Here is a 72,089-nt window from a genome sequence, read left to right on the forward strand (position 1 = left end):
TATTTTATAGCGTTTTTATAGCGTTGTCAAATCTGGTGGGGCTGTGTGTTAGTTTCCTGACTCCCATGTCACGGTCTGTGATTGAATCCCATGGAACTATGACTTTATTTTTTTACAAACATTTCTTTGAAAAAATGAAATGTTTCCCTTGGTCAGAGATTAAATAAAACCTCACTCGCACCAAACAAATTTATATTTCTAAATATCACAACATGATCGAATTTAAGTCTTTTTAATAACAATGAATAGTCACCTATGCGTTACAAAATAAACATTTATATTGATTTGAATCGCGTTTTGATTTAAATCGTAAACGCGTGCTTAAATATATGTGTTTAAAAGCGATATACTGTATAAAAGCGCTGATTCTTATGGAGTGTGTTCCGCCAGGGATTCAAAAAAATTTCTTTTTTAATCGCGTATCTAAGGGAAATTGCAGTATAACTTTGTTTATGCACAAACAGTGGCATGTTACATTATAATTTGGGTGTCTCCTCTTGCCAGAAAGCTCTAAATTGCAACGTAAATTGCAAAAATGCACTTGGAATCTGTCCAAGCCCTCCTACGAAAATTATTTAAACTGCGACACTGATCATTCATCTCTAAATAAACTTTATTTTATATAGCGTTTTAAGCGAATAGGTAATTCGATTGCTCATAAACCTAATTGCTTTTTCTACATAAACACGGCGTGATTGCTCTCTGAAAATGCTTTTCCTTTATATTTAGGCTCAGAGTTCAACTATAGTTCAACTATAGTATATACTTTCTCGGAAAAATGTATTTTATGTAAACCATGTTTGCTATTAATTCATTTAGGGCTAAAATACGTTCATTGTCTTCCAATCGAGTCAAGTTGACATTGGAAGCTTGCCACTCCCGGACTGTTAAACCAACGCATTAGCATGTTAAAGCGATTCTATTGAGGAGCCCAGCTACCACTTAACACTGTACTTCCTACTTCGAAAATACCTGTGAAACCGGTTTAATTCATCACAGCCAGCACTCCGGCAGAGAGGGGGTTGAGTAAAGTAGAAGCAGGCGAGATTTCCAGCGAAAGACACCTTCCCCCCCCCTCAAAAACCCAGTAAGCAGTAATGCTTTAAGTTGAAAATCGAGGTGGATTTTGAGGATGATAAAGAGGATAAACTGGGATGGGAGGAGGGTTTGGTTTTGCATACGGGGCGGGATTATGATAATTGGAGGAATTTGCGAGAGTATAATGGTTTGATATATTTGATTTTGTATTGTGGTCGTTATCTATGTTTTTGGTTGGTATTATGTTTATATGGTTGTTTTTGTTGGTTGGTTGTTATTATTATGGTTATAAATAATACGATCTATAGTTGAAATCTGAGCCTAAATAAAAAGAAAAAGCAAGTGATTAGGTTTATGAGCAATCTAATTACTTATTCGTTTAAAACACTATATATAAATTAAAGTTTATTATTAATTTGCTAGACAGAGCATTACTATGCAGAACATTATTATGCATAAGACAAAGATAACGAAATCTGTGTACGCTGTAAGGTTTTTACTTCTTAAACTTTTAAAATACACGTTTCGAACAGAAAGAAATCCTCTTCCTGGTACAGTACTGTATGTATAGCAAACCAGCACGTCTTTTTTCTCCAATCAGAGGGGAGTCAGATGGTGTCAGCCAATCACCATTCTGAAGCCCTACCATAATCTCTGGTATGGGGAGACCCCAGAATTCTGTCCCATAGTTTAGACAGATGATAGATACTTTTATTGATCCCGTGAGGGAAATAAAGTAAATCATTTTCATTTTAGGAAATTATTAAACGCTCGGTTAAAAGCAAAGGAGATTGTGTGTTATAGTGGACATAAAAACAAGAGTTTGCTGGCATTATATCCTAGAAGACACAGACCAGGAGAATGCCTGCAGCGTAAAAGAAAATGCCAGATGAACTGGGCGTTTGCCCAGCGTGATTTCTTTATGAATGACAAATTTGAAACTACTGCTTGTGCCCACAGATAGAAGTAAAATTCTGCATGGAAACAGTAATCATCTTAAACACAATTACGAAAATATCATATGGTCAATTTACAGTATATGAATTAAAATAATATCGAATCATGAATTTGATTACAGATTTTATTATAAAAAACAGTCAAAAAGCATATAGTGGAATACAATCTATTCTGGCAAATATTCTGTTACAGGACACAAAACAATAACACAAAAACTCACAACTGGGGGACAGGGGGAGGGGGCACTCACCCTACAGTCCATATGGTTCCTTATGCTCCAGTATAGTGACTGGGGCACTATACTGTAAACAGGCACCGTATTTCGGATGAGACGTAAAACCAAGGTCCTGACTCTCTGTGGTCACTAAAAATCCCAGGACGTTTCTCGAAAAGAGTAGGGGTGTAACCCCAGCGTCCTGGCCGAATTTCCCATTGGCCCTTACCAATCATGGCCTCCTAATAATCCCCATCTATGAATTGGCTTCATTACTCTGCTCTCCTCCCCACTGATAGCTGATGTGTGGTGAGTGTTCTGGCGCACTATGGCTGCCGTCGCATCATCCAGGTGGATGCTGCACATTGGTGGTGGTGGAGGGGAGTCCCCATTACCTGTAAAGCGCTTTAAGTGGAGTGTCCAGAAAACCGCTTTATAAATGTAAGCTATTATTATTAGTAGTAGTAGTAGTAGTAGTAGTATAAAAAAGAAAAGGTACATTATATAATTAAATTGGCATAACAATAATTAAATTAGACTCTATGAGCTATTTAATTATAATTAAATTGTATTTAGAATATTATTTTGAAACATTGGAACATTTTGGAATGTGATCTACAATAAGACATTTTGTTAAGGCCTAATAAGATTTTGTTTCACTTAAGATATAAGTTCAAAAGACACACTACTTCTGCCAAAATGGTAATTAATGCAATGTATCAACGAATTAATATTGATTTTCACCCTTATTTATGTCAAAAGTTTCATGAAAATGTTAGCAATTGTAAATCAATATCCTTGTTGGCTGTCTTATAATGGACAAACTTAAAAGCATGGATAGGAGAATAAGGCAGAAATTCCCAATAATAACATGGATTATGTAATATACTGTAGCTAGCCATTATAAAACACAGAATTGTGGTTTATCTATCATAATAATATTCACTTCAATATGAGGTGGCCACATTATCAATCAGATTGAATTGTGAGTTGTGGAAGAATGGAAATAGTTGCACATCCATGAAGGCCAGAATTACCATCTTCTTTCAGGAAATGGCAGAGTAAGAATCTTAGTTCAATTAGCAAGTAACTACTAAATGAGCTTTATGGCCCAGTTGGCCTCCATATCTTTGTAACTATTCTTATTATTTTATATTTAGATGAGACTCATTTTAAATATACTTTAGAAGCCATTAAGATTTATGGATGAAAACTTCGGTCCATATAAATGATTAAATGTAATGTACAGTAATCATTATGAGGACGTATTGCTTTTCACTATGATTGCTATTAAAATCTTACTTCTGTATTTATTATAATGTGTGATTCATATTGATATTGTGTATGTTGTACAGCTCAGTTCAAGATTTTTAAAATTTGTTTCTGTGTTTTGGTATTTCTTCAATAATGACATAAATTTATAGTCGTGCACACTAAGAAACTCAATAAACACATTTTGTTTCTTTGTTATTTCAAAATGACTTTTAAAGAAATAAAATGACTTTACAAGGAACAGTAAATTTGCCTGGAGAGGTATGTTGGTCCACATAGATATTTTACTTTCCTTTGATTACCGCATTTTAAGGACTTCAATAATATTAAACATAAGTTACAGTAATAATATTAATAAAACAGTGGAAAACAACAAGTATTTCGACTGAAACATTTAGAATAAAATAAAAATAGTGTTAATAAAATTCTATTTGGGAGATAAAACATCTGGAGTACTTACATATTGCCATGAAGATTTCATACCGTGTGTTTCAAAACGCATTGTGTTTTTCAAGATCTACAAGAGTGACCACTGAAATTCAGAGAAGCTCACTGTATTTCCTTAGATGACAGCTGAAGACTTCATTTGAGCTACAGTAAACAAAAAAAGTGCTGACGACACTATTGTGGGTATGTGTGGAGTTCGTGCACCATATAACCACTCTTACTAGGCACTACACACTGCAATTCAAGCTCTGACGCAGACAGGTGATATTGATGATATTGTTCATTTTCTGAGCTCTGTAGGATTACATGAAGTCACAGTGTAGTTTGGCTACACAAATTGATTTCCTACGGGAAAGGCCATTTCCAGAGAACAGACAGTATAGTGCATTTTTTCTGTAATGCTTTACACCCATACATTTACAATCAGTATTATTGTGAGGGTGCTGTACCCCCATGACGGTTGAGGGGGACAGTCTCACTGAAAAAATTGCCTCCTTGTCCTACCGGAGGAAACCTCCCAAAAATTGTATTTTCAAATATTATAATAGAATAATTGTAATTTCAAATAAAAATGGGAAAATATGAGGAGATAAAGATTCAACACAAGAACAACCTGATTTTAACTGTTGTTTAACAAATAAAAAACATGATATCAAGTACTGTATGTTCCAATGGCAATTCACTAATCACGATTCACAGTTCGTCATCTTCAGGGTTTTATCTTTTGGTCTACAAGGAATTTGAGGCAAGTACAGTAAACATACAACTGTTGTTTCCTCTCAACTTACTATATTTAGGAATTTAAATTCCTTATTCTCCTGTGTGGAAGATACCACTTAGTGTGGCATAGTGAGGCTGTAGTGCTATTGTAACAACCCGTAAAGTGTCATATGAATAATGTAAATACTTAACATTCACTATAAATCACAATGTGTCAGAGTGTCTTGACAATAGACATGTTGAACACTCCAGGTATGTGATGAAATTTTCAGAATGCATTTCCCTTTCATTATGACATTGTTGGGGTGGCTACCTAAAAAGAAACTGCAGCAAGAAGTGTGCAAGATCTAGTAATATATATATATATTTATAGATCTAGTAAAAGATCTAGTAATATATATATAACTATCTTGGCCATGCCTTGAACAGAGAGACGCCTTGTTTTATTTTTATGTAAACTCTTCAAGGGCATCTACCAATTCATCAGAAAATTTAGACAATCTTTCTCAGTTACCATAAATGTCATGTTTAGTATATCAGGTGGGTAGCTGCGTCAGCATGCGTAGGCTGCAAAGGAACAAGTAATAGGTTTATTCCATGCCAAAAAGAGAAGAAAGAAAACAAAACCTAGACCTAGGTCCCTCGGGGCATTCTCAAGGTCATTGGACTTCACATGTTGCCAGGAAGCCACAGATCAGATAGACCCTCTTCCTATATCTTTCCATACACAGCTGGGCTCCCATCGGACATACACCAACTCTCTGGTCTTAACTCACTTACCCACACAGAGTCTCTCTACTCACTTTTAATCAGCTCACCATGCTTTCATTCACTTTGGCATGACAGAAAGACGAGTGGCCCTGCAGATTTCAGATAGCTCAATCTGTGCAAGCAGTTTTTAAACAAGTTTAGAACTCCATAACTAAAATCCAATTGTTATACTGTAGGTATAAGGGGTAGATAGATAACATCTGAGTCATAGTATGGTAATGCTGAATTTCCAGTTCTTTCATTTGCTGGAGTACAGCATGAGACTGGAAGCTTTCAGTCAGGATTGAAGGGAGGAACAGTTGGTAAGTCACATTTTATGTTTAAATAAACAGTGATAATGAAGGGACTAAGACTAACCACACTCTCCTCTTCTTTATTACAGTTACTGCGATCCCTTGTTTGTATTCACACACAGGCACAGGCATGTGTATGGCATGCTAAGGTATTAACTATCTTAAGAGATGTGTATGCTATTGAGCATGCACCAGAGAATATGCACATCATACTGCCCCCTTTAGCCACAATGGATCTCCACGGTACACAGTGATAGGAGCTTCATATTGTTTTCTCTGACAATAACATTCCACATATAGTGCCTACCAGATTATACATTACCCCCCCCCCCCCCCCCCCCCGAAAAAAAAAAGGAATTAAAACAACATATAGAAGATTGGGCTACAGATTTTAAAAAAGGCAAACAATGTTAAACCATAATCATAATATCACTGTACAGAGAAAAAATAACATTTGTCATAAATGTATCCTACAAAAAATGTTACATTTATTCACATCTGTTTTATTCATCAGTATTTATTTTAATAAATTAACAAAAAAACAAATGTACAATAACTGTTCTTTGGAAATACAATGGAATCCCCCCAAATGATGAGGACTCAAGGTTTACTGTTTCCTGCAATCTGCAATACACAGTGACATCTTCTGGATATACTTGCATATATCCATACAGTATCTGTAGGTTTGTTGAAAATGTTCCTTCAAAGTCTTCTGAATATGATACACAAATAGATCACTCTCAAACTTGCCAAACATTATTTCAATGACAAGTTTAAAAATATCTCATGGTTAGATTAATTGAAATTTCAAATTTCCATACTTGGTCATTGGGCTTATATTTGGCATAAAAATGATTAAACTCATGTTGATAAAACAGTCATGCCCACTGTGTAATATTGTCTAAATTATATTTAAAATTGTTTTGCAAATAGATGCACATTTTTAATTCTAAAAGATAACATATTGCCAAAACATCTGGTTCTTTCTACCAAAAAGCTTTAACTTGGCCAAGAATGGACACTCCAGCTTGATAATTATCCAAAATATATGCCCAAATCGTTGTGGAATGTTTAGCTGTACACAAAATAATTGCTATTGACACTACAACACAAAATAACGTGATAGAAACCAAATGGTGTGGAGGAGTAATTCTATATAGAAGAAAGGTAGTACATTTCTCTTCTGAAGTACAGTACCAGCTCCTCATAACACACTTCAAAAAGAGTCTATTCAAAGTAATGCCAGAGGAGTTATAGACTACTAACTACTGTATATTCACGAGGAAAGACGGCAGCCGAAAGCATCGGAGATATTAGAATCGTTTATTAAGATGTGGAGATTTGGCGTAACCCACTTGGCTGAGGGCCAACCTCCCGGCCGTTGGACGGGGAGGATAGGACCCCCATGCAACCAATGGGGTAGCTGCAAAGGTGGAGAGGGGGTGGAGGAGGGATGCAGAAAACGAACGAGGAAGAGGAGAGGGTGACGTTTGATATATATGGAGACCAGTTGCTTACGTCAGGATTAGTGAGAATTGCAGTAGCTGTGTCGAATGAGCTCGGCTGCTTTCATTCCTCCCGGACTTTCATTAAAAACTCAATTTCACGAGGAACCCATTTAAGGCGGTGGAGAAATTTCATGATAGATCGAGATGAAGATCTTCCTTTGTTGATTATATGGACGACCGCATAGTTGTCCGAATGGATAAGGACGGATTTTTGTTTCCAATTGTGGCCCCAAAGAGAAGCGGCAACGACAATTGGAAATATTTCGAACAAGGCTGATGACTGGTCGGCGAGAGGGATTGAAGAGAATTCAGGAGGCCAAGGGGCCACAAACCATTGGCCTTTATAATAGCCTCCGAAACCGACTGAGGGGGCTGCGTCTGTGAAAAGCTGGATATCCTCGGCGTCGGAGAGGAGGTCATCATAGCCAAGAAAAGCTGTCAAAGCCTGAGCTCGGATTTGCAGTCGGCTGAAAGGCTCACGTGGTGGTAAGAAGAGGACACGGAAGAGGCGAGGTCGAGAAGATAGGAGATGAACGACCGTCCTTGAGGAATGATACGCATGGCGTAATTGAGGTGGCCGAGCAGAGAGAGAAGTTCCCTCTTTGTTCAAGATTTGGCGGAAGAATAGGTCGAGATATACGTCTGGATCCTGTCGATCTTGTTGCGAGGCAGGGAGGCGGAGAAATTGATGGAATTGAGGGTGATCCCAAGGAATTGGATTATATGAGAGGGACTGGTTGTTTTGTCTGTGGCAAGAGGTACCCCTAGGTTCCCAAAAACGGAAATAAGTGTGGAAGAGGCTCTTGCAGGTGGGGCGTGAGGAAAATCTATGGTAAGGAAATGGTCGAGAAGGTGGATGAGAAAAGGAAGCCTATAGTTATTCAAGAGGATCCAGCAGAGAGCTTCGGCTAAGGTATCGAAAATTTTTGGGCTACTCCTACATCCGAAAGTAAGGCGGACGGCGAAGAAGAACTTGTTCCGCCAATGAATTCTGAAGAGGTGCCAGAAGTCTGGGTCAAGAGGCACTGGAGATGTCCGCCTTAGCGAGCCAGGCGCCCGGACCTGCGATTTTGATGAGAGAAATGGCATGGTCGATTGTGGCATAGTGGAGGGAGAAGTCTGAACTGGGAATAAGGCTATTGAGACTTGGCACGCGGGACTTATGGGGGGCTGACATGTCGATTATAAGGCGTTTTTTACCGGAATACTTATGGACCGCCATACCGATGGGATTGATTCGGTATGCAGGGAATGAGGGAGAGTCAAGTGGGCCGATCATGAAACCGTTCTCGACTTCAGATGCTAACAAGGAATCAACGGACTGAGGATCAGCGGTGGCAGATTGCAAATTTTTGCAAAAGACGGGGGAAGAAGGAAGTGTGCACAGGCCTGGTGAGAATCCGAAGGAAAGGCCGTCGAGTAAGATGTGGGTGGAAGTTGGGTCGGGGTGACGGAGCAGTTTGGAAGCAAGAGCGGGGATATCGATTGAGGTAGACAGAAAAGCCAGTAGTCATTTGGGAACGCTGAAGGTGGAGCGAGCATGGAAGGGCCGGAGGGGGCAGGCAGAGCGAGCGTGAGCTTCGCCGCAGAAGCTGCAAATGTGAAGGAAGTGACAAAGGGAAGAGGTACATGTTGAGGAATTGAAGTTGTTGCAAATTTGTTGGCCTCTGATAATCACGATGGGGCGACCGCGAAAGTCTCTGGACTGGGAAGGTTTGAAGAAGACTTGGCGGGAGAATTGATGCTGAGGGGGAGAAGGGGCAGAGTCAGGGTTGAGCTTGCGGACTGTATTTGGGCAAAGATTTGATTAATGTGTCCAAGAGGAACAGAAGTCGCAGGAAAGAGCTCTGACGCCGGCAAAAGTGCGGCAGTAAAGCTCAATGTCGAGGGCTCCCCAGTAGGTGCGCTGGTTCCATTGGAGTAGGCAGGTAGCGGCCTTGGCCGACAACTGCTTGTGGTAATCGTAGAACAGGGAGCCCTCGAAACGGACAGATAGATCGAGGATGATGTGCATGTAATCGTCGACTTCCTGACGACGTTCGGCACATGATGTCACGAAAAATGCTGAAAGCCAAGCAGAAGTCGGAAATTCGAAGGACTGAAGCAGAGTGAAGGTCAGACGATTTGAGAGTAACGGAAATCGAGCCACAGTCGACTGTTCTGGAATCGGAGATGTAAGTGGAGGAAGAGAGAAGGTGAGCTAGATTGACGTCCGCACCTCGTAGAATTTGCTGCCAGAGTAAAAAGGGAATGGGAGGAGGACTAAACTTTAGTGCGTTAGGAGGAGCTGGGAGAGGAACGGCTGTTTGGAGAGAAAAGCTCTTAGTAAAGGGGAGATTGGAATCCAGGGCTGAAGGCATGGGATGACTGATGCCGTGTTGGACACCGGGGATGGGAGAAGATGAGGAGGGAAGAAGAGTGGAAAGCAGATTGTGGTAGGAGGGGTTAGACGGATCACGGCTTGAGCCGTGTTGGACGCCGGAGGTAGAGACTGAGGAGAGTGCAGAAATTAGATTAAGCAGAGAAGGGGGTTGGGGAGGGGCGTGAGCCTGGGGCCTTAGACTCGGCAGCAAGGAGTTTAGGGAAGGAGGCTGGGTGGAAGATGCTAGGTGCAGCTGTTTGGCAGAGGAATGGATTGGTTGGGGAAGAGACATAGACACGGATATATCAGGACAAGACAAGACAGAAGACGCGAAAGATAGAGGCGCAGACGGCCTCGGGATTCTCACGTTGGGATGAGTGGCGGCGCGGGTGATGTCATCGGAGGGCGCTGGGGGAAGCTGTGTAGCTGATGTTTCCTCTGTGTAGACTGCGGTTAAGTACAGGGAAAACAGAGCTTTTTTGGAAGCGCTTCTTTTAAAACGGACACCATGTTTTCAAAGTATCCTCTGGAGGCTTGCTACGGTCCAGTTGGAAATCGCGAGAGATGATCCAGGAGAAGGGGGAGCCGATGTGCGTGAAGCGCGGCGGCTGGGACATCCTCGAGAGAAGCGGGGGTTATTTGGAGATTTTGCCGTGGAGGAACGGGAAGGCTGGGTTTGTGATGAGAGAGGGACTACGACGGCGGAACGCAGTCTTCGGTGAGGAGTTGGATCTTGTGAGGACTGGCTGGGAGATGAGTGGCGCTGATGTGGCACAGCGGGTGAAGGAGGCGATGAAATGGAGGTGAGGGGATTGGGGGGGGGGGGGGGGGAGACTGGACGAGAGGGGTAGGAGAGTCTCCTGTGCTGCAGAAAAGGTCTTCATCGAAGCAGCGAATTTGCAGATCCATGAGAAGGGAGCACGGATTCGAGCTAGGCTAGAACGAACCATGCAGAAAACGAACGAGGAAGAGGAGAGGGTGACTTTGATATATATGGAGAACGGTTGCTTACGTCAGGATTAGTGTCGAATGTGCTCAGCTGCTTTCATTCCTCCCGAACTTTCATTAAAAACTCCATTTAGTGTGGATAAATGTGATCCTCATGTTTTATGGACGTTAATTATTTATGTTAAGTATTGCTTTGTTCTTTGCAATGCTTTTAAGATTTCTATATAAAGGGTTTATTTTTAAGAAAGTATTATTTGTTTTCACAATTTCTTACATTGCAAACTCAGAAATACATTTATATGGGATTTTTGTCAGTGATCTATGATGTCCTACACACTATGTGATATTTGCTTTGTCAACTTTGCCACAATGTTTCATCGGTTACAGTTTGAATAACCCATAATGAAAAGAAGGATTTTTGTTATTATTTAAGATTTTCATTATCAGTTATTTTAACTGTTATGAATTAGAAAATGAAAAATTTGCTGCTGTTAGTTAGCATTGGGTTATTTGTAAAGTAAAAATGTGCGCAGTCTCAGAGTTCACTTGAGCACAGTTTACTGAATCAAGACTGCTGGCACCACAGTCTTTATTACATTTGGAGATTTGGTATGCTCAGGACTCACAAGCCATCTTATTTATAGAGAAGTCAATCACACCTAAAGACAGGGAAAAAATTCAACAAAAATATTTCTATGTAGTTGTGAGCACAGTGGTGAGAGTTCTCAGAGCCTTTTCTGTTAGCATTCTAATTTACCAGCAGACTGAAGGCTGAAAACCATTCTCATTTAATAACATCACAGTTGCTGTAAGCTTCTGCATGTCTATATTTGCCTTTAAAACCAGAATAGAGCATCAGTCAAACCCAAGGGTCACCACTTTTGTGGTTTAATTTGGTATACATAAATTCATTACAGTACTTATTAGGTATTAGGTATTTTTAAAGATACCAATTCAAGATACCAAGTCTGTTAGGGTTTGTAATCAAAATTGTGTGAAGATCTTCATTTAGTCTTGAAAGGGTGCTCTGAGCAACAAAGTCAAAGCACCTTCACGAAGTATTGGAGTGCAAAGTATTCTTGTATTTGTGATCATAAGATTATGAAAGAGAAGGTAAAAGAAGATTATGAAAGACAAGTACAGTATACAGTGATACATTTTATTTTGGGGATATTCTATTCATACATTTAGTATATACTTTGTTATTTGGTTGTATCTCCCTTTAAGGTAATAAGTACAGGAAGTCATTTAGCTCATTAAAGTTTTTACCAAATTATTCAAGATGTTTTAGTGCAGCCAGGTTGGGTCCTTGCCTATCCTGAGGGTGCATTGAATTCAAGTTTTATCATGCATTTTACAAGCTGAAGAAAACATTGTTGTCACAATCGCTACTCCCCATCTTAAGGGCGCTCCAGCCCTTCCTTGTTCTGCCCCATTACCTGCTCCTGTTTTAGTTCTGCCCCACGTAAAGTCAGATGCAGGCGTCACCCCGATGCTTCTCATTGAATCCCGTTTCGTGAGAGCCCGGGGTCCTGCCACGTCTGGCTCCATTATATTTTTAGTTTCCTGTTCCTGATTCCCTGCCCCGCCGGTCCGGACCCGGTTCTGGTTTTTAATTACTTTGGATGGATCCCCTGGTGTTGGACTCTGCCTCCAGTATTGGATTTCCCTTTTGGATTTATGCTTGGATTGTTGCCCCGGACTCACTTCCCCTGGACACCTGCTCACCTCGGACACGCCCCCCTGTCTCCTGAACCCACTCCTGCATGATATTTTTCCCTATTGTTTCTTCACTTTCTGGATCGTGTCGTCCGCATAGGGCCCAGAAAGAACTGCTCCTAACACTGAGAGCTAAGAGCTCTGAGAGCTAAGAGCTGGACTTAAATAAATATTGTGAAGGATACTTAAAAACTTGAAAGCTGATAAGGAGTTAAGGCAAATACAACTATGTAACTGTGGTATGTTTGTTTGTGAAATTTAATTTAAGTGTTTTTGAGGAAATCTGATTGAAAATATAACTTTAAAAAACTCCATTCAAAATTTTAATGTTCATAATACATTAAAAAAACTTTCATGCTTGTGTGAAAATGTCTTAAATTTACACTAAGTTTAAAGACATTGATGAGTAAAACTCATAGAAGCTCACTCTCATCTTCTCAGGAAAAAGTCTATAGACTTAATTTACACCAGATTGAAAAAGATATCATCTCATCTGAGGGTTTCTGAGAGGTTCTTACAGCAGGATCAGTACTGTCATTATAGATATAATAAAATGTGAAATTTAGACACGATTATTTTGCTGTGGGTAATGTTTTTTTTTAAAATACCTCAATTAAATTTATGAAGAAATCATCTGGAAACTATAATACCAGTGGCATACAGTATATCTTTTTTAAGGGCATATACTGTATATTCTTGCTATTGTCCTGTCAGACTGGCTGCAGGTTTATTCCTGGCTGTGCCTGCCAGCAAATGCTTATTAGTAATATAAATAGTATTTTGTAAATCAGAATGAAAGAAAAAAGGCTTGTATATTTAAGACTGTTATCTGAAATAGTGTTAAACTAGCACTATATTTAGTGAATATTTCAAGGTAAGAAGTAGGGGTTTTGAAAAATACAGAAAAGAAGCACTCGGACCATGCTGGTTCTAATGGGTTGGCTGACTCAGCAGCCCCCAGGGCATGAAGACACCCTGACTCACTGATAGTTGCTCGAGAGGTGCTGCCTCATGACTGGGAGCTGGACCCTCAGGGGTAGATAAAGAAAAGGAAGACTTCCGTGATTTACTGAGAGTCACTTGAGAGGTGCTGACTCATAACTGGCCTCGGACCCTGAATACAAAGGAGAAGGTAGACCCCTAACTTGCTGAAAGTCGCTTTTAAGGCACTGCCTCGTGACTGGGAAAAAATCCCTCAAGGGGGAAAAAGAAAGAACCCCATGAAAGAAAGTACCTCTTGACCGGAGGAATAATTCTGAGAGCAGCTGCCCCAGGGGTGGAGAATGGAAAGAAAGAATTTAATTGACTCTTGAGAAAGAAGTGAAGTCCCCAGAAACACCGAGAACCCCTTTGGGACCTGTTGTCTTGTGTACCTCTTCCTTAGGGAACTGACAGGAGGAGAATTACAGATGCAGCCATTCAAAGTGAGCGGTCCAGACACGTACCGCAGGTAATTGGATGCGGTGTCGTGCATCATGACGCAAGATGACGCGGGGTACCGCGGTACGTGATTGGTTGACTGACAAGGGGCACTCGTGGTCCGTTGGTCTGTCGTAGAAAGATTTACAGTACAGTAAACATCTTTACTGTGCCCGTTGTAGATATTGAATTTTACCAGTGAAGGAAAATCTTAGTAGCTGAGCATAAAAAGAATAGGAGCGTACTGTAACGCGTGTGAAGGCCATAAACGATATCAATTTTGGAACATAAACATACAGTACTGTACAGATGCAGCCATTCAAAATGGGTGAGGCATTTCGCGGCATACCGCGACACGCCCACCGGGGTATCACGCGGTTCACGTGTGTCACGTGACTAACTATCCGGCGTCGCCTTGTAAAACTGCCAGGGGGAGCTTAACCTCTCATGTACAGCATTTGAGCCTTTAATTTTGAACTGTGTATTACAGCATGTTAATCATCAGTCATTAAAATGTTGGTATATTTTATGAAAGCAAGATTGCTCAGTTGGACAAAAGTACACAACCTACCTTTATCAGAAATATTTATGCATCAAAGCCTTTACTGAAGATATTACTAATAGTATTAATAATGGATGACTTTGGACAAGCTGTATACTCAAAGTATAATTTCTTTAGCACATTTGTACAAGCACTTGGAATCTGTCCAAGCCATACTTTGTCAGGCATTTTGTTTTACTTCAACGGGCATAAAAACTTCCTTGCTTTTAACAGGGCGTTTCATAATTTCTAACTACGAAAATGATTTAAAATGCGACACCTATCATTCAACTAGAGCTTAAAATATCACAAGGAAAAATGCACACCGGTATTCCATTTCTCCCTAAACATTGTAAGCTTCGAAGTCTTTAACTAACGTGATACCGGAGTCAACAAGCATACTTTAAGAATTTGATTAAAAGGGAATATAATATGGAATCGCGTATCTCAAGAATTTAATAACGGTATGATTATATCCGTGTACTGGGCTATGTAGGGCTGTTTCGCCTGCATGCTCCTGCGAGCTGTCTTGTAGCCTACTGGTCTAGGTGCGTGACTATCAACTGAAAGGTTGTGTGTTTGAATCCAGCTGGTGCTGGACCTTCCAGTTTTATTTATTTATTTTTTAATTGCGTAACATAAACATATTACCGTATGCAAACTGTACTGTATACAATATGTATATGTATATTTAATGTCTTAACTGTGCCCGTTTAAGTATTGAATATTCATATCTAATTTTACCACTGAAGGGAAATCTTAACATAAACATACAGTATATGGCTGGTCTCGGTACTTTAAAGAAAAAAATACACACCAGTATTCCATTTCTCCCTAAACATTGTAAGCTTCGAAGTCTTTAACTAACGTGATACCGGAGTCAACAAGCATACTTTTAGAATTTGATTAAAAGGGAATATAATATGGAATCGCGTATCTCAAGAAATTAATAACGATATAATTATATTCATGTTGCAAAAGAACTGCAACGGACATAAAAACTCCCTTGCTTTTAACAGAGCGTTCCATAATTTCTAACTACGAAAATGCCAGGTGAAAGGATTTGTAAACATATTTTGTTAAAGCAAGTCAGTTTTTTCTGCAACACATAAAATACATTTTTCCAAGAAAGTTTAGCCTTTGTCACTAATGAAACCACTAAATAAAGACATAAATATAGAAATCTTAAGATTTGTTTTCTTTAATGTTGGTAGCAGGATGAACTGTCAGAGTGTATATTTTGTCGCAAAGTTGCTGCAAGATGTTAACAGTGAAAAAGGTATTTAGAAATTAGTTATTTCAAGATGAAAAAGAAAACATACACGAAACATGGTTTCATTACGACCAGAATCGGTCTTGAGATATTTTTAACTTGATTTACAGTATTTGAGAGGTATGTCTTAACACCGATACTACAGTGCTTAAGTACTGCTCACGTATATGTTTCTAGGTTTATATTATGCATTTCATACGGTCAAATTACTTTTGAGCAACTAATAAGAAGCGCGAAACGGTATGCATTTTACTTTCGTTTTGTGCTGGGACCCGTGGATTGATTAGAGATATCGAGTACATACAAGTCATTTTTTAAATGTTGTAGTTCGTCTTGAAAAAATGTTACGAGTACATCATCTATCAACAGTCACACAGGTTCTGTTTCCATATTGCGGATTTTGGTTAGGTATTATCAAATCCAGTGGTGCTGTTAGTTTACTGAGTCCCATGTCACATGGTCTGTGATTGAAACCTGTAAAACCGGTTTAATTCGTCACAGCCAGCACTCTTCAGGTGTGAGGGTCTTCTGCTCAGAATGAAACGCTAAAATGTTTGTGTATATTCTAATGGTAGTGGGGGCAGGGTGTGTGGGAACAGGTTTGGTTGAAATTGCATTGGAGATCTATGTTCTTCACACCTGAAACATTTTCTCTGAAAGCATTTTCTTCGCAGTTTAACCGATCTTGTTACAGCATGTTACAGTTTACTATTATTAACCATATTAATTTTAAGTGCTTAATGTAAAATCTTGTAAAAATATGTTTTCATTGTTCAAATATACATTAAGTCTGACTATCATATAATAAGTTAAATACAAAACTAAAGAAAAAATAGGGTTAAATATAATTCAAAATATTTTGCTAACAATGTTAACTGTTTATGAATAATAAAATGTATTAACTAAGGAGTAGGATGGCACAGTTGTTAGTATGTTTTTTGTTTTGTTTCTTTTTCATAAATATAACAGTAGTACCTGATGTCTCAGTGGCTTTCAAAATTAAATTATGCAATAAATAACCACATGTAAGACTGATGCTTAAAATGTTTAGGGAGAAAGTGGAATACTGGTGTGTATTTTTTCTTTAAACTACAGTAACGTGTACATATCTCCCCTTTTTATAAAACGACATGATTGAAAACTGTTCCAGAGCCACTGTTGTTTCATCAGTGAAAAGTACATCATGAAATGCCTTTCCCTGTTCAATCCACTGGAAAAAAGAAAAGGAGCATAAAGCTTCTGATGGTCATAAACGATATTCATTTAGGAGCAGCATCAGAGGTATGTTTTTAACTGCACTGCATTGGAGAGAATACCATAGTGTGTTTTTTTTTTTACTCCCTGGCGGAAACTGGCTTCCAGAAGAATCAGTATGGCTCAGAGATTAAATAAAACTTCACTCGCACCAAACAAATGTATATTTCTAAATATCACAACATGATCGAATTTAAGTCATTTTAATAATAATGAATAGTCACCTATGCGTTACAATATAAACATTTATATTGATTTAAATCGCGTTTAAATCACCTTTATTTAAAACCCCTAAATAAAGCTGATACTGTTTAGACTTTCAATTATTTAAAACTGTATTAAAGCAGCACGATACACAATGCAACGTAAATCGCTATCTTTGTCTTCTGTGTAATAATGTTCACCTCTCTGTCCAGCAAATTTACAATAGTAATAATAATGAACTTTATTGTATATGGCGCCTTTAAAGGTGGCTCCTCAAAGCGCTTTACAGGTTAAAAACAATACTGTTAGGCTGGGAAAACGATTTTTTTAAAAGAAATACAAAATGAGATATAATGATATGTTCCGGCTTAGACATTAACGAAGAGCATAACGCGTGTACTGTATACACTGCAACTACAACCCCCCTCTCTGCAGGAGTGCTGGCTGTGACGAATTGAACCGGTTTCACGGGTATTTTCAAAGTAGGAGGAGAGATTTCCAGCGAAAGACACCTCCCCCCCCTCAAAAACCCAGTAAGTACAGTACTTACTAGTTAAAGGCTAGGCTCCCGACTACGGCGAAAGGATCCCTTCTTTCATTAGAAGACAATGAACATATTTTAGCCCTGAATGAATTAATAGCAAACATGGTTTACATAAAATACATTTTTCCAAGAAAGTTAAGCCTTTGTCACTAATGAAACCACTAAATAAAGACATAAATATAAAAATCTTAAGATTTTTAAAATACATGACTTTGCTAAAATTTATTTGAAAATAAAAACAATTACAACCGCCAGGGGAGAGAGAGAACAGGGGAGGGATGTTGGTTTTGCATAAGGGGCGGGGTTATGGAAATTAGGTCTGTTTGGGAATGTGTAGTTACATGTTCTGGCTGTTTGTGAATTATCGTTGTTGAGTATGGAGTGTTGAGGTATTGATTTTGTGTAATGCTTTATGTTGAAAATTGAGGTGGATTTTGTTTATGATAAACAGGATAAACTGGGATGGGAGGAAGGTTTGGTTTTGCATAAGGGGCGGGATTATGATAATTGGAGGACTTTGCGAGAGTAAAATGGTTTGATATATTTGATTTTGTATTGTGGTTGTTATCTATGTTTTTGGTTGGTATTATGTTTATATTGTTGTTTTTGTTGGTTGGTTGCTATTATGGTTATTAATAATACGATCTATAGTTGAAATCTGAGCCTAAATAAAAAGAAAAAGCAAGTGATTTGGTTTTTGAGCAATCTAATTACTTATTCGTTTAAAACGCTATATAAAATAAAGTTTATTATTAATTTGCTGGACAGAGCGGTGAACATTATTATGCATAAGACAAAGATAACGATCCTGATCAGTTTAGAAATCTGTGTACGCTGTAAGGTTTTTACTTCTTAAACTTTTAAAATACACATTTTGAATAGAAAGAAATCCTCTTCCTGGTACAGTATGTATAGCAAACCAGCACGTCTTTTTTCTCCAATCAGAGGGGTGTCAGATGGTGTCAGCCAATCACCATTCTGCGTTGGGTAGCAACAGGTGACTGTTCTCAGGCGGAAGATGTACACAGCTTAATGTTCGTGTTAAATAATTTTTTTAAATTCAATTAAACGGGCACAGTTAAGACATTAAATATACATATACATACTGTATACAGTACAGTTTGCATACGGTAATATGTTTATGTTACGCGATTAAAAAATAAATAAATAAAAATGAAAAGTCCAGCACCAGCTGGATTTGAACACACAACCTGCCAGTTGGTAGTCACACACCTAGACCAGTAGGCTACAAGACAGCTTGCATGCACAGGCAGGCGAAACAGCCCTACACAGCCCTGTCGCAGCACACGGATGTAATCATACCGTTATTAAATTCTTGAGATACGCAATTCCATATTATATTCCCTTTTAATCAAATTCTAAAAGTATGCTTGTTGACTCCGGTATCACGTTAAAGACTTCGAAGCTTACAATGTTTAGGGAGAAATGGAATACTGGTGTGTATTTTTTTCTTTAAAGTACCAAGACCAGCTATATACTGTATGTTTATGTTCCAAAATTAATATTGTTTATGGCTTTCACACGCGTTACAGTATGCTCCTATTCTTTTTATGCTCAGCTACTAAGATTTCCCTTCAGTGGTAAAATTCAATATCTACAACGGGCACAGTAAAGACGTTTACAGTAAGTCTTTCTACGACAGACCAACGGACCACGAGTGCCCCTGTCGGTCAACCAATCACGTACCGCGGTATTTTGCGTCATCGCGCGTCACGATGCACGACGCTGTAGCCAATTACCTCCGGTACGTGTCTGTACCGGGCACTTTGAATGGCTGCATCTGTATATGGCTGGTCTTGGTACTTTAAAGTAAAAAATACACACCAGTATTCCATTTCTCCCTAAACATTTTAAGCATCGAAGTCTTTAACTAAAGAGATACCGGAGTCAACAAGCATACTTTTAGAATTTGATTAATAGGGAATATAATATGGAATCGCGTATCTAAGGAATTTAATAACGATATGATTATATTCGTGTACTGCGACAGGGCTGTGTAGGGCTGTTTCGCCTCCCTGTTCATGCGACTTCCCCTGTAGCCTACTGGTCTACGTGCCTGATTAACAACTCACAGGTTGTGTGTTCAAATCCAGCTGGTGCTGGACTTCTCTTTTAACAAACATTTCTTCGAAAAGTAGAATAGCGATATTATGGACAATCAATCGACTTTTATATTTCAAAATATCACAACATGATCGATTTTAAGTCATTTTTGATAACAATGAATAGTCACCTTCTTCCCTTCTGACAACGGTTCCTGCTTCTATTGTGTGTGTGTGCAATAGAGTAAATTTTTATAGAGAAATGGAGGCTGGACAGTATGCATTACAATATAAACATTTATATTGATTTAAATCGTGTTCTGATTTAAATCGCAAACGCGTGTTTAATTATGTGTTTTTTAATCATAATCAGGCTAATGCATTTCTACATTTCTGTATAAACCAGCTTAGAGGTTCATACAGAAAGACAGCTTGTGTTTAAATTGAGTGTAAGGTAATTTATGCTTTTATAGTAATGGTCAGCATTTATTATTGTACTGTGCTGTAAACTTGTTCTGTGCCTAGTCACATTATTTTATAGCGTTTTTATAGCGTTGTCAAATCTGGTGGGGCTGTGTGTTAGTTTTTTTTAAGGGACTTAAAAGTAAAAGGAGATGCTTCATATTGCTTGACTAATTTTAAAAACTAAGTTATAAATGCAGACGCTCCCTCGGTGCCGCGCCGGGAGTAAATATCAAAATATACATACCCAACACTGATTGTACCCATCTGTCATGCAAATAAAACACCTTGAATTGAATTGAATTGAGGGAGAGAGGGAGGAGGGGGAGAGAGATAACCAGGACTCAAGGCAAATAAGATACACTCCACAGGCATTCACAACAGCAACATATGAAACGTTTGCACGTATAGTTAAGTTATTACTTGGTTTTCAAAGTGCAATGAAATACAATATTGCTGTTGTTGCTGTTCCTGTTGTTTTTATCCTGTAAAGCGTTTTGAGAAGTCACCTTTAAAGGCGATATATACTGTAAAAGCGCTGATTCTTATGGAATGTGTTCCGCCGGGGATTCAAAATTTTTTATATTTTTTTTAATCGCGTATCTAAGGAAATCTCAGTTTAATTTTGTTCATGAACAAACAGTGGCATGTTACATTATTATTAGTTTTTTTGTTAACAAGGCTCGCCAGCTAATGTGAATCGAAACCTATCTTTCTAGCTTTTAAAGTCGTGTGATGTGTAATCCACAATTCAACTAGAGAAAAAAAGACCTGACTGACAGAATTTAAGATGTGGCTGTCAATGCTGGATTAAAAAAAACACATTGCCCGACGTTTGTTGCATTGCTTGAAAAATAACTTTATTTCGAGAGACTGGATAAGAAATTCAAGTGTTTTTTTTAACTTCCTGAAAAACAACTAATAATTTAACTATATGTGCAAACGTTCTATGATATGTCGCTGTTGTGAATGTCTGTGGACATGTGCTGGCTGGACAGGAGGCTCTACTGTACACAGAGAGGGGCGGGAGGAGGGGACAAGCCGATACATACTCTTAGAGTTTGATTAATAGGGAATATAATACAAAAATATAGTACTAAAAATAAGATACACTCTACAGACATTCACAACGGCGACTGTCAGAAGATAGGACACAGCGGCTCAGGCACCCGCTGAATGGAAAAGGGGCACTTTAATGTTCTGTATGGCTAATACTAAAGCCAATACTGGCTCAATACCCTCAATGGGCTTTGATGTGCTAATGCGTTGGTTTAACAGTCCGGGTGTGGCAAGCTTCCAATGTCAACTCGACTCGATTGGAAGACAATGAACGTATTTTAGCCCTAAATGAATTAATAGCAAACATGGTTTACATAAAATACATTTTTCCAAGAAAGTTTATAATAATACGATCTATAGTTGAAATCTGAGCCTAAATATAAAGGAAAAGCATTTTCAGAGAGCAATCACGCTGTGTTTATGTAGAAAAAGCGATTAGGTTTATGAGCAATCTAATTGAATGATGAATGATCAGTGTCGCAGTTTAAATAATTTTTGTAGGAGGGCTTGGACAGATTCCAAGTGCATTTTTGCAATTTACTTAAGTGGTTCCATAAAATCTGGTATACAGAAAAGAAAACATTGATACATACAAGTATCTTTTAATACAGTCTTTGCTGTGCTCTTGAGGATCCTTGTGATATTTTGAGCTCTAGTTGAATGATAAGTGTCGCATTTTAAATCATTTTCGTAGTTAGAAATTATGAAACGCCCTGTTAAAAGCAAGGAAGTTTTTATGCCCGTTGAAGTAAAACAAAATGCCTGACAAAGTATGGCTTGGACAGATTCCAAGTGCTTGTACAAATGTGCTAAAGAAATTATACTTTGAGTATACAGCTTGTCCAAAGTCATCCATTATTAATACTATTAGTAATATCTTCGGTAAAGGCTTTGATGCATAAATATTTCTGATAAAGGTAGTTTGTGTACTTTTGTCCAACTGAGCAATCTTGCTTTCATAAAATATACCAACATTTTAATGACTGATGATTAACATGCTGTAATACACAGTTCAAAATTAAAAGCTCAAATGCTGTACATGAGAGGTTAAGCTCCCCCTGGCGGTTTACAAGGTGACGCCGGATAGTTTCCGGCAGAGCGTCAAATGATGCGCGATTAACCACGTGACACTGCGTGACACCGCGTGACACCGCGACACGCCCACCGGGGTATGCCACGAAATACCCCACCCATTTTGAATGGCTGCATCTGTAGTAGGTTAAAACTGCTTAGAACAGTGTGAGAACCTCTCCAGGAGGGAACAAGGTGGTGCTGCTGACCTGAGATTGGAGAAGTGAGATTTACTTCAGAGGGAACCTGGATGCAAAAGCAATATGAAAGAAAGAGTAGGAGGAGGGGGTGAAGGGAACTCACAACTTTAGACATGACTGTTATAGTGGATAGCTTATAATAGGAAAAAAAATGAATAATAGAGGAAGAGGAGCGCCCCCCAGCTTCTCACCCCAAATCTTTTCCTGTCAATTTTCATTGTAATGCGACAGGGCATTGGGTGGGGTAACAATGACATTTCAATAGGCTGGATTTAGAAAACTAAGTACACAATCAGGCCCTTTAATGAGGAAACCTCTATTTATTTAGCAGTAGCATTTTAGACTGTACCAAACCATATATTGCATTTAAATGCAAAATTAGCACATTTAAAATGTTATAAGTATTAAACTCAATGTTATCTTGTTAGCCTAACAGGCTTCCATAGATTAATCTAAGCAGCATCTCTTCATGCTCTTTGAGAGAGCTAGAGAATCCAGACAGGACTCTCTCATCCTAGCGTCAATCCCGCATCAGCAGGGTCCGCTTGTTGGCACGCCCATCTCCATTTGGTGGTTTGAACTAAATCTTTGAGCTGACGTTGCCATTAAATGCGACCGAGAATACTCCAACCAGCGCGTCGCTCCACCTGCCGTCGGATGCTGGGGTGTCACCCCTACTCTTTTCAAGAAACACCCTGGGATTTTTAATGACCACAGAGAGTCAGGACCTCGGTTTTACATCTCATCCGAAAGACGGCACTTTTTTACAGTATAGTGTCCCCGTCACTGTACTGGGGCATTAGGACCCACATGGACCACAGGGTGAGCACCCCCTGCTGGCCTCCCCCATCCAGGTACTGACCAGGCACACACCTGCTTAGCTTCAGTGGGTTGCTAATTGTAAGTTGCAGAGTAACATGGCTGCTGGCTAGAATCCAGACAGGACTGAACTCACATATTCTCCCAACACTCAATAACCAACAGAAATCTGTAAATCTTTACAAAGTATTATTGTGTTTCATGCTTCCCCTTTGTCCATCAGATTTCCCATTATTTTAATAATCAACCATTCCCACCTATTGTTTCTTTTATTTTCCTAACAGACAAGAAAGATTTCACAGTATAAACATCACTGGACAACATTAAGTTCTTCTTGCTCCATTGCAGCCTGGAAATGGAAGTAGTGTAGTTTTCAACTGTAGCCTGTTGATCAAAGTCTTCACATCAAGCTAGAATCTGAATATTTTTTTTCTTTCAAACATTCTAATGGGTAATAGGGTAGAAAATGTTCGGTGTGCAAAAAGAAAAAAATAGAAATTATAGATTGATCACATTCTCTACCATATACTGTGGGAATATTGACATCTTCATGTTCATCATGTTTAAATTAATGTTTTAATTCTCCATATTTCTGCTCATGTGTAAGTTAGTGGTTTAGGTTGTTCTGAGAAACAGAACGAAGATTAAGTGGGTAACCGTACAACTGAAACTGTCCTATGTCCTAAATTTGGTTCTGCTTTTTCAACCCTGAACGGCTTGACCAGTACATGTACGTCATTAACTGCAGACCGTTGTTAAAGTGTATTCTTAGTGTCTGAGCTAAATTGATTTTGTAATTAGTTCTTCTGTGTAATTTGTTTATGTACATAGTTTAAGCACATAATAGTTTCTATTCTTGATTCTTGAATACAACTATTTACAGCTTTGAGCAAAACTTTGTAATTTAAGTCACACCTCTAATAAAGCAAATTGCATATATCTCAACTGTATCTTTATTTTCCAAAAAAGTTACCACCTTACAGTAAACTCACAACTGACCAGCATGTAGGCATGTACAATATCAAATCTGTGGTTTTGCTTGCAAATGATCAAATTCATTTCCTCATTAATTAATCAAGATGTTGACATGTGTATTTGAAAGTGCACACACTGTACTGAAAAAATCAGCCAGAAAAGTGAATGAACTAAATAAATTGATCAACTGAAAAAACTTCTCATTTACAGCCAACATTAGTAGTAGGATCACAGCACTGTAGCAGAAAATACTGTAAATGGATAAACAAGAAATTACTGTGTGTCACTTATTATATACTGTACAGTTTATGTATTGGCACCTTGATATCCGCCAGCTCTGAATTTGATTTGAGACTCAGGGCATTGACAGTAAAGAAATGTTCCGGTTTAGCATTTGTTGTACCTCATGTGTGGCAACCTGTCGTACAAACCCTGCCAACCATTAATTTATGTTAATCATGATTGTATGGAGAAGATGAAAACTATTATAAATTTGTGCTAATATCCTGGTTTTCCCATTTATAGTTTGTAGAACTGTAGATCTAATATTCTGTAGACTATACCAGAATTTCAGTAATTTTACCATTAAAAGACAGGCAGTTAATAAAATTGTAAAACAGCAATGACAAATATACACCATCAGAAATTGGGAATAATAAAGTAAAAAAGTCCCAAATGTGCTGTTTTCTATCTCCTACCTTAGCACAATCATATCGTTCATTGCTAGTTAGAACAGCAGTAGATCTGTTCCAGACGTGTGCTATATGGCACCAGATTGGAGAGAAGTTCTGTTCTAATTAGGCACGCTGTTTATTTAAATATATTTGTATGACTGAAATAATGCTATTCATGTACACTATCCTATCCTAATGCGGTATCATTACCCAATGGATTTCAATTGAACATAATTTATCATCCTTTATTTCAGCACATTTCTCATTGATTACTAGGGCTTAAAACAAATGTGCATTAATGCACTAAAAATAAAAAAGAAATCCAAAACTATTTATACTTCAGCATATACTAGACATACTGTTTTACTACAGATACTGTTATTACCTTATAGTATTGCTAAATATAATCATGATTAAAAATAAAAGAATCAGAGACAGAATCATTTCTTCCATTGAAATTTTAATCCATTTACATTGTTATTTCTGTAACCTAAAACTAAACTAGAGCAGAGTGCACAAAAATGTTCAAACTAAAATCTTTAAAAAAGTAATGTTGGATATCTGATGTACTGGTTCTCAATGCACTAAAATACTACCATGCTACTTCAACGTTTCAACGATTTCAACGTTTAGCTCTGAGTACTGTAGAAGTAATAACTAAAGTTCAGAGACGCTCACCAGCATTTCCTCAGGAAGGAGTGTATAGGCTGCTCATTTCCACTAAACAGAAAAAAAGAGCTGACCACTCTGCTGTGGGTTTCTGCAAGGCTGTTACTTTTAATTTCTGTCCTCATTATCCAGTTATGTCAAGCACACACTATAATGGAGACATTTCAAACACTATTCAATTATGTGAAGTCAGTAATATCTCACTATCTGAAACATTTTCTGAAAACACATACATTAAATTTACTAGGAAAGTATCTAACATACAGAATAGCAGCCCCTCATATTTATCTTCTTATGCTCTTCTTATGCCATTGTGCTGCCAGAGTGGTTTCAATTTCATTCTTGGCTATTATTATTATTATTATTATTATTATTATTATTATTATTATTATTATTATTATTATTATTATTATTATATTTGTAAAGTACAAGTACAAGTACAAAATGCAAGTACATGCTGTCTAAAATGTAACTGTTCAGTAAAAATGTTGTGTTTTCACCAAGTTCAATGAATATTTAAATATTTACAATTTACAAAATCTTGATACTGACTTTACAGTATGTACTATAGTTGTATGTACTGTACATACTGATACTGCATTGTTGATTATAAGATTAAAGAATTCATGTTTTACAGTATACAGCAGTTCAGAATTATCTAGTTCACTGTCAGCGCTTCCTCTTAGCTAGTTACTGTTCAGAAAGTTGTTCTTTCACCATACTTTTCCATTTCAAATATATTGATTTTATTTTTCTGAAGAAAATTAATATTTTAACAGTCCTTGTTCATTTAAAGGACCTCTAAGTTTCAAACTATTTAATGTGTATCTTTATAAGATAAATACAAAATAATAAACAATATGAGTATGTGGATATGCTCATATCAACAAATCAGCTAGATGGCTGCATACAGCTAAAGCAATGAGTGTACTTCCCTTTAAGGCATGTTGGGTGACAAAACTCACTGTCTCATAAAAGCATTGAGGAAATTGAGGTGAACCTTATAGGTAGACAATTAATACAGGTTTAAAACAGCATGAAGCTCTGTCATTTCTTTATTTTAATTTGTAAGTATGAGAATTTTGTAATTATTTTCATTCTGAATGTAATTTAGAATGTTATGTATATGGATATTCACAATTCTGTTTTTTTAAGTTACTAAAGTTACTTAAGTTACTGGCGATGTATTTTAAAAACGAGAGTTTTACAAACTGATAACTAGAATAAATTATATGTCAAGTTTTCCAACAATTGCCACAGATAAGAAATTTAAAGCTACGGTATGTGAACTAAACATATTCAATAATGAATGTTCCTGAATTTTTTTTCCCCATTTTTTACATTAATGGGGAACTTTAATATTAAAAACTAACTCAAATTACAATCAGCTCTACTATAATATGATAGTTGTATTCCTGATTAACACCAAATTTATGGAAAACTTGTGTTATACTGTAATAATAATTAATTCTGTCAGAATTAAGGGGTAAGGGGAAAATGTCAATAAAACACCAGCATGGTTGTATTGTCTTCTAGTTTTATATATTACTGTTTTATGTTATTTTATCAAAATAGTGTTTTATTGAAAGTATCATTCATGCATTGAGTAAAGCAATGGGACAATTGAAAAAAATCACATGAGAAGTATTCTTCAAACTTTCTTGCAAAGTCATTTAAGAAAGTTAGCAAAGGAAGAGGGAAAGAGGAGAGAAAGCAATGAAAATAGAGGAGCATTTTACTTTTTAATCATTTTAAGTGAAAATATTTTTTTTAATTCAAAATAATTAAACAAAGAAATTGTTCCAACTTGTTTCAGTTTCAGTACTCTTTCGTGCATTATAAATTTAATTGTTGACTAAATCTGACAAGCATAAAATGGGGATTGTTTATATGAAGAAACAATAATGCATCACATATTAATTATTTGGTAAAGTTAGCTAGTGTAGGTGCTTAGAGACAGTACCATTGTAGATTACTATAGTCACAGCAAAATCCATTTTTTTTAAATACGTGGTTAGGAGCTTGCATGGAAAGCCTGCAAAATGCTTGCAGCTTTGTAGTTTAATATGGTATTAAAAGTTTTTTTTTCTCATGAAAAATAACAAACATTTTCAGTATTGTGAGACATTGATCACAATCTTTTATAAGTTGTGAAGAATTTTAATGTAATCAAATGCAGTAGTTAGATTTGATAAAGGTCTGCCCCTTTCTAATGATAAGCGAATACTTTTATATATAAAATGAATAATGGATCATGAATAAACTCCTTTATTCTGGAAATGTCTTAAAAGGAGTCTCCATAGTGATGTTTTAGACCCTAGGCGAGACGGCGATTCCGGAAAAAGGGCCATGGACAGGGTTCAAGAAAGAGACATGGGGTTTATTGGTTCTCACAGTGAAGTAGGGAAGTTCATGCAGATGTGTGCGGATAATCTGTAGGCAAACATATCCAAGGAAGTTCAAAGGGAAGTCAGGAAGCAGTCCATAAGTCCATTGCCAGGAGATCCATCAGGAGACACAGACAAACAGGAACACAGATGAGACGAGACGAGATTCCAGGAAATTCCTTTCCAAACCCTGAGCTCAGTGGGTCGGGGAGTGTAAATAGGCCTGTGCCCTCAGGCCACGGATGTGGGGCGACCTGGTACTAGGCAGGCCATCGAGCTACCATGTACCAAAGCTGAGCCCCAGGCAGGAAGGGGTACATTTAAATAGGAAAACTAAAACAAGGCACACAAGGAAATAATGCCAGTAATGATTAAAAGGACTAACACGAGGAGGTTGGAGCGCCCCCTGGAGGAGAGGATGGTGACCGTAACACCTTGGTAGATAATTGGTATATCGGCTTGAACTGGTTTCAATAGAAATTCACTTTCAGAGATGGACTAAGCGTTTTTTCTCAAAACAATTGTGCTTAAACAGAGGCTTAACTGTATAAAATACACTAGATCTCTGTGCACCAAATTATTAAATATTAAAATTCCAGCTAATTATTGAGAAATATATTTTTTTCCTTAGGACTGCCAATCTGTGTTCTAATTGCCAGCATTTACACACTCGGCTGCCTCTTATTTTCCATTCTTCTTGAAAATTGTCTTATTGACCTTCGAAGTCCAAAACACTGTAAAAATAACTTTTCAAATGTTGGTTATTTTTAATATTTTAAATATAAAAATGAAAATATGAAATATTTCAAATTATGACCTTATTAAGAATTATGGTCAAATGCAAAGACCATGGAACAACATCTACTTTTTAAATTAAGTGTGAGCTATTGTTGGTGCTGTGGTTACTTCGGAAATGTTTTAACACTTATTGTAACACTTATTGTAATTACATTTCCCATGATCAGCTGGGACAAAGATCATATGGGTTCTTCAAGATTGTGGTGTTTCTTGGAATGTACTGTACATAAAAATTCACAGCCTAGAACTACCAGTATTTAAACCATCATATATATATAGTATTGTATCATTATTCAATCTTCTACTGAAGACAAGGAATTTTTAACCTGCATAAATACTTTTAAATGTTTCAAGAATATATACTATACAGTACAGTATATAGATATGCATTCAAAAAGAATGTCTGTTTGAAAATATGCTACTTACTAGTAAGAATTAAGAATCAGGGCTCTAATCATTGCTACAAGCTTCTTGTGAGTAGAATAATGATCTTAATCCTACGTTAACTAATTCTCAATTAATAAGTTCATATAATTTCTTATCAAAGGAAGCATGGTTGTGAATAGCGCTGCTTCACAGCTTCACATTTCTTATTTTTTAGTTTCTTTGCAACTGCTTGATAACATCTTGTGCCATCATTTCATCTTGACTACTATCTTCTGTGTCTGAGGCTGTATTACAGCCGCACATATTTTCTAATATTATACTGTACACATTTGTCATTATTGTAATAAGTAAATATAGACATTCTGTGGTCTATTCAAAAACATTTAACAGTCCAGTTCAGATCTGTGGTCTGCTGGTTGACTGTTTTTGCTCTGCACCTATCTGAGGAAAGTATCTGTCATTAAGCATCTGATTTACATCAATTTCACTAGTGTTTACTGGTCTTTTTGGCAGTTGCGCAAATATGGCTGAATTACTAACTATACTAAAATGAAGGACAGATAGATGTAAATTGGGAGGAACAGTGGTGATTTGAATATTTCATCCGAGTCTGAACATTTTCCTTTAGTGTAACTGAGAAACCTTGTTCTTTACTGCTGTTTTTGTGTAAAATCTACTATTATCTATGTTTTAAATTCATTATGCTCCTTTTTACACAGTAACTTATTATTTTCATGTTTCCTAAAAACACTTTCTTTCTGTCCTTATATTTATCTTCAGTTATCTATCTCGATGAAGTTCATCAAGCCCAGTTTTCTCACCTCTTTCTTGTTTCTTTGAAAAGATGAGGCATCTGATTTTAATTAAATCTAACTCTAAACTAAACTAATCTAACTCTAAGAAAGAGTTATTGCTAGGTCTGAAATCTACGAATCCAGTTATGGAGATTAAAGTCACTTATTTATGATGCACTGTATTTGGTACTTATGCTTTGTGCAGGGTTTCACCACTAGCATTAACAACAGTCACTGGCATAACTTTAGAGCCATGGCTTCATTAACCTGCTAAAGTGATTTGATGATGATGCAATGATAAGGTGTCTTATATTTACAAGAGCCAATTCAAAGGAAGGCTTTTCTCAATTTAGTCCTCGGGGCAAACTATTCTGCAGACTACAGTGGCCTACAAATCTACAAAGATTTGTTATTTGACTCTTACCAGAAGCTACTTGACATCTTTTGTTGTCTCCATGGGAGATCCTATAAATATGGTTTTGCCCTGTGCACTCAATACTCTTGATAGAAACAGGCACCACATTCACCTTTTATGCCTAAATAATCTTGGAATCACAGATCATCGATTGGAACTGAAATGTTTATATACATTTACTTCATATTGTGGGTATTTAATTCTAACGCAATACTCTAACCTACAGTATATATAGCCTTGAGATTTATTCATATACTTGACAAAAACAAAATACATGATATATGTTCATGTTATGTAATGGTTTTTGTTCCTTTTTCAATGGAGGGATGAATTAATCTGGTAGCATTGTGTATACAACTAGATTTTATATTTACAGTAAATATATATATAAATAGTGAGAAATTATTCAGAAGTGAGAAGGCCTCAATAGGGCTAAAGGAATATACCATCTTCAAGGTACCTGTCTCTCTTTTGAAGAGACAGCACATATACAGAACCATCTCCAGTGATCCTCTGAACAGGTATTATAAGCATCTCAATTAGCTCAGAGGAGTAGGTAATTTCGTGCAGAGCATTTTCTGACAGCTCATTTTCCTCATGTGGAATCTTATTCCCTCTGAAGTTGTTCTGCAGCTTTCCCCCAGTAAGCAAGCAGCCATCTTTGGCCTAAGGCCACACCACAGGTCCTACGTTTTGAGCCAAGATGATAGCTTCATAGCCACCTTACAGTACTTCACATGCATTTCCTTAAGTGTAAGTGCAGTAACACTGAATTTTGCATTTTTTCTGAACGTAGATTATCCAGACTGGAAGTTGTCTGTTGACCTATTCACCCTAGTACTTGACAGCCTTATTAAGAAAGCATCTACTGTATGTTTGTCATTCCTCTACACTTTCAGTAAACTTTAACACTAATCAAAACATCATATATTTTTATAGGACTACAGAGAAACGAAACATAAAATTATGGTACTTATCTCATCAATTCCTTTCTGTCTTTTAGCTGCAATAAAATGGTCCGTCTTTGGTCATCAGACAGGTAAGAATAAGCTTCATTTCACAAACACATAAAAATATAAAAATATATTAATATTTTTTCATCAGAAAAATGACAGCAAAAGTTCAAAATACAGTGTTATGATTCTACCATTTCAAAAAAGATAATATATGTAGAACTGGGATAACTGAACATCTGAAGATAACAAAAACATCTGTCAACAATAAGGCATTTTCGTTTTAAGAAAATTTAATCTACATTTCCTACAGAATATCTACAATCTACAGAATAGTTTCTTGGAACTGAGTGCCACCTATGGATATCTCAGTCATAAGGGGCCATCCAGCCCATCGTGTTCTTTTGGTAGTTAAATAGCTAAATGAATATAAACATCTATCCAATTACTACTTTAAAGACTTCAGAGTTTGGGCTTGAACCACATGCTGAGCAACCAGTTGTACAGTAGTTATTCTTTTTTGTACAAGTATGTGTGTTTCCTATTCTCTGTCCTAAATAAATTCACAATTAGATTCCATTTCTGATCCATTTCTCTATTGAAGTCTGAATTAGGCCACTGGGCTTACATTGTTTAAACCCCTTCAGGTTTGATATACTCCTTTCAAGTCTTGGTCTCCTTTATTCTATACTAAATAAATGTATCTTCTTTAACCTACCTGTTTATTAATATCCAAACAAACTACGAATCATTCCTGTTATGCAGCTCTGAATTCTTAAGGTCACAAATAATTGTTACAAATAAACTGAACACAATATCCTAAATGAAAATCATTACAGAGTTGGTGAGATTAGTCCAAATCCTAGCTCTGAGGCCTGGAGAGATACAGAGATGTCCAACAAGACCTGAATTTGAGGATATGAGGGTAACAAGCTTTAAAGATCACCATAGAGAAAGTGAAAGATTAGGGATGTGATACAGGAATTACATACTGGATGATGGAGTTTAGATATTCCTGGCTAGACAACATGAAAATTGGGAAACCTGGCACAGAGCACTTAATCATTGCACAGAATGATAAGTCCATCAATGACTGGATCTCGTGCCAAGCTCCAGAGGAAAAGGAGGGAAAAAGGAAGAAGAAAAGGGAGAGCCACTCAGGTCTAAAACTGTGCTCTGTCCAGTAGGCATGAGAGAGAGAAGAGGTGTGACCTCCGGGCCAGGTAGGAAACTCGTTTCGGGGTAGTCTGTATGGAGGGAATTGGAATCCCTGGCACCTTCTGGATCAGGCTGACAGAGACATCTGCTAAGGATGGGTCTTTGCTTCAAAAGGGTCTCCCTTTACTCCTGGAATCCCCCAGACACCAAAGTCCTAGTCAGAGCGCCCAGACAGAGTCCAGGGACCGGAATCCCAGAAAAAGGAATGGTCCACTGGGACCCTGGAACGTGGCCTGGGAAAAGAAAAAGGAAAAGAACAGATAGAGAATGGTGTAAGGTACAAGGTGTGAGTCGCAGCCTGGGAGTGCAGAAAGAAGATAATTTAAGACGAGCCCTGAGGTGCTGGATAAAGGAGGCTGCCCCCAATAGATGCCAAGAATATGACAAAGATGAGGGCAGCTGAACTGAGGGTCAGCATCCAGGATGGATCGATAGCATGGGAGACGGGTTGCTTCAGCATTGCCAGCAGCCATATCACCCTGCAACTCACAACTGGCAACCCACTGAAGCTAAGCAGGTGTGAGCCTGGTCAGTACCTGGATGGGAGACCTCCTGGGAAAAACTAAGGTTGCTGCTGGAAGAGGTGTTAGTGGGGCCGGCAGGGGGCGCTCACCCTGTGGTCCACGTGGGTCCTAATGCCCCAGTATAGTGATGGGGACACTATACTGTAAACAGGTGCCGTCCTTCGGATGAGACGTAAAACCGAGGTCCTGACTCTCTGTGGTCATTAAAAATCCCAGGGCATTTCTTGAAAAGAGTAGGGGTGTAACCCCGGCGTCCTGGCCAAATTTCCCATTGGCCTTAACCAATCATGGCCTCCTAATAATCCCCATCTATGAATTGGCTTCATTACTCTCTGCTCTCCTCCCCACTAATAGCTGATGTGTGGTGAGCGTTCTGGCGCACTATGGCTGCCGTCGCATCATCCAGGTGGATGCTGCATATTGGTGGTGGTGGAGGGGAGACCCCATTACCTGTAAAGCGCTTTGAGTGGAGTGTCCAGAAAAGCGCTATATAAGTGTAAGCAATTATTATTATTATTATTATTATAAGGATGAAGGCAGGTGAAAGAGAGCTCTGGGTCCTGGGGGGCATAGGCTGCCCTAAAGCAGAGACAGGTAAGTGGCTAAGAAGAGCACATTTGGAGAAGAGTCCAGGATTTCAAGACAGAGACTGGAACCAGAACAGTGGTGCAGTGTGAAGATAACTGCAGTGCTATGCAAATGCTGGGGGAGCAGAGCTGTTGGGGACACAGAACTGGAGGGCAGGACTGGAATAGCAGCGAACGGTAAAGACTGGAGCAGCAGCACTGTGGAACAAACACTGGAGAAGCAGCACAGTCTGTACTGGTGGTGCAGACTGCATGGACAGTGCAAGCTGCTTCAGCGGTGTGGATTGAGGGCAGTCAAGTGCTAGACAACAGATGTTGTCGGAGGCAAAGAGTAGGAAGGGGTCTAGAATTGCAGGTTGAACTGATGAAAAGTGGAGTTGTGAGTGAAGGCAGTACTGCCACAGAGTGAAGTGGAGAGATGCCTGTGATGATCTAGAAGAAGTGCAGTGTATACAGATCCAGCCATTCAGAATACATGCCAAATAATGCGACAGATTGGAGTTTTTAAAAAACATTTTCTTGTGGGACTGCACTATTTTGTAAAAGGTGGCGCATTGAATGGCTTGCGGAAGAATTTGGGCTGTTGCCAGAAAACACCTAGTTTGGAATCCTGGTCAATGGTGAGCCTCTTGGGACAATTTCATTCCAATAACTGTTTAGACTTGTATTAATTTATACTGTATATTATAGTATGTTAAATATTACATTAGTTTAGAAGAGAAAGTAGGGCTATTTTACAAAAACATCAGTTGGATATATAACAATAGTTTATTATTATAGCTTGTTGTGAATGCAATGTGATTCTTTCAGGTATACATCCACATTAAAATGATCTTTGTCTTAATACATATTTCAGCAAAAAGTAATCAAGGAAATAATTTAAATTTTGATTAAAAATACATTTCACACATACTGTTCTGTAGAGGCTTTAAAACCATATGGTATAATAATGTATATACTGTATATTTATACAGTATACCGATCACAATGCAGTTAATTAATGTGTTCGCTACTATTTCAGTATATCTGTGGATATGAAATCATCTGATTCGTGTAGGCTCTCATAATAGCTCTATTTGATTCATGTGGCTGATGTTTTAAAACTACTTTACATGCTTTTACATTTACAACTCTACTGCAAGTTGTGAGAAAGCGCTTCAACGATCACATTATTAGGTGATAAACAGGAGAAATGCAGGTGTATTTGCCGTTGTATCAACAGTTACAACAGTTATTAAGTTATTAACCCTATTGTATTTTACACCTGCATGTGAGATCACAGTGTGCCCAGCAGTGATTTGCTTTGATTATATCATGAATTAGTCCCTTAGGCATGCAGTTGTAATCCACATGAAGTCATGGGATACAGTTTTGCGATGTATTGCTGTAATACGCTGGTTACTTTGGTTTACAGCAGTGCCGCACTTTATTACTGTTGCAAATCATAGGGAGAACATGGGGTATAGGGTATAAATAGGGGGACAAGCACACCGAATCTTCAGTATTGAGTCACTGAAGAGCAGTCCGTGCTGGAGTGCAAGAGCAGCCAGCAACTCTTCCTGGCCAAAGTGGAAGTTCCGCCAGTAGAATGTGAGCCGACTGTTAGGAGGGGAAGAACAAAAAGTGTCTGACCACCTGAAGTTTTCTTTCGTTTTGCATGAAATATTCAATAACGAGAAAGCTTCAGCTTCCACAAAGTGTCTCACACAGTGAATAGGTCTACCCAAAAATAGGTGTACATAATTTTGTTTATTGTGTATGTTTCCTTTCATTAATTGTTAGGTTCTTTACACTTTATGATTTATGTCCATATATACTCGACCGTGTATATGTATACTGAAGTGCGCTTCAGTCTAGAAGAAATTTCTCAGAATTGTCTTCTGACCCAAGATTAAGTATACCCTGGTAAATATGGTATCTTAAAAGCGGTGAAAGCCGAAGTGAAATTAGCGGATGTGCAGAGATCGTTTGAATCGCTAGACACAGTTGAGCGAATCTGACAATGAGATTGAGAATTGTCAGATTGTCTGTTGTGTCAGTTTGAGGAGTCAGTGACTCCATTGTTGTTAGAACATGAAAGGTCTTAAAGTACTGCTGGCCTCAGTTGGAAAGTTGTTCAGTTAGGGGACTATGTTTCCACAACTGACAGTGAGGTCTCATCGAGCCTCAGTAACACTAAATTACTGCAGATAAAGGCTCTCTAGCAGTGTCTAAAGGTTTTTATAGCAATTGCAATGGTTTTTATTCTTATTATTTTCAATATTTTTATGATTTTTTTTTATTATAGGTGCGAAATTTCATTCCAGGTCCAGTCTTCACAAAACATGATGTAGAATTTTTTTCTAATCGATCAATTTGTCCCAGATTTTTATCCAAGCTAGTAGTCACCTAGAACAAGGTTTTCAAATCATTCCCAGGCCTTTGACAGGCATATAGTTGAAAAATCTGACCTCTGAAGACCAAAAAAACATTTTTGCCTGCTGTTTTTTAGATTTTTTTTTCATATGTTTGTCTGCTGAGTGGACACATTTAGAAATATAGGAAATTTGACTGTTCACACTCAAAGCCAAGGGGGTTAGCATCAATTTTAGACCTGAATCAGGCTCCCGCTATGTTCTGCTGCAGAGATATAACAAATGTTTTAGGGGGAGGACCTTCCAGGCAGACATTGGCTAAAGGTGTCCCTGGGAGTAAGAGGTTTTAATGATTCAAGTCTTTCTGAAAGCCAGCAGCGGTGAATAGTTCCCCCCTGCTCTTAATGTCTTAACATCTCTTAATATCACCCTGCAACTCACAACTGGCAGCCCAATGAAGCTAAGCAGATGTGAGCCTGGTCAGTACCTGGATGGGAGACATTCTGAGAAAAACTAAGGTTGCAGCTGGTAGAGGTGTTAGTGGGGCCAGCAGGGGGTGCTCAAGCCGCAGTCTGTGTGGGTCCTAATGCCCCAGTATAGTGATGGGGACACTATACTGTAAAAAGCTGCCGTCCTTTGTATGAGACATAAAACCGAGGACTCTCTGTGGTCATTAAAAATCCCAGGCTGTTTCTTGGAACACGATTTTTATATGTGTAAGCAATTAATTAACCTGCCCTTATTTACTCTTCTTAGTTATTTCTTTGGTGAAAGAAATAGAGGTATTTTCTTTAAGTTATATTTCCATATATACACCAGGTATATTGAAATCTGGATAGATCATGCCTGCTCTGTGAATAATTGAATTACCCGTTCATGATAGGTAAGAGCAGACTAGTATACTACTGTGTTCTCCAAACAAAATAGCGAAAAGAAACACACCGTGTTGCCAGCAAAGAAAAAACTTTTGATTTCCAGGGCCAATAGACAACATCACAAAATAAAAAAACAATGAACAAACAACAACAAATGAAAAAATGTTGTTTTGCACTGGCAAGACAATATGTTGCCACATGAGCAGCACCCCCAGAAGAGCCTATATCTATCATATATCTGTATCTAATCAAAAAAGAGCACACAAAAAGTATTCACAGTATCCAAAATTTGCTTTACTCAGTTACTATGGATCCTAGTTACCCAAAAGAGCAATCCAGAATTGATATTCTCTCAAACAGTTCCATTTGGTGACTTGGCATGATTCCTCCCACAGAGAAGAAAATGATGAAGCTGTGTAATCCTTCTGTATCACCAAAGTGTTGCCTCCAATCTTGACTGTCCCAAGGAATGTAGTCCCTTATGCTCTGGCCCTTTGAGTCCAGTACAGTAGGTGGCAGGAAGATGATGCCTGATAAGATAAGATCATTTATTATCCATATACAGTACAATTTCTTGAATTAGGAATTTGTCTTTTCACATACCCCAACTTGCTCTCCATGAGACACTGAGACACAGAGAGGGAGAGGAAAGCCTGGGGTCAGAGTGCAGGGTCAGCCATTTATACAGCACCCCTGGAGCAGTTGGGGTTAAGGGTCTTGCTCACAGAGTAGGGATTCCAGCCGTGAGATTTCAACCAACAACCTTCCAGCCACTGGCTCAGATTCTTAGCTGCAGTGTCACCACTCCTCCCATTTGCTCCTCAAATTTTTGTGCTGCTCAGTCCTCCTGGTTAGACTTACAGTTTATCTGCACTTCCTGGCCAGAGACCCAGGAGGGAGTGCTCCGGTGATGTCTTGGGTGTAGATGGAACTAATGACTTGGGGATAATTAATAAACTGATTATATGCAGATTGCCAGGTGTAATAATGTATTGTCCCCACCTCATTCGTTCTAGTGCATCCTTAATGTTCAATTATGTCCAAAGTCCGGTTAAGCCTGGTTAAGCAAAATCACTTGTCACCACCTGTTATCTTAGGATGTTAGTTGGTGTCTGTGCAAACAGAGAGTGATTAAATCTTTCTTAATTTCCAACTCTCCTACCATTTCAATTACTGCATTATCTGGGAGGCCTTGATTAAAAGGTGACTGTAGACATGAGAATGAAAAAAAAGGAACACACCCAATCCTGACAATTACACTGGTCATTGCAAGCACGCTGAAAGTCAGTTTTCAAAACTAACCGCTGGTCTAGTTTTGAAACAACTAACTGGAGTACGTTTAAAAATGCTTCTAAAGATTTTAATGTGATACGGAGTTGGTGATGTCCTAACTTAAATATTGTGTGAATATTGTGTGAAGTTAATATTCCTACCAGAATGATCTGGTTATACCCAAATCAAAAACCTTAGATAATGGCATTTCACAACATAAAAAAGACAGAGTGCTGAGTTACTCGGGAGATACCTGGAAAGGCCTTCAGAAATCAGAAAGCTGGTCTAGACAGTACTTCACCTTAAATCCTCAAACCTTTTTTAGATCAATTAACTCCCTGCATTCACAGAGATTATCAACCTCCCACTGTCCCTGCCTATTGGTCGTCTGGTTTAAATGTATGCTAACCTGTCCATCAAGAGGACACAAGGGTGGAGTTTAGAGAGCTACACCAAAAGGACAATTCTCTAGTCTCGTATTGATCATTGCGGTATACCTGGTCTGTGTGTTGTTACACAGCCTGTGCAATTGTAGGCCTATTGTTTTTAAAGCTGCTAATAGGAACATACCTGGGAGAAACTAAAATAGTTTGCTATTTTGTCTAGTGTTTCTTCCTTTTGTAAACCTTAGACAAGCCGTCTTGCAAACAGGGAGTGCATGTGTCAAGTACATTCACACACTGTGCTTTTTATTTTATGTGTTCAGAAATAAAACAATAAAAACATCTACTTATCAATATCAATTATTTATTTTCTAACTGATTCTTTTATCTGCTGATCACTGTCTGTATTACAGGATCTAGGTATAAAACTGAGCTGACTGCCGACCCTCCATGGACAGTGGTGTTCCCAGGAGAGACAGTCACCCTCAACTGTCATACTAGTGGACCTGGTGGCTGGAAATATTCCTGGCATTACACAGAGTTACTGTATTATGTGTATAGGAAGTGTATATTTTTTTGTAAATTATACATTTCTTCTATTTGTTTCAGATGTCAAGGCCAGTGCTGTATTGACCATAGACTCCCCTGATTCAGTGGTTTTCTCAGGAGAGTCAGTCACCCTCAGCTGTGTGGTGATGGGGGCGTCAGGTGCCTGGAGATATTCCTGGGCTAGAAACACAAAGGGGAAACTAGAGAACCTCTTTAGATCAAGTGCTGAAGATCAGCAAAATTACACCCTCAGTCCTGTAACAGTGACTGATAGTGGACAGTACATGTGTCATGCTGAACGGGGAAGCAAACCAATAATTCAGACATATCCTGGGTTTCATATTTTGAAAGTGTCAGGTGAGTAACAGACAAAATGAGTGCTTAATCAATGTACCTGATACAAATACTCATGTTAATTATAACATTTGTCAGTGTAACAGTGTTTGTGCTATCTTTAAATTGAAATCTAACAAAAATAGAAAAACAACAGCAAAGAAAACCCATTATGGAAAGAAATATCTATAAAATAATCTGAAACAAAATCTGTGAATTTGTTCAAAGATTCATCTTCTATCTGGTAAGTGAAATAGTTATTGAATAATTGGTCAGTGTATTTAAGTAATTAATTTCTGCACATGTACTTGTAGCGGCGAGGCTTATTAATAAGAAAGAATTAAGTGTTCTGAGCCTTCCCAAACGAGGCCCCATTTCTCTGTTCATCTCTGTGGTGCAGCCACAGAAAAACTATTCATGCAGGCTGATTTAAGGTTCCTTTGATAAGGACAGCTCCCAAAGGGGGATGCACTTAGCTAAGCCTGGCTATCATGATCAATGGTCATCCATTGGCGCCTATCTGTCTAGGGAGTGCCAGATGGACATCTGGACTGCATTCCTAGGTGTCAGGAGTAAGTGACTCATATCTCACCTTGATCAACCAATCAGGGACTGGTAGGGCCGAGTAACCCACGTGGGACTCTGATGCCCATGAAACTTTCAGCCAATGAACGAGCTGAAGTTCCTCCAGGTAAAAACAGGCAACACAGAGCCAAAATAACTTTTCTGAAAGGGGAAATTCTAAGAAGAATTCTGAGAAGAATTCCAGGGGTGCGAGACAATTCCAGGGCAGGACGGCCCAAGAGCAGAAAGGCTCCCAAGGGCAGGACATTCTCGCAGCGCGCCTCCTGACCATCCTGAGACTCAGCCCGGACAACCACGGAACGGCCAGTGTGTCCGAGTGCCAGAACTTTCCTTTGTTCTAAGAGTCTAGAGCGGAGGTTGCCAGAGAGTAACCAGAGGATCCACCCGAGGTTAGCACCAGCAGCAGGCCTCATGAACAGGTCAGAATTGTGGACAGCTGAATCACTATTCAGAACTAGCTCTTCATCAGGAACGAACCGGTCCTCTTCCTGACTTGCTGGGACCCACAGTCATCTTTTCTCCTGTGCGCAAACTTTGCTAGTTAAAGCCAACACTAACTAGCCAGCCAGTGAGCATCTGCAGCGCACCGTCGCAAGCCGCACAGCACAGCCTGGCACACAGCCAGAGAGCGCGGATTGGACAGCAACAGCCCGCAACTGTTTCTTTGTGCCCGCAGGAGATCTGAATCCCCAGAGATTGGATGAGTATTCAACTTCAATGCATTACAGCTCGAGAAATTCAATTGTTATCCAAACCAGTTGATATCAATTTAATTCCTAAGCGTTATGTACTTGTTTTGAGTATCTAATGTAGAAGTTATAACCAAGTTCATTTATGAAACGGTCTAAATGAATGATATACTGAACGTATGTCCTCTTGATATGTGTAACACTTTGTAACTGATTGAATATATATCTTTTGTATTCTGATAACCCTCTCGATAAGATCTGTTAGTTTTATATGCATATTTTATGTATTAATAAATGTATCCTCGTGTATTAGTACCTGTGTGTGTGTGTTGTTTGAGTTATGTCGCATGGTTGGATTCTAAAGCCATCAAAAGAATCAACTTTGTGATTTACTGCTACAATTAATAATTGACTCAGTAAATGCCCAAACCCTACAGAACTGGCGCCTTCAGAGAGCCACTACGTTTCATATTTGGCGTCCCTAGGCCGGTTTTCTTACATACTTAATCACAAATGGAATGTTTTTTTCATCCATCATTCATGTGTTATTAATAAATCAATAAATTTTGAGAGAGAAAGTCAATCCTGATTGCCTTTTAATCCCGATTGACTTTCTAGCAGTCAAATTTATAAATGTTAAATGAAACATTCCACAAGTCCACAAGTGAATGTTTTTTTTTTGTTATAGAAAAACAAGAATGCTAATCATGACCACATAAGGTAGCTTCTTTGCCACCTGGCACAATATGTTTTGAGAGTACTGACCATGTAATAATTTAGAAAACTATATTTACTTTAAATTGACAAAAAACAAAGATTATGATTTACAAATAATTGCAATTACTGTATGTGTTGAGCACAACCAAGTCTTATCCACCTGTTTCTGTCAGTGAAGGACAAGAAAGTTGAAGGCATTCTTATACTATGAAAATGCCTCTCCACATATAAAATATCCAGTCAGATTCTGTCCTTCAAGAAGAAGGCCCAAATTGCTGGATGTCTGGTTTGAAAAGATGGCGTTCTCTCAAAGTGAAACACATTCATTATCCAGAGCTAAAGAAAATTCCTTTGTGCAGGATTTCCTAAAAGTGATCGGCATTGAACCAAGATCTAGTAATCATAATAATAGCAGGAATACCCCTATAATATTTAAAAATCTGGAAAATTGAACTGGCTTTTGCAAAAATTGTGTTCTTGAGTAGAGCTTCTATGTTAAGTTTTCCTTCCATATAGAATGCAATCACCACCTTTTTGCTTTAGTTCAATCAATATCATCAAGGTGTCACTTTAGACCTGTTATTTCAGCAATTAATTGGTAGTCACCATAGGAACTGTAATTAGACAAATAGAAAATAAATCATTTTTGTTTACTGTTGCAAATAAATAAATTGATCTGCAAACACAAAGACTGTATTAAAATTGATAGTCAATTCATTGGCAATTGACAGTTCTTACTGGGGTCTGCCTTTAGGATGATGTGAAGTGAAAGAAGTGGCAGGCGAAGAAGTGTAAGACTGCCTTCAAGTGGCAGTGAAGGAAGGATTAAAAGTGATAAGATGGAGTAGGTCCAGGTGCAAGCACTATCACAGGGCATTTCCTGTACGTGCTCATGTGTATTGGCAAAGTTGGTGTTAGTTTCAAAACATCATATACTGTATTTATTTGTTGTAGGATAATACATGTAAGTGAATTATGGATTTATAGTTCAAGACATAGTCCTGATGAGTGGTGTGAAAATAGTATGTGCTGTTAGTAGTAGGACATAATTAACAAAATAGTAGTCTGTTTCTAAAACTAGGTAAGATTATCAAAAGTATTTTGGTGATTTTAAATCTTTATTATAAAATTCCTAAATCTGTCTTAATTTATTTGTAAGTGTAAGGAAATAGTAGCAAGGACTCTATGCAGAAAACCCGAATGTAATACCAAAGGTGTAGTCAATAGGAGCCACTACTGAACTAAAATTTCGAATAAATCTCTGTTGTAACAGACAAATAAGTTCTGGATCCCGAGATGAAGTTAAACAGATGAGTTTTATTGCATGCAAGGAACAATAAAACTGAAGTATTGTTCACACAAGGAACAATAACACCGAAGTATGTAGCCCTTTTCTGCCACTTCTGACGTAGATCATTATTATGGTAATGGGGGGAGGTCATGGTGTTCGGCCAGTTCACAGACTTTGGTCACTCTTAATGGTCCGTGTTAGGTTTCCTTCCCTGGAGGGTTTCCTAGCTGGCATCTGGAATCCTTATCAGTTATCCCCCTTTCCTGCCATAACTCTAGCCTGTTATTTAGAAGTCCAGTCCTCTTGCAGAAAGGAATCAGTTAACCCCTTCTTCACATCTTGTACTTTTCTTCATCCCCTATAAAAGTTGGCGAAACCCAGAAAACGTTGTACCTGTCTTAGGTTCTTTGTGGTTGGCCAATCCGTAAATGCGGAGATCTTGCTTTGGTCCATCGTGACCCCTTGCAGTAACAAGATAAAGCCCAGGAATGGGATCTTGGACACATGAAAAATGCATTTTTCCTTCTAAACATAGAGCTTGTGACGAATCAGACAAGACACAACCTCTCTTCAATGAGAAATATGTTCCTAAAGGTTAGTGGAAAAAATCAAGATATCGTCAAGATATATAAAGAAGCATTTCTGCATGAGATCCCGAAATATATAAAGACCGCAGGTGCATTCGCAAGACCGAAATGCATGACAAGATACTCATAATGCCCATGAGTTGTTAGAAAAGCAGTCTTCCAATCATCTCCCTCCCATATTCTAATTAGGTTGTATGCCCCCCTGGAGATCCAGCTTGGGAAAAATTGTTGCTCCCCGAACAGATTCTAGGGCTGAAGGAATGAGTGGGAGGGGATAGCGATTTTTGATTCCCCATGTGACAGAGGGTAAATTCTCCCCTTTGTGGGTAAAACACCCGGCAGGAGATCGATGGCACAATCACAAGACCTGTGGGGAGGCAGGGACAATGCTCTTTGTTCGCTGAAGGCCTCAGATAGATCACGTAACATGTAACAGCAACAGGAATGTCATGGGAGCTACCTGGGGAGAGTTTAATGGAACGGTGACAACAAGTCAAACACTGAGGACCCCAAGCTAACACCTCACCCCTAGTGAAATCTGGAAATCTGAGGATCATGCTTTTGTAACCAGGGGAACCCCATGACCAGAGGGTGGTGTGGTGTTTCCAGGAGGTAGAGTTGTGTAGGTTCCTGATGAAGGGCTCTGACTTGTAAAGATAATGGTAAGGTCTGCCAGCTAATAACACCCGGGGAAATAGGGGATCCATCGAGGGTCTGCACACGAAGAGGAGGTTGAATGGGGAGTACGAGAATATTCCAGGAGCGAGCCAAGGAGAGGTCTAGGAAATTTCCGGCAGCCCCTGAATTAATGAAAGCGAGCCCCAGGAGATGAAAGCATGAACAGACAAGGCATTAGAAGAGGTATCAAAATGTTTACTGCGTCTCACCTGCGTACTGGGTTTAGACAGGGGGCACCGTGGACATTGGGAGGGACAGTCCAAACAGTAATGTCCTAGAAGACCACAGGAAAGACACCAATTCCCCCGTATGCACTTCTCCCTTTCCTGCAGAGTGAGGCGGGAGTGAGAGATCTCCACAGGTTCCGAGGGGAGGGGGTCCAGCTGAGAGGAGCGAGGGTGAGAAGTTGAGTAGGTGCAGGAAGGTCCTGTTTGTCTCCATGGTCCTCTACCACGAAGCCCGTCATCCAATTCGATCACCAAGGAAATCACTTCCGTGCAGGATTTTCCTTTTAGAGGCAAGAGAAACAGATTGTCTTTCATTTCTTCCAAGAGCCTGTGGCGGCTGCCTCTGCTGCTGCTGCTGCTGGGACTGGCACTGCTGCTGGCTGTGTTGACATATTCACTAGGTGAGCAGTGATCTGCTGGATTGATGCCTGGAGCTGAGTCAACACGTGGGAATGTTGTGAGGGAATGCCGCGAATCTCATCACCTTCTGCGGAGTCCATGTTAAAGGCTCAGTATTCAGTTAGGAAATAGTAGTGAGGACCCTATGCAGAAAACCTGAATGATATCCAAAGGCATAGTGGAGAGAGCAATCCGAGGTCCAAAAGCCGTAGGTAAACAAGCCGGGCAAAAATACAAAACCAGAAGCAAAGCAGTTAGCCTTGAGAAAGCCGAGAGTCAAAACCAGAGTGACCAGTAAAGTGCCAAAACCACAACCAGGAGATGTAACCAGGGTCAGGAAGCCAATAACCAAGTAGTAAGTCACAGAGAAAGAGATAGTAGCTCAAGTCAGGAAAACCCTAATACTGAGCACAAAAGAGCGTGTGAAGCACCATTAAATAGGCTGTGTAAAATTGGCTAATTTGGAGCCGTGCTGGAATGCGAGGTGGAATGATGAGTCCTCCGAGGGCATATTGTAACAGTTAGTAGGGAACAGGAAGCTATTCTGGAGAGAGGTCAGGATAAAAGAGGGGCATAAAGCATAAGGCAGAATAATACACCAATATAAGACAGAATTAAATGAAAGAGTGACAGGTGACATAGTTCAGCTGTTTTCCCTTTGTTAGTGTGTCAGAATCAAAGAGACCATGAATGCCTTAAGTTATTAAAGATGTACAGTATGTGTAAATATTCATTAGTAAGTTATGTCAGTTCCATTGATTGCTTATTATTCTTCCCATATCTGTTTACTCAGAATATGTACAGGCATACTGCTAAATAAACAAACTCTACATAATCTAGTAGTTATTTGCATTTTGTGCAATATCTAATAAATTATTGGATCAGAGAAACATGGTTAGGGTATAGATCCCTTATAGGGAATGTTTCTTCAGTTGAGATTTGATTAATATTTTTTTTACAAATGACAGGAATAAGTTAAGATGTGTAAATTATGATCCATATTTGTCACATTTTAATTAAAATTACAGATTGATACAAACTACTAGTAGTATGAGTATGCTTTTTAATCATGTGCAATATGACATTGAGCTGTGTTAAAAAAACAACAACAAATTCTTTAGCTTCTTTCATGTCAAGGTATTTTGACAGAAACTTTTGAGCTATTCTGTGACTGAGTATAGGAATCAGCTTTTCACCAATTTATAAGGATACAGTAAATCTTTACAATCCACTTCCAAAGTTATTTTATGAGACATTAAGCTAATAAGCAGTTACTGGCACTGTATTAGAGTACTCTGCCAGCCTCCCACATCGGCCACTGTTGGGCTGTTTATTTTTTAACAGATCTCTACCATGTTTGTAATGTACCAGTATGTAATGTGTGGTGACTGCGATTTTCACCAAAACGTACTGTGGTACAAAACTTGTTTTATTACATTTTCAGTGGGTTTTGGCTCCATAGCTCACCCATTGACTCTCCTGGTGTACAAAGAAGCTACTGTCTGGGATATGGTGCAACCAAGAGCTTTATAAGTGGTTCCAGCTTTTCTGTGCTTTTCATTTTATTATGGAGTATCACATGGTCCACAGCCTGGGAGCAGCAGGACTGTAGACCCAGTTGATTGGAGCACTTTGTAACATAACATAACATCATCACTTTATTAACCCTTTACATTGTATGGCGCCCCTGGAGCAGTTGGGATTAAGGGCCTTGCACAGGGGCCCAACAGATTAGGATTCCTCTGCCGGCTGTGGGATTTAAACCGGCAACCTTCCAGCCACAGGCACAGATCTTTATCCACGGAGCCACTGCTCCGCCCAAGATTACATCTTTGGTCACTGCTGTCTTGTGGTGTGCACAGTCTCCCAAAATATGCTGTTAACTATGATAGCATGATACCAATCCGACTTTGAAAACAATCACTGGTCTCATGGCAACAGGGTTACAGGTCCTCACAGTGTATGCTTTTGTTATGTCATTGACCCCAATTATCACAGCTAGTAGAGCCTTAAAGCATCACAGTTTTAAATGCAGTGGTGATTAGACTCAAGCAACCTTGCTTTAAGTGTCTCCATGGGACAAGTTCTCTAGTGGGAAGTTCTGATTACAGAACCTCCCAACAGAGGTTTATAGGAGGAGAATCAGCAGAAGTTTGGTTCACCCATGGTTTTCAATACATCTTAGAGCTACCGATGGGGACACCAATACTATGCCACTGCACTCTCCTGTGCTGAAATATATGTAGAACCATACATTTCATCCTCATATTCAGACGATATGTGAAAGCAATACAAAAGACAAATAGAATTTTATGATATATATACGTATATATTATAATAGATTTAAATTCAAAGGATGTTATGTTAAAATTTTACTTTACACATTTAAAATACAATACAGTTCTGAGAAAAATTGTATGAATTGATTAACATTAATTGCTCCTAAAAAGTGTGAACTGATCTTATCTACAAGAATAACAATAGATAAACACAGTCTGATTGAACAAATAACACACACAATTGTACTTTTTCATGTCTAAATTTGTATATACTGTTTTAACATTCACTGTCTATGCTGGAAGACATTCGTGAACCTTCATATTTAGTATCAGCTGGAATCTCCTTTAGCAGCAGTGATCTCGACCTAAAATTTCCAGTATCTGCTGATCAGTCCTTCACATTGGTCTGTTGGTATTTTGGCCAATTCATCTTTACAGAACTGTTTCTGTTCATTTATATTATTGGGATGTCTTACATGAATGGCTTGCTTCAGATCATGCCACAGCATTTCAGTTGGGTTAATGTCAGGGCTCTGTCTTTCACTTCCAAAATGTGATATTTCCTCTGTTTAAGCCATTCTATTGTAGATTTACTCCTCGTTTTTGGATCTGTCATGCTGCATGACCTACCTTCTTCAGCTTAAGATCAATGACGAATACCTTGACATTCTCCTGTACAATTTGGAATTCATTGTTCACTGATTTGATTGCAAGCCATCCAGCCCTGAGATGGAAAAGCAGCCCCAAACCATGACGCTGCCTCCAACATGCTTTACGTTTGAGATGAGGTTTTCCTGTTGGTATCGTGTTTTGTTTCCTCCAAACATAATGTTGTGTATTTATGCCAAAAAGTCCACTTTTGTTCTGGACTCATGAACATTAGCCAGTGCAAGAAATACCTACAGATCCTTAGGTCTGAGCCTTAGGTTACCCTAAGGTTCTTTGTCACCTCCTTGAGCACTGTATAGCTCACCTTTGCAATGATTTTTGCTTTTGACCACTCCTTGGGAGCTTAGCAATGGTACTGATTTTGTGGATGTGGATTGATGAGAATTTGTTTCTAACCCTTTCCAGGATTATAGGCATCGACACTTATTTTGGAGTCCTCTGAAACCTCTTTCAATCAGGGCATGATTCACCGACAAATCTGTCTTATAAAGAGAGACTCTGTTGCTAATCAAACTTGATAGGTTATTTAATGGTCAGGGCACCTCAAGCACCCACCTGAAAGTCATCTAATTGATTACTGTAGGTGTCCAAGACTCCAATTACCCCCTTTAATAGAGGTCATTATCTTAAAGGTTCACATACTATACTTTTTCCAGTATGGACAGCACATTTAAACAATGTGTTTAATATAGACAAGAAAAAATACAAATGTTCATGTGTTATTTGTTTAATCAGATAATGTAATTAATAATGTTTAACTATTATGACAGAGATGAAGATCATATCACACTTAAGCAGCAATTAATGCAAGAATACAGATGATTCCAAAGGGTTCACAAACTTTTTCTTACAACTGTACATGATTTTGAATTAGAATATAATTGTGGTCAACAGGTTACAAGAAAGTTGATTCTGTTCTGGAAACAGTTTATATATGTGCAACTAGATACATTTCTGAGATCAAGACATTGGGGGGGGGGGGGAATTACAATATAAAAGTATTCATTATCCACAAAGGAATTGATGAAGTCTTCAGAATTAACTGGGGACCCAATAATTCAAATAGAAACTATATGGAAAAATGAGAACAGTAGGCATTTCAAAAAGGTTTGGGGAGTATAGAACAAGGTGCCAGGTCATGTTGTTTAAAACAGACACCTGTGGTTTTCATCAAGAAATAAAACAATCTAGTTGACATGAATGGTCCATTTTTGTTTTTAACTGTTCTTGTGCTCATACTGTACATAACTCTATACAGGTTTTGACTTTTATATTGGTCCTTTCAAATTTTATTTTGTTTTTATTTATTTAATTTCTTCATGGTTGCAGATCCTCCTAAATCTGTGCTGACTCTGGAGCTTGAATGGATGGAGGTATTTATCACGGAAAGTGTGACTATGAGGTGTGACATTCCATTGGGCTCGAAGTGGATCTATGAATGGTACAGAGATGGACAGGAGATTCTTGTAGACAGAGCCAGTTCCAACAGCATCAATGGAAACAGATACACAATGCTCTCTACTGCTCAGTCAGACAGGGGGAACTATGCCTGCAGAGGTCATCGCAGCAGAAAATCAGTTTACTCTGAAACTAGCAATGCTGTTACACTGCAGTTGACTTGTAAGTGTTTTTTTAACTTTGCTTCATTTTGTCTGTGATTCAGTTCACCTCAAGAAAGGGAGCAAATTATCATTTTCTTCATTTTGTTTTCTATGGCATTCTCCAGATTCAAAACTTTCTTCATGTTTTTCCATTACATTAAAAAATGAAGCAATAATTAATTTCTCCAAGAAAAGCAGTTCAGATAATGCATTTCTATACCCCAGTGTTCCCCTATTTTCAACCTGAAATAAGTTGAAACGCCATAACATCTTTCTCAATTTTGTTCTTCATAAAAACTTAATTATCAATTATAGGGTTGACATTGGTCACTTTGAATCAATTGCAATTAACTTGTGGGTTTATTACAGAACTGTGTGCTATGTAGAACACTAGCTAGTACTGTACAATTTGGGGATCATGTCTAGAATCATGCTCAATTGCAATGAAAAAAAAACTGCAGGATAAAATTCTTCAGTTGATTGGTATTTAGTACGGTACTAAAGATTAACCAGTTTTGTTGTTCTACCATGCAGGAATTGCAGGTTACTCTGATCAACAGCAAGCTGCTTTTTGCTGTTATACAGTACCTATGTGTAATTTTTCTAAACACACATTGCAGGTTACTCTGATCAACAGCAAGCTGCTTTTTGCTGTTATACAGTACCTATGTGTAATTTTTCTAAACACACATTGCTCAATTGCAATGAAAAAATTACCTATGTGTAATTTTTCTAAACACACATTGCTCAATTGCAATGAAAAAAAACTGCAGGATAAAATTCTTCAGTTGATTGTTATTTAGTACGGTACTAAAGATTAACCAGTTTTGTTGTTCTACCATGCAGGAATTGCAGGTTACTCTGATCAACAGCAAGCTGCTTTTTGCTGTTATACAGTACCTATGTGTAATTTTTCTAAACATTGTTTTTTTTTTTTTTTTGTCATGTGTTGTATGTTGCAACGCTTGCTGCTTAATTGCCTTCCTGGGGTGAATAAAGTTGTATTTATCGGATCTGATTGAAACAGTATATTTGAATTTTAACTGATTTTTACAATAGGTGTCCAAAAGTTGTATTATATAGAATTTTAAGAAATGTAAAATAATTATGATGTGACAATACCATTTCGGTATTAAGCTGCCGCTATATTTTGGAACTTCTCATGTGTGCAGCTTTTTAATTTCAACAGTTTGAAAGTTTGAAGATTGAATTGTTGCAATTAGAAATTACCTAGCTTACTAGTTTTTGATAGGTCCAAAATATCTTGCTTTAAGTTGTTTTAATGTTTTTTTTTTTGTAGTATTTTTGGTTAGGGGAGAACAGAATACTGGGCTGTGAAAAAAAAGCTTTTAAAATTAATAAGTTAAAATCTAATTTTTACTTTTAAATTTCATGCAAGTTATGCAGCTGTGGAAAGCAAATAGTGACAGTTGTTTCTTCTTCAAATATTTACAAAAAGAATGTTTGAAAACACCCCCAAAAGATTGTGCACAGCTAAATATTTATATTTCCTCATAAAATGTGTTATTGTATGAATGGGCTGACATAGCCTTGTAATATACTGTATGGGCTAACAACAGACCCATTTTCTGTATTCAAAAACATTACTTTTACTTTGATAATTTAGGAGATAATCACCTGAAATATATATAAAAAAATATATTTTCATTTTTGTTTGAGAGACACCTACTGTATATTTACAAATTTATTGCTTGAGGCCAACTGCGTGGTGGTCTTTAGTAGCAGACCCATAATCATACCCTGCTAGTAAACATTTATAGGTAATTACATGTGCAGAATCTTTCTCATCTCATACTATCATGTAGTGAGAATGTATTTATTAGAACATGACTTAGTATTAATTCACCTTTTTTCCCATTGATTGAAGTGTATCCATGAATAACTTCTTTGCCTTCTCATTGGCGCTAATTGATTTAATGAAGCACATACTGTATAGGAGCTCTAAATCTTACGTCTGCCTCCATGTCCATTAAATATATTTTCCCTAGAGCTATACTAAATCTGCATTTTAAGTTTAAAAGCCAAATCTCAATTTAAGTTGAAATGTCAAGGTATTAAATAAAATTTCAGCATTATACGTTTCACATTTTATGCAGTTTTAATGCATATTCTTAGAACCCTTCCATTGAGAAATGAGAACCTAATTATAAAAAATATATAATTCCTTATACTTTTGTATAATTTTGAAATTTGGCCAGGATGTCAGGGTAACACCCCTACTCTTTTAAAAAAATACCCTGGGACTTTCAATAACCACAGACAGTCAGGACCCCATCACCATACTGGGTTACCCTACTAGCCCTGCTGACACCTCTTTCAGCAACGACTTTAGATTTTCCAGGATGTCTCCCATCCAGGTGCTAGCCAGGCTCACATCTGCTGAGCTTCATTGGGTTGTCTGTTGTGAGTTTGTAAGACGATTTTACAGCTGGCAACTAAGATAACCTCAAATGAAAAGTTACAGTACCTGAGCATGGAACTGTTATAGGATGTTTTACCATTATATAAATCCCATGTGTACTGAATTTCAAGCTAAACATCTGTCTTGTCTAAAATCTATACTCACTCTTACACAGCTTTTCTAACACTTCAATATTCACAGCTATACCTAAACCTGTGCTAAGCCTTGAGACAGCATGGACAGAATTCTACACTGGAGAAATATTTTTTCTAAAATGTTGTATTAACTCTACTGAGTGGACCTATGACTGGTACAGAGATGGACAGAAGCTTGCTGTAGACAAATCTGATTTCAACAGCAATAAAGAAAACAGATACACAATCCCTTTTGCATCTCAATCAGATAAGGGGAGCTATATCTGTAGAGGTCAACACAGTAGACGTTCACTTTATTCTGAAACCAGCAATGCTGTTACACTGGATGTATCTGGTAAGTATTTTCTGATACAAATTCATATAGCTGTGATCCTGACTTCAATAATTTAAAGTCTCAGCATCCTCAGTCATCTTTTTTTAAAACGTTTTATTTCGGAGTATATTTGAAAGAACTTTCCTTTTCCTTGCTTCAGTTTTATATTTCTGTCAGATATGGATAATGTTAACAATATAGCATATGGTAACACAAGTCTTGCTGGTCTAAGTAAAATCCCTTGTTCTGTCAAGAAATATGTTTCTAATTCCTAAAGCAGTGGTTCCCAGTCCTGATCCTGGTGACCCACAGACCTGTTGGTTTCTGTTCCAGCTGAGCATTCAGTTACACAATTAAACCCTTCACCGACCTATTGATGAGATTGATGTTGAAGCTTTAACCATTGTATTTTCAAAGTGAAATAAAATACCAAATGAGTGACTAGAAACCAAATGCAAATATCCTAAGTAATGTCTTAGGTCAATTAAGGCTTCAATGATCTAATTCAGGTGGAACAAAAACAGCAAGTTAGTGGACCACTAAGAGAAGGATTTGTAACCCCTGACCTAAATACTTTTTTTCCTTTTGTGGTATTTCCTAAATTTCTTTTTTTGTCACATTTAGGTTGTTGGAAGCTAATTGCCTACTTGTACCTCAATAGGCAAACACAAATCATATCTCTTGAAATCTGTTTAGCAAGGTTGTCTTGCAGATTTGAGCTAAATCCTACACCTGCAGACTGTCTTTGGACTATTTATGTATGCTGTGATTGACCTAGACCCACACTATGCATTGAATTTACCAAATTGAGCAGTGGTAATCTGGTAAAACATTTTTTTTCATTTTGTCAGCTTTTCCATTCCGCTGAGCAAGGATGTATCCTTGATACTGCTTTTTGACTTGATTCCACTCGCAAATGTGGGAGATTCACCTACTACAGGAGCTTACATTTACAACAGCTTATAAAAAGACAGTTTTCTAGCACCTTTGAATGACATTAGAGACATGGAAGACTAATCTAGTAAATCTTAGGAACTTAAGACTAAATATGTTAGCTGATCTGCACACGATTGCAGAACTCTCCCACTTGTATTATCTGCACTCTTTCTTACATGAATTCTCCTAAACTGCCTACATAAATCTGAGCTGTTGATTTTAATAAACTCTTTGGACATTAGGAATTCAGCACTATTAACTAAAATGGTTATAGGTTTTATTCAAAATGGGTGTAAAACATGTTAAAATCATTTGTCAAGTGTTGCCCTATCTATACCATTTTAACACAGGTACCATATTAACATAAACTTTACCTGAGAGATATAGTGTACTGTAGTATTGGCCATGGATTTAATACCCTGCCACGCCATCCCTGTTTCATCCCTGTACTGATCCTTAACTTTCCTGATCTGATCTTCTTTTTCACCTCTTTTTGCAGACCACTCATGAGCTCAATGAAACCTTAAGAAAAAAGTTTCATTTTAAGTAGTTTTTTGGTTAGAGAGAGAGAGAGTGTCTTTATTACCCCCTGAGGGGCAAGTTGTTCTACAGCAGCAGTGTTGGTGTACAGATGGACAGAAAAAACTACAGGAAAACCAATATACATACTGTACATATTTGCATAGAAGGTCAAGTGTAAAATAACGACATCGCTACAGGTATGAATGAGAACGTAAATTTGTTGGTTTTGGAGGTGGGGAGTTGGTACAGTATCTGCTCTCTGATGGGAGTTAGAAGTGGAAATTATTAAACAAGGGGTTTGAAGGATCATCACAAATGGATTTTGCTTTATGCAAAACATGTGACTGATAGATGGAGGAGAGGGGTGGAAGATCAGCACCAGTGACCTTCTGACATACTTTCACAAGGCTTTCCAGTTTGTTCTTGCTTCTCAGATTCAGGTTTTCAAACCAGCAGAGCAGGGTAAAAGTTAGAACAGATACAAGCAAGGACTGATAGAACAAAATCAACAATGAATCATTGAACTTAAAATACTTAAGCTTCCTTAAGAAAAACAGACGCTGTTGACCTTTTCTGGGGATCAGGTCAGTATTTGCTTCGAAATTAAGCTTGGAGTCCAGAACAGTCCAAGTGCTTGCATTGTTCTACTAGCTCCACCAAAACTCCCACGACGCGGGTTAGGATGGAAGTGTGGGTGTTTTTCCTGAAGTCAGTTATCATGTCTTTGGTCTTAGCTTGAGGAAGTTTTGTTCATACCAGGTGGCAAACTCATTTGCTCGTAACAGTCTAACAATGACAGAGTCGTCTGCAAGTTTGATTATGTTTCTTGAGTGGTGATAGCTCTAGCAATCGTTTGTCTATAGCACAAAGAGTAAGGGAGATAATACACACATTTGGGGGGATCCAATAGAGGAATGCTTTTTGTTGGATAAAACATGATTGTCTCTCACCCTCTGAGTTCTGTCTGTTAGGAAATCAGTAACCCCGCTGACAAGATTGAAGACCAAAGTTTGACAATAGCTTATTCGCCAGTAGGTGAAGCTGTTTACAATTAAATTCCGAGGAGAAATTCACAAACAGCAGTCTAGCACGGGTCTTGTTTCCATCAAGGTGTTGAAGGCATGCTGTAGCATCTTCTAGCTCCCTACCTGCCCTGTAAGTGAATTGTAATAGATCTAGCTGATCCTTTACTTTGGCCACAATTTCATTTTTCACAATCTGATCAAAACTTTTCATAACCAGAGAGGTCAGGACTACTGGTCTGTAATCATTGAGTGAACTGGGAGATATTTTTATGTTACCAGTTTCTCATACGGCCCCTTTTAAAAGGCATAGACCTTTCCAAAATACCTGACCACTCACCTATCTCGTTTATTCCTCACATTCTCTGTCTTTCTCTATTTTAGGAAGTCTTAGTCATTTTCCCTTTGCTCAGTATTTTTGGAATTTCTCTCCAAGTACTCGGCGCTTATCCTCGTTTTGTCTCGTTTCCCCTGGCTTCCGGATTGCTCTTCACCTTGGTCCTCGATTCTTGGATTTAGGTTTTCGGCTTGCTGTTCTGATTTTTTTTTTGCTTTATTGGTATATGGGCTCTTTGACTTTCTGGCTCCCTTGTTTATGACTTTGTTTTGTATTTTGGTTCTTACTCTGGTTTTTATCCTTCAGTTTTGAACTTTTGGACTGGTTTCTGGTTTATGGCATTAGAACACGGTTTCACTACTCTGCCCAGAATCCTTCACGATCTACAGTACCTGGCTATACTAACAGATTTGACTTTAGGTACTGAAACAACAACTGATTCTTTCCACAATTTAGGAACCATTTGTTGGGTTAATGACATTGGGAAAATAAAAGAAAAGATGCCACACAGCTATCTAGCACATCTTTTCAATATTCTTCCCCCAACCGAACCAGGACCTGAAATCTTCCTCTCCTTAATCTGACTGACCATAGACTCATCAATTCTAATTGGACAATCAGAGATCCTACCTCTGAACACACTAATTTCATCCGAAAAATCATTTCTGTCAAACTTAAGACAAAATTAATTCACATCACTGGCAATGTCAGCGTCTGATTTACCAGATGTATTAATACTGCTGTTTCCATTCTTGTGCATTCCCACCATAGACCTAATACCCTCCAATGCAGAGCATGAGATACCCCGGCATATTGCCTCCTCCACTTTATGCCTCCTTATGCCTACGTTTAGCCTTCTTAACCTCTCTTTTGTGTTTCCTTAAACAGAACAGCATCACTTTGATGGAAAATGATTTTTTTCAGATCAAGAGCTGACTTGAGAGACTTGGTCACCCAGGGCTTATTCTTAGGATATACGTTGCAAGATTTCAGAGGTTTAACAGTATTTAAAAAAAAAGAAACATAACTGGTGATTACATCTGTCAGTTCATCAAGATCAGGCCATGAGTGCTTAAACATGTACCAGTTTGTGCGCACGCAGCAATCCTGCAGTTGCTGTCTGGAGTCCTTGGGCTAGACCGGCACCGCTCTTCGTTCGCTTTTACCTCTCTTCACGGCTGTCTTATAGATCGGAATCAAATGCACAGCGTTGTGATCAGATGATCCCGATGGTGCTTTGACAGCGGATTTGTAAGCTCCTTTAACTAATCTGTAACACAGGTCCAATACCCTATTATGCCTTGTAGGGCAGGTAACATATTGATGGAAATTGGTAAGTGAGCAGTGGTTGAAATCTCTCATGATGAAGTTAGGAGCGTCGGGGAAGTTGTTTTGAAAGTGTTGAACAGTCCGTGCAATTCTCTCTGCTGCCCTGATTGCGTTGGCTGAAAGATTGGCCTAAGATGTAATGTGTTGTGATTGAAGTTGCCCAGTGGAGGTCTTGCAAGGGATGAGTAGGCATTTGGAATTGTCATACAGCAAAATCAATAATTCTGTTCATCCACGGTAAGCAGATCACATATTGATAATATGTACAAATCTGTGTTTAAGTGCGCAAATGTTAAGAGTTCCCAAAATAAATGTAGTAGCATCGGGGGATGCAGCATCCAGCATCCAGTTTCTGGACAGCATCAAAAATGGTTTCATATGATATTCCCACATTAGCTTTATGATGTATTTAAACAAACATTGTTAAAAATCATATTCTGTGTAAAACTCCAAATCTTTTGAGGAAATTTGACAATTTAAAATATTTAAGGATAGAAACAGATTACACTTTCACATTAAGAGGAATTCACTACTATATTTCAAACTAATGCTGCCATCATACAGCACATTCCAGCCATTAATAATGAGAGCCAGGTAGTCCACAGAAAACAGTAACAGCAAAGTAATTACCTTAATGAGTTTCATCATATCTTCATCCTGATCATCCTGCACCTGTAGATCCTTCATTGTACAAGCATCAGACAATCAAACGTTGTAATAATCAAAATATATGAAATAAGTAATGAAACAAAGCAACATGGACAGAAATGTGCCATCAGTTGCTACAGAGCTAATTTTATGGACAGAGGCACTGGGTGTATTACCTCCTTCATGGTGTCAGCAGTCATCATGCTGGGGCACTCTTTTTGGAGTTTCTGGCCAAGATGCAAGAATCTACAGGTGCTCTTAGAAAAGCAATCTACTTTGAGATCACTTTTGTCCAAACACATGATTGCAGCTCATATTCCAATTATGACATATTTGTCTACTAGAAATACTGCCAAAGCCCAATATATTACAAGATCCTCCCAGTGAGCTGATATACACAGAAGATACGGTCACCCTGAGATGTGGATTTGGAGGACATTCTACTGGCTGGAAGTATCTCTGGCATAAAGACACACAGGCATTATCTGACACTCACAGTGTGAGCACTGATGGGTCATGTTTCAAAATCAGCTCTGCTGCTCTGTACGACAGTGGAGAGTACTGGTGTTGAGCTTTAAGGGGAAAAGTGAACTTTTACTCTCTGCACAGTGACTCTCTGAAATTAGAAATCAGAGGTAAGATGTACAATTCATAAAAAATGATTTCAACAATGTCTTTATTTGTTTTTGTAAATACAACACCACAACTCATGCTTTTAAATGACATTTTCTACCAATCTATTTCATATTTTATGCAGCCCGAGCAAAAGCGGTACTCACAGAAAGAGTGACTCTGAGGTGTGAGATTCAGGGGGACTCTACTGAGTGGATCTATACATGGTACAGAAACGGACAAGAGTTACCTATAGACAAGACTGCCTCCAGTAGGGGAAATGAAGACACATACACAATCCTCTCTGCTGAGCAGTCACACAGTGGGGAATATATCTGTAAAGTAAAAAGTAATAAGAATTCCTTTTTTTTCAACAATAGCAATTCTGTCACACTGAAGGTGTCTGGTAAGTATTCTGTAATATAACTTTAACTTTGACCTTTTAACTATCAACAAAGGTGATAGTTAGCTTTTCAGAATTTTCAGCTTTTCAGCACTTGCTTAACTTTCTCTAATCCTGATATTTGTATGGGGACATGAGAATATACAAAAGATAATAAATGATAGGATATCAATCAGCCTTATCTTACTTTTTTTTTAATCAGAGCATTGTGATAAGAATAAATAAAAGCTAATCTGCACTTAAACTTAGTCCAAGCTAAGTGTTGGAAACTTTTTGTCTTTTATTTAATGACACTTTGATTTCCTTTATAAATCTTCAGGTTGAAGACATTTTTTTCATGTTAGTAGTGCCTTTTTTAGAATAGATAGGTAGGCTCTAATTCCACTTAGAGAGGAAGAGGGATTTAGCTCTGGGTTGTGTTTTGTGTGATTTAGAATGCAGTTACTGTATATTTCTTTTGTTGGCCTATTTGTCATATGGTAGGATTTCTGAGAACTGAGTTAGCAGTCTGGGTTTTTCTGGTTGTCAGCAGGTTGGCCTGTGAAATGCCTTGTTTGTAAATAGTGTAACTTGCACGATGTGCAGTGTTATTTTAGTCACCAGTTTTTATAAGGATAACTTATGTTTTCAATCTATCCAGGCTTTGGAAAAAGATGTTCAAGTAAGTAGCTGCATCAGCATGTGTAGGCTGCAAAGGAGCAGGTAAAGGTTTATTTTGTGTTGAAAGGAAAATAAATGAGACAAAACATTTTTGCTGTGGAGCCATCTTCAGGTGTGAACACAACTGAAATGTTGTGTCTCTTTTCTTTGCCTTTCAGCATGGACTAAATCTTTACCTGTGCCTATGGAAAAAGTCAATGCAATAAGTAGAAATAGCTGTCATTCAGCAAATTCTAACCATCCAGTGACTTTTTAGGGAGTGTTTTAGACAAATAGGGTTCTTAGCTGTTCTGTTTTTTTCTGCCAATAAATTGAAGATAACAAAGCCTCAAGAAGCTGAAGGAGGACAAGTCGGACACAATGGATGTGTTCAAGAAGATCATGAGAGAAAATGAGAATGTCATCGAGATAGATCACTAGGAATTTGTCCCACATCTGTAGATGCTGCTCCTATTAAGTGAAAGAGTTGAAATATCTGAACCAAAGGATGTTAGATGAATAACCTATTTCCTTATGTATCACGGGACAAATACCATTAGGTATTGGTTTTTAGCTCCCTTATCTGCATACAGAACCTCAGTGTCAATTATGTTAAAATTTGTAATACCACTAAAACATATTCTATAGCATAGGCATGTTATTGACATTTTCTATTATAAAAACCTGTGTGAAATATTTATTTAGCATGTTTACTTGATCATTTTCCATTTTCAATCCTCTCTCATCTTTTTAAAAATATTTACTCTGCCTTTACAGTTATTTTGTTATTGTGGCACTGGAATATAATTATTTGACACGATATTCTTTTGTCTCCTTAAGGTCTATTGTAATCTCTTTTATCACCTCTACCTTAAATCAGTATACTCCTATCTCTGTATTTTAGGGCCTTAAACATTCTGTAAAGCACATTTATTTTTGTATTTTACTCCTATAATCTCCATTGAAATTTGAAACATTTAGGTCATAGACATTAATGTGGGTAGACGTGAAGACATGGAGTTCATTGTTAAATATAACTTGAATTTTATTATTTAAAGGATAAATTAGCAGATAGTGTAGATGCTCCTGTGAAGGATACTTGAACTGGAATTAATAACATTGTTTCAGAGTTAATAGAGACATGTCACCTGATTTACTTTATTTTTTTCAGAAAAAAAGCCAAAGCCAATCCTGACCCAGGACCTCCCCATTGGAAAGATAGACACAGGAGACAGAGTTGCACTCAGCTGTGGGTTTGTGGAAAGTTCTACTGGATGGGAATACCTCTGGTACAAAGAACCAGTTCAGAACAACACTGAGAGCAACAGGACTGTTGGCTCTAATTACACCATTGATTCTGCTGTTGTATCCAACAGTGGAGAGTACAGGTGTCAAGCCAGAAGGGGGACTGTGCCCTTTCATTCTCAACGCAGTGATACTCTCATATTAAATATAACAGGTATTCTACTAAACTACATCTTTTAAATCTTGAGTTCAGCTCAGTAAAGCAGCATAAAAATAATTTCATTATACATTATACCTTTTTAACTTAGATATTTTTTCTGTTTTTGCATTTGTCATGTTTTTATAGTTGAGGCTCGACCTCAGGCTGTCATCACCCTGGAGACTGCATGGACAAAGATTTTCATTACAAACAATATGGTACTGAGGTGTGAGGTTTAGGCCAGCTCTATTGAGTGGAACTACACATGGTACAGAGATGGAAGTATGAGTGATCTGAGCAGTAGAAATGGAGACAGATACACAGTTATATCTGACAATGAATTGTACAAAAGTGCCTATACTTGCAGAGGAGAAAGGATCACAGAGCCTTTTTACCCTGTTACCAGTGATTCGTTTGTACCACAAGACATCCGTGAGTTACATCAGTCTTTTCCAGTTCTATTTCAGTTGTAATTTTTATTTTATAACAACTTTCTAAATAATGTCCATGAGAAATGTAAGAATGTTTACAGAATATTATAGAAGCAGCAAGTCAATAGCACTGGTGTTTTTAGACACATTATAACAATAAAATGTACTGTAAGCACAACCTTTTGCAGCATGGTGGGTAGCTGTTACAAAAGGCTCTGTAGTTCATGTCGGGTGTTATATTAGACCCTATGCGAATCGGTAAGAGCTAAAGGAGACAAGAGGCGGAGTATGGGAAGGGGTACACAGGGGTTTAATGATGCAGTAAAGTAACAGTGATAGTTTGTGAGACAGTGAACAGGGAAACAAAGAGAGGCATCCATATCCGAGCAGGTCCAAGGCAGGTCAGCGCACAGTCTATGAGTCCATTAACAGTAGATCCATCCTGGGACGCGACAAGGTTATAATCCCCGGGAAGGGGGAAAACACGAACACACGAAAAACATGGAGATCCTGGGATTAGGGGGCGAGGTCCTCCAGACCCCAGGCTCAGAAAACGGTTGCACACGTTGCCAGATTTATGAAGTGTGCGTGCTATTGTTGTCCCATGCACAGTTTCTCCCATCTCTGTCATGGAGGACTGTAACTCCTTTAGAGTTGCTGTAGGCCTCTTGGTGGCCTCCATTACTACAGCTCTTCTTGTCTGGACACTCAGTTTTGGGGGACAACCAGTTCTGGGCAGATTCACAGTTGTTCCATATTTTCTCACATTTTTAATGATGGACTTCACTGCGCTTCAAGGTATATTCAGTGCCTTGGAAATGTTCTTATATGTTGTACTGACTGGTATTTTTCAATTATCTCATATCTGCTTAGAATGTTTCGTGGTCTTCATGGTGTAGTGTTTCCTTGTAAATGCACTAACTAAGTGGAGAAGCTCCCAAACACAGGTGTATTTATTCTGAAATCATTTGAAACACCTTAACTGCACACAGGTGGACTCCAGTCAAGTAATTATGTGACTTGGAGAAGATTTTCTGTTTTTTTATTTTCAATTAATTTAGTAAAATGTTTGGATTTTTTTCACTTTGACATTATAGAGTACTTTGTGTTGATGAGTGGCAAACATTTTCAGTTAAATACATCAGGGTTCCATGCTGTAACAATAAAATGTGAAAATATCCAAGGGGGGGTGAATATTTTTGCAAGGCACTGTAATTCTAAGGTACATGATGGGACAGACAAAAAATAAAACAACAATCAACATTCTTTTTCACCCTCTAGAGTCAGTATTTGGTGGAAGTACTTTAGAACAGTAATTAGTCTTTGTCAACTTCTCACACCTGGATGGAGCAATTGTCAAACCCTTTGTTTTTAACTTGGTTGAGGATTGTAGATAATTATTATTTCTTCTCTGTTCCCGCAGTACACAAGTGGATATTTGTCATGGACATTTCTGGTTTTCTAATTCTGCTTATCTTCCTCATAATTGTGGTTGTGCTTTGCAGGAGATCTCGGAAACTGGGTGAGAATGTCTTTGGGATATTCACATAGTAGTATTAAATTCAGGATATTTTTCAATCAGATTCAAGTCAGTACCTTTACTGGTCCAATCAAATACATTTTATTTCTTCTTGTTAGCTAATCCAGAGTAGCCTTGATTTAGATCATTGTCCTGCTGAAAGATAAATTCCTGAATTAGTTTAGGTTTTTAGAGAACTTAAACAGAGTTTTCTCTAAGATTTGTCTGTATGTTGCTCCATTCAATACATGCTTGGTCTCGATGTTGTTTAGTTTCGTGCAGTGCTCCTCTTCTTATTTCGGTGTGCTCCACGTTGATTGGCTGCCAAAATGAGATGACCTTGTGGTACTTTAGCGGTACAATATGAGATTTGGAACCATGATGAAAAGTTGTAAGGGAATCATGTAATTAGTAACCCCTGGCGATTCCTAGTCGTATAATTTGACACCCTCTAGGACAGATAAGGCAGCGAGATTAAGCAACTGCAGTTGTTAAATTTGACATGCTCTCCAACTAGAAGTTGTGTCAAGCCATGTAGTGTGACACCGGTTTAAAACTGTAACAGTCTCAATGTTAATCTGCAAGGAAAATGTAAATGTAAAGCTTCCATTTTTATTTACATTTAAAAATACGAACCATTCCTGACTCTTATCAGTAACAATTTAAATTTTTAAATTAAAAATAAATAAACCAATTTTGATTCTGCAATTAAGTCTATGTATTTTGAACAAGCCCAGTAGTCTTACTTTCCAGGAGCTGTTGGAACCTTGACAATGACAATTATGAAATGAGTAGAACATCCAATAGCAGACAAAAGTATGATCTCCACAAAATTCCTCACATTCTTTTTCATGAAAGCGGAGGCTTTATGTTTTGGTAATTACCATATGGCTACACAAATCTGTCACATAAATTTAGAAACAGAGTCCCATAAGTGTAAAATGCTTGAATCAGACTGTTTTTACAAATAATACATATGGTTTAATTTAAAACAGCGATTACTTAGCAATGTGTTCCAAAATCAGAGTAAGTCAATAAACAAAGCATGGTAAGGTAAGCATGGTATTGGTAAACAAAACAAGACAAGCAAGAATGTATCTTGATATTTCACACATTTCGGGTGAAGATTTCAGGATAACAGAAAGTACATTGTGAAATCTGATGCAACATCTTAATTGAAATGAAACTTGTAATAAGGCTGCGATAGTTTTGAGGAGACTTTACATGGCTGAAGAGTCTAGAGATACAGTACTGTATATAAAAGAGTTAATCAAGACATACAGTAAGGACATAAATCATTGTCATAAGGATAATAGATGAATTAGGCAAATGTGGGTATGTCGGTTAAGTACACATATTTGCATGAGTAAGTCAACGAACAGAGCACAAAATTCTGCTGCAGTTGAAGTCCATTAGTCAGCTTTCTTAAATGTTGAACAAGACACAAGGAGATCAGTTACCATCAGAGATCTGTTGATATAACAAGAGATAGTGACATCTTGTTAAGAACACACTGTAAGAGAGAGAATAAACAGAAAGCTCACATCACTTCTAGCTGCCAGGAGTGTCAATCGCATTTTTATTTCTTTAGTTTGCAGTAGCAGAAGGTACCTGGAGAGCAGTCTGTAGCAGTAATGGCAGGCTGGAAAAAAGGGACAAGTAAAGGTTTGGGTAGTTATAGTTATAGTTATAGTGGTTAAGTTCAGATCTGACCCATGGGGAAAAAGAAGGCTCTCAGGTTGATGCTGTCCTACCTTTAGGTGCTAAAGATCATTGTCATCAGTGAGAAGAATAAAATACAGTAGTATCAGACCCAGTTGTTGCTGTTAGCAGATGTTGGAAAGGTAATGGTAAGGTAAGAGCATTCAGGCCAATCGCATCAACAAAGTAGTGGTTACACTGCTACTACAAAGGGATGGAAACAGGGTTCTCTCACCCCGAAATGGAACATGCTTTTTCCAGTTTACTTCATGGTATTCTCAATTTAAAACCTGAAGGAGTTTGTAGTCATCAGGGCAAAGGAACTCAGGGTGTTGAGATAGAGAGACAGTTTTCCAACAAATACTACACAGTACAGTATATGCAGGAGATAGCTGTTTATGATCCAACGAGGAAGTCACCCATCTCATGAGGGTCAGGCAGGGGATAAGTCCTTGGGTTCCCCGAGAGGGTAAAATGGGAGAACTCCATTTATGTGTTAAATAAGTAGAACTAATGCCCTAGTTTCAGCGGGGAGCTGAGATAGTGGTAGGATCGAGGGACACCAAGAAGGTACAGGTAAGAGATCTTGATACAGGAATCTGTGACAATTCAGGGATCTTAAAGAGTAAATGCTCAGGTACAGCAAGTGGGGTTAATAAGAAATCATCACAGCTGTATTAGTTACAACACTCTTTCTCTTGAAGGGAAAAACTTACATCAAATAGTCCCAGATCAGACAATGTGTAATAAGAGTGCTAGGTTCTCTGTCTACAGATGCAGCCATTTAAAATGAGCGGTAAAAACCCGCGGTACAGTAACCAACCCGCAGGGCACCGCGGTAAGTGATTGGCTGGCCTAAATGACCGACAGGGGCACTCGTGGTGCATTGGTTGGTAGTGAAAAGATTTAATCATTTAATGTCTTTACTATGCACATTTCAATCCGCTTAGTTTTGAATATTTATATGGAATTTTACCACTAAAGGGAAATTTTAGTAGCTGAGCATAAAAAGAAGAGGAGCATAACGCATCTGAAGGTCATAAACGATATTAATTTTGGAACATAAACATACAGTATATAGCTGGTCTTGGTACTTTAAAGAAAAAAATACACACCAGTATTCCATTTCTCCCTAAACATTGTAAGCTTCGAAGTCTTTAACTAACGTGATACCGGAGTCAACAAGCATACTTTTAGAATTTGATTAAAAGGGAATATAATATGGAATAGCGTATCTAAAGAATTTAATAACGGTATGATTATATTCGTGTGCTGCGACAGGGCTGTGTAGGGCTGTTTCGCCTGCCTGTTCATGCGAGCTGTCTTGTTGCCTACTGGTCTAGGTGCGTGACTACCAACTGGCAGGTTGTGTGTTCGAATCCAGCTGGTGCTGGACTTTTCTTTTAACAAACATTTCTTCGAAAAAATAGGTAAGCGATATTATGGACAATCAATTGACTTTTATATTTCAAAATATCGCAACATGATTGATATTTGCGATATTTTGAACATATCTTCCCTTCTGACAGCGGTTCCTGCTTCTATTGTGTGTGTGTGTGTGCAACAGAGTAAATTTTTATAGAGAAATGGAGGCTGGACAGTATGCGTTACAATATAAACATTTATATTGATTTAAATCGTGTTCTGATTTAAATCGCAAACGCGTGTTTAATTATGTGTTTTTTAATCATAATCAGGCTAATGCATTTCTACATTTTCTGTATGAACCAGCTTAGAGGTTCATACAGAAAGACAGCTTGTGTATAAATTGAGTGTAAGGTAATTTATGCTTCTAAAGTCATGGTCAGCATTTATTATTGTACTGTGCTGTAAACTTTTCCTGTGCCTAGTCACATCATTTTATAGCATTTTTATTGCGTTATTAAATCCGGTGGCGCTGTGTGTTAGTTTCCTGACTCCCATTATTTAAACTGCGACACTGATCATTCATCTCTAAATAAACTTTATTTTATATAGCGTTTTAGGCGAATAGGTAATTAGATTGCTCATTAACCTAATCGCTTTTTCTACATAAACACAGCGTGATTGCTCTCTGAAGATGCTTTTCCTTTATTTTTAAAGTAGGCTCAGATTTCAACTATAGATCGTATTATTATAAAATTTTCTTGGAAAAATGTATTTTATGTAAACCATGTTTGCTATTAATTCATTTAGGGCTAAAATACGTTCATTGTCTTCCAATCGAGTCGAGTTGACATTGGAAGCCTGCCACACCCGGACTGTTAAACCAAAGCATTAGCACGTCGCCAGTATTGGCTTTAGTATCCCCCCCCTCTCCCCTCAATTCAATTCAATTCAAGGTGTTTTATTTGCATGACAGATGGGTACAAGCAGTGTTGGGTATGTATATTGTAACGCTTACGGCAGACAGGCACTGTGTAAGAGCCGGCGCACCAGAGCAGCGCACCGAGGGAGCGTCTGCATTTATAACTTAGTTTTTAAAATTAGTCAAGCAATATGAAGCATCTCCTTTTACTTAGTGCCTGAGCATAAAAAGAATAGGAGCATACTGCAACGCGTGTGAAGTCCATAAACGATATTAATTTTGGAACTTAAACATACAGTATATGGCTGGTCTCGGTACTTTAAAGAAAACATACACACCAGTATTCCATTTCTCCCTAAACATTTTAAGCATCGAAGTCTTTAACTAACGCGATACCGGAGTCAACAAGCATACTTTTAGAATTTGATTAAAAGGGAATATAATATGGAATCGCGTATCTCAAGAAATTAATAAAGATATAATTATATTCATGTTGCAAAAGAACTGCAACGGACATAAAAACTCCCTTGCTTTTAACAGAGCGTTCCATAATTTCTAACTACAAAAATGCCAGGTGAAAGGATTTGTAAACATATTTTGTTAAAGCAAGTCAGTTTTTTCCGCAACACATAAAATACATTTTTCCAAGAAAGTTTAGCCTCTGTCACTAATGAAACCACTAAATAAAGACATAAATATAAAAATCTTAAGATTTAAGTTATTTAATAACAATGAATAGTCACCTATGTGTTAAAATATAAACATTTATATTGATTTAAATCGCGTTTAAATCGCCTTTTTTTATAACCCATAAATAAAGCTGATACTGTTTAGACTTTTAATTATTTAAAACTGTATTACAGCAGCACAATGCACAATGCAACGAAAATTGCTATCTGTCTTCTGCGTAATAATGTTCACGTCTCTGTCCAGCAAATTAACAATAGTAATAATAATGAACTTTATTGTATATGGCGCCTTTAAAGGTGGCTCCTCAAAGCGCTTTACAGGATAAAAACAATAACAACAATACTGTTAGGCTGGGCAAACGATTTTTTTGTTTTAAAGAAACACAAAATGAGATATAATGATGTGTTCCAGCTTAGACATTAACGGAGAGCATAACACGGGGGCGGCGTTCGTTCAGCTCTGGCTTTCCCATCTATACCGAAGCACTGCAAGTACAACCCCCCTCTCTGCGAGAGTGCTGGCTGTGACGAATTAATCCGGTTTCACAGGTATTTTCAAAGTAGAAGGGGGCAAGGTTTCCAGCGAAAGACACCTCCCCACCCCCAAAACCCAGTAAGTACAGTACTTACTAGTTAAGAAAGCTAGGCTCCTCAATGAAATTGCTTTAACATGCTAATGCGTTGGTGTAACAGTCCGGGCGTGGCAAGCTTCTAATGTCTCCCAACTACGGCGAAAGGAACCCGTCTTTCATTGGAAGACAGTGAACATATTCTAGCCCTAAATGAATTAATAGCAAACATGGTTTACATAAAAGACATTTTTCCAAGAAAGTTTAGCCTTTGTCACTAATGAAACCACTAAATAAAGACATAAATATAGAAATCTTAAGATTTTTAAAATACATGACTTTGCTAAAATTTATTTGAAAATAAAAACAATTACAACCGCCAGGGGAGAGAGAGAACAGGGGAGGGATGTTGGTTTTGCATAAGGGGCGGGGCTATGTTTGGGTATGTTTGGGAATGTGTAGTTACATGTTCTGGCTGTTTGTGAATTATCGTTGTTGAGTATGGAGTGTTGAGGTATTGATTTTGTGTAATGCTTTATGTTGAAAATTGAGGTGGATTTTGTTTATGATAAACAGGATAAACTGGGATGGGAGGAAGGTTTGGTTTTGCATAAGGGGCGGGATTATGATAATTGGAGGACTTTGCGAGTGTAAAATGGTTTGATTATTTGATTTTGTATTGTGGTTGTTATCTATGTTTTTGGTTGGTATTATGTTTATATGGTTGTTTTTGTTGGTTGGTTGTTATTATGGTTATTAATAATACGATCTATAGTTGAAATCTGAGCCTAAACAAAAAGAAAAAGCAAGTGATTAGGTTTATGAGCAATCTAATTACTTATTCGTTTAAAAAGCTATATAAAATAAAGTTTATTATTAATTTGCTGGACAGAGCGGTGAACATTATTATGCATAAGACAAAGATAACGATCCTGATCAGTTTAGAAATCTGTGTACGCTGTAAGGTTTTTACTTCTTAAACTTTTAAAATACACGTTTAGAATTGAAAGATATCCTCTTCCTGGTATAGCAAACCAGCACGTCTTTTTTCTCCAATCAGAGGGGTGTCAGATGGTGTCAGCCAATCACCATTCTGCGTTGGGTAGCAACGGGTGACTGTTCTCAGGCGGAACATGTAAACAGCTTAATGTTCGTGTTAAATATTTTTTTTTAATTAAAATTCATTCTATACAGCAATCGCATATTTGGGTACCGTTTCATAAAACTTTCATGCTTAAAATGTTTAGGGAGAAATGGAAGACTGGTGTGTATTTTTTCTTTAAACTACCAAGACCAGCCATACACAGTACAGTTTACATACATACAGTAATGTTTTAAATTAATATCGTTTATGACCTTCAGATGCGTTATGCTCCTCTTCTTTTTATGCTCAGCTACTAAAATTTCCCTTTAGTGGTAAAATCCATATAAATATTCAAAACTAAGCGGATTAAAATGTGCACAGTAAAGACATTAAATGATTAAATCTTTGCACTACCAACCAATGCACCACGAGTGCCCCTGTCGGTCATTTTGGCCAGCCAATCACTTGCCCTGCGGTATGCTCCGGTGCCCCGCGGTGGCTTGTGGGTAGGTTACCGTACCGCGGGTTTTTACCGCGCATTTTGAATGGCTGCATCTGTATGTCTTTGTGTGGAAAAATTTATGATTTTCAAAACTTCATATTGTGTGAATTTATTACAGGGTTTATCGATGCTTCCATGTGTTTCAGTTATAGTAATTAAAGTGTAAATCGTTGGTTAGTGATTCACTAGTATGAAACCTCTTTGAAAATTGTATAGTATGCAACATTGGTATACTGTAATTTCCAGTGCCACAGTTCTAATTGTAGAACTATACTACAAAATCCTAATACTACTCACTTTTACAGGATATGTATACTGTTTATATGTAATTATATTCAATATTTTGCCAATACAATAACACACAGTATATCATTCAATAATATACTTACTGTACACTGTATCCAGTAAAAATCTCACACAGTAATACCATTTGAAATGCATTAAATGATGTTTTTCATAGGTTGCCTTTTATATCTACTGTACCTATGTTCTTCTGCTTCCCCCTTGTAACTCCCCTGTGTTTTCAGGTATAAGTAATTCAGGACTGACTTATAAAGTAGTTTTTTACGCTGCTACTAATTTGAAGCTAAAAAATCAGGGTAAGTACAGATGCAGCCATTCAAAGTGCGTGGTACAGACACGTACCGGAGGTAATTGGCTACGGCGTCGCGCATCGTGACGCACGATGACGCAAAATACTGCAGTACGTAATTGGTTGACTGACAGGGGCACTCGTGGTCCATCGGTCGGTCGTAGAAAGATTTACAGTAAATGTCTTTACTGTGCCCGTTTTAGCATTGAATAATTATATGGAATTTTACCACTGAAGGGAAATCTTAGTAGCTGAGCATAAAAAGAATAGGAGCATACTGTAACGCGTGTGAAGGCCATAAACGATATTAATTTTGGAACATAAACATAGAGTATATGGCTGGTCTCGGTACTTTCATAAAAAAATACACACCAGTATTCCATTTCTCCCTAAACATTTTAAGCTTCGAAGTCTTTAACTAACGTGATACCGGAGTCAACAAACATACTTTTAGAATTTGATTAAAAGGGAATATAATATGGAATCGCGTATCTAAAGAAATTAATAACGATATTATTATATTCATGTACCGCAACACAAGAATAGTACACGCCGTACATTGTCTGTTGATAATGTTTCTGTAGTGCTTTTTCAGCTCTCTGCATGCGACCTTGCTGGTGGCGCTGTGGGTTAGGTTCCTGACTCCCATGTCTCACAGTCTGTGATCGAATCCTGCTGGTGCCATGACTTTTTTTAACAAACATTTCTTTGAAAAAATGAAACGTTTCCCTGGGTCAGAGATTAAATAAAACCTCACTCGCACCAAACAAATTTATATTTCTAAATATCACAACATGATCGAATTAAAGTCATTTTAATAACAATGAATGGTCACCTAGGTGTTAAAATATAAACATTTATATTGATTTAAATCGCGTTTAAATCGCCTTTATTTAAAACCCATAAATAAAGATGATACTTTTTAGACTTTTAATTATTTAAAACTGTATTACAGCAGCACAATGCACAATGCAACGTAAATCGCTATCTTCTGCGTAATAATGTTCACCTCTCTGTCCAGCAAATTAACAATAGTAATAATAAGGAACTTTATTGTATTAGGCTGGGCAAACGATTTTTAATTTTTTTAAAAAAGAAATAAAAAATGAGATATAATGATGTGTTCCTGCTTAACTTAGACATTGCACGACTTTAAAACGTATAAAAATGGGTTACGAGAGTTAAAAACCACTTTTTATGCGCGAAAAATGGGTGATTTTTCTTCCTCGTGATCAGCTCAGAATCTCTGTGTACGCTGTAAGGTTTTTACTTCTTAATTAAACGTTTAAAATACACGAATTTCATAAAGACAACACACGTTTCGAAGAGAAAAAATCCCATTCTTTTCTCTTCCTGTTGTGTGAAACTCATCAGCAGGTCTTTTATTCCCAATCAGAGGCTCTGAAAATAGCGTACCGCCCACTGCGGTCCGTCAGAGAGGGGCGCGGCACCGAGAGAGGGAGGAGGCGCGGAGCTCAGCAGTACAGAACGAACGTTCTACTGCCTGGAGCGCTTATGGCAGCGATCGCGTCTGCATTTATAACTTAGTTTTTAAAATTAATCAAGCAATATGAACCATCTCTTTTTACTTTTAAGTCACTTAATTATCATTAAGCACAGCTTTCTCACCACCTAGACTACTTTTTGATACCATCCTTAGACAAAGCAGAAACTTCTTGTTCTGTCTAATGACATTACAAGTGGAAAGATTACAGAATTTAATCGTCTTTAAATTTGTTACGTTATACATTTTAGAAACGTTTCTTCCATACAAACACCACAAAACTATTCTCGATTGTATTTCTGAATGGTATGTTACACTTAGTTCACTGTTTTAATTACACCTAATTAAGAAAGTTAGGTGTTAGCATAAACTATAAGCAATCAATATTAAATTTAGCACTGTAATAAGTTGTTGCACTTTCCCCCGCATCTTGTAAAAATATATTTTCATTGTTCAAATATACATTAAATCTGACTAAATATAATTCAAAATATTTTGCTAACAATGTTAACTGTTTATAAATAATAAATTGTATTAACTAAAGAGTAGGATGGCACAGTTGTTAGTATGCTTTTTGTTTTGTTTCTTTTTCATAAATACAACAGTAGTACCTGATGTCTCGGCGCCTTTCAAAATTAAATTATGCATGCAAACCTGTGAACTAGAAAGATAACTAAGATATCCATCCATTTATAATGGTGGCAAAGTGGTTAGCATTGCTATCTTGGAGCACTAGGGTCCTAGATTCAATTCCTGCCATCCTGTGTGTGTGGGGTTTGCATGTTCTCTCTGGGTTACATGGTTTTTCTCCATATGTGTGATATGACTCCCTCTCGCACTCCAAAACATACTGGTAAGTTAATTGGTTTATGGGAAAACTGGCCCTGGTGTGTGTGTTTGTGTCTGTCTGTCCTGTGATGGACTGGCGCTATGTCCAGGGTGTATTCTGCCTTGTGTCCGTTGCTTACTGGGATAGGCTCCTAATCCTCTGTACTGGATAAAGAGATTAGAAATGGATGGAAGTAAAGGCACTGTGTGGATTGAACTATACACAGTGTTAGAAACCCACTATGAAATGGCAGCATCTCACTGAGAATAAAATATTTTATAGTGCTGGCTTAAGTAAACAGCCTTTCCACCTCTCTTGCACATCAGTATCCATACCTAGTTATTTAAACAAATTGCCTCTAATTATAAACATCTTAATATGCTGGCTCTGTGGATCCGCATCAGCGATGTTTGCCCATTCCTTCAATTCATGTGCATCCAACACACAGTTCAATGCTAGCAACTACACAAAATCTAAAATACAATCCTCATTTCAGTATCTATGTAAACATACACTCAGTTAACTTCATCATCTTCATCAAAAGTATGCCTAACCCCATTAGGAAGTGTTCTT

The 72,089-nt window shown here is 37.9% G+C and overlaps 2 protein-coding genes and 1 pseudogene across 2 annotated transcripts; 2 read left to right on the forward strand and 1 right to left on the reverse strand.

Annotated features, from left to right (window-relative positions):
- Positions 1–7,281: 7,281 nt before the first annotated feature.
- On the reverse strand, positions 7,282–10,199 carry LOC148658526 (uncharacterized; annotated as a pseudogene).
- A 16,241-nt stretch (positions 10,200–26,440) lies between these two features.
- LOC148658527 (Fc receptor-like protein 5) lies at positions 26,441–57,564 on the forward strand. Its single transcript, XM_088641842.1, has 7 exons — positions 26,441–26,543; positions 31,261–31,296; positions 39,033–39,329; positions 48,738–49,046; positions 51,651–51,938; positions 57,056–57,346; positions 57,469–57,564. Exons 1-6 carry the CDS (start codon positions 26,513–26,515, stop codon positions 57,280–57,282), a joined length of 1,188 nt encoding a protein of 395 aa, XP_088497968.1. The 5' UTR covers positions 26,441–26,512; the 3' UTR covers positions 57,283–57,346; positions 57,469–57,564.
- On the forward strand, positions 57,462–60,171 carry LOC148658528 (Fc receptor-like protein 5; the record flags this gene model as incomplete). Its single annotated transcript, XM_088641843.1, has 3 exons — positions 57,462–57,729; positions 59,537–59,824; positions 59,957–60,171. Coding segments are annotated over 3 exons (648 nt in total), but the record flags the coding sequence as incomplete, so codon positions are not given.
- Positions 60,172–72,089: the final 11,918 nt, after the last annotated feature.

This window comes from Lepisosteus platostomus, chromosome 7 (genome assembly GCF_059453375.1).
Source record: "Lepisosteus platostomus isolate fLepPlt1 chromosome 7, fLepPlt1.hap1, whole genome shotgun sequence".
Classification (NCBI taxonomy): Eukaryota; Metazoa; Chordata; class Actinopteri; order Semionotiformes; family Lepisosteidae; genus Lepisosteus; species Lepisosteus platostomus.

Coding starts and splice junctions, on each gene's coding strand:
- LOC148658527 (XM_088641842.1), top strand. CDS start 26,513: ATGAAGCTCTGTCATTTCTTTATTTTAATTT. Junction 26,544..31,260: donor TCATTTCTTTATTTTAATTT/GTAAGTATGAGA, acceptor TCTGTCTTTTAG/CTGCAATAAAATGGTCCGTC. Junction 39,330..48,737: donor TCATATTTTGAAAGTGTCAG/GTGAGTAACAGA, acceptor TTTATTTATTTA/ATTTCTTCATGGTTGCAGAT.